This window comes from Perca flavescens, chromosome 1 (genome assembly GCF_004354835.1).
Source record: "Perca flavescens isolate YP-PL-M2 chromosome 1, PFLA_1.0, whole genome shotgun sequence".
Classification (NCBI taxonomy): domain Eukaryota; kingdom Metazoa; phylum Chordata; class Actinopteri; order Perciformes; family Percidae; genus Perca; species Perca flavescens.
This window is the reverse complement of record NC_041331.1, coordinates 11,128,638-11,200,726: the sequence shown is the minus strand read 5'-3', so window position 1 is coordinate 11,200,726 and position 72,089 is coordinate 11,128,638. Positions and strand designations below refer to the sequence as shown.

Genomic DNA, 72,089 nt, shown 5'->3' with positions numbered 1-72,089 from the left:
TCTGCCAGTTCTCATTAATATTCAACAAACTAATCTGTTTGCATCTGATTGGCTAACAGATAGCCAATGAGAGCCTGGCTGTCAGAATCCTTTACCCAGCCCAACTGGGCGAACTAATGAATAGTAATGAGCTCAGGCAATATGATGTCAGACTGACCAGCTTTTGTAATTGGCCTGATTTCTCTGCTTATTTCTTTTCAGTGGCTAGAGCTGACAAAGGAGGTAACACATATGGACCTAACATATTTCAAAAAATGCAAATAAAAACGGTTTTGTATGGTGTGTTAAATACTTTTTCCTGGTGTCATTTCACTTTATTACACACAACTTAATTTATGGACTTATTTGTTTTGATATCTTTGTATGTGTGGATTACTTGGGTTGTTACTGACATCTGGTGAAAATTTCATATCATGAAGCCCCATCAGAAATATCTTTACTGAGAAAAATGTTGACGCCAATACTTATTTTCCTTGCTGTATATTGAATGGTTAAAAAACTAATAAAAACTGAACTGGAGCTGTGCTATAATTGCGTCACATTAAACATCATGGCTAATCTCCAACCAGGTATTTAGTATTGTATGTAGCTACATACTCCTATACCTGGCCCTAAACAAAGCAAACTTAATATAGCTATAATAGTAATTACAAGTTTTATTTATATAGCGCTTATATATATATATATATATATATATATATATATATATATATATATATATATATATATATATATAGCAAGTATCAAAGTACTCAAAGAAAATGTACAGTCTGTGCGGAGATTTCAGAGGTGAGGTGTACATGTGCAAGTGTAACCAGAGTTCCTGCAAGTTTCACCAAGTCAAATTTTAGACCTTTTAAAGACCTTTTTAGGACCATTATGAATGAAATTTAAGACCTTATCACAACATAAACTAAGCCCTAAATCCAGTTTTTTGGCTGCAATATAAGTTGCATGTTGGTCTCATTTGTAGTCATAATACAGCAAAATTATATTTGAACTAGCGAAAGAACTACCACGGAATAAAAAAAAAAATTGCATTATAGTTAGCGTTGCATGGATGTAGTAAAATTAATAGCTGTTTGAAATTATTTAACACTTAGAACACAATACCTCAGCGAATTTAAGACTTTTCAAGGCCTAAAATTTTGACTCCACAGAAAGCCTGGTTACAGTTCATAAATGTATTAACATTTTCAGGGCTCTTAAGTCACACACGTATTTCAACCCGTTCACACGCCACACCTTGTATTTCTCACGCAGAGAAATGACCAGGATAACGCCCACAGGTATAGGAATCAAGTGAGTTCCCCATAGAGTTCAGAACGCCCTGCCACCACCGCGGCGCTACCATTGGGCATTTTAGGTCCGGGCCCGCCCATTTTGACCCAGGCCTATAGTGCGTAGTGAGTGATTTTAATTCTAGCAGTTCATTCAATAAGCAGCCAGAGGAAAGCTTTGTGTGAAAGCTTCTCAGCCAATCAGCAGCTTCTACCCCACGTGTGGACTATTAAGCCTGCCCACAGGCTGCATCGTCACCAGCAAGTGATCCAATGAAATGAGTGACGTTTGCGCGCAGCGAAGCAAAGCAGCTTGTTTTCATTTAAATTCAGCAAGAAACGCTCCGAGGAGCAGGAGGAGGAAATTTTAAGTAACGCGGTTACCATCCTGCTCGGCCGCACTCTCCCCATCAAGTCCTCACGTAGCCACCCCTTCACACCAGCAAGGCAAGTAGTGTCTTAACATTATTAGTGTCTGGCTGCCTAAGATTGAGTGACAAGTGTACTCGCCCTGTTGTTTATTTGGTTGCCATGACTTTGCGAGTGATGACGTCCTGTCACTTTTCCAGTTGAGGGGAGAGAGAGCGGATGACGGTTCGCTTGAGTTCAGTAGAGCACACGGCTCTGTAGAGTCGTGTAATTAGGACTTTATATACTACATGTAGCTACATAGCGGAAACCCTGTTGTATGTCTGCCCTATTTCTGATACTGTGGCGGCAGAAATCAACATATCGGAAACACTGGGTAGCTTTTGCGCCTATTATTATTATTATTATTATTATTATTATTATTATTATTAAAGCTACGTTGAATCGGCTGCAGGGCTACTCTGACAATTTTATATTTTTATAAAGATACCCATTTTATAATAGGCCTACCCATAATACTTTTATAACAATACCCATAATAATTTGGAATATTTTTAGTTTTTTCTTTCCTTTTATTTTTACTGCACAACCTCCCGGCCCCCATTGTGAAAACCTTTGGCCTAGGCTATTTCATTATATTTTATCCAGACAATGCATAGCATTAATTATTGCACACACACACATACACACACACACGCGTGTGTGCACACACACACACACACACACACACACACACACACACAAAGAAATACTGAATTAAATAAACATTTCTTTATTTGTACGAATTTATGTCATTTATCAGATCAGACTCCGTCCCCACCCAAACCCCTGTGCCAAAATCTCACTCTGAATTCTGTTCAAAACTTGAGAGCCCTGCATTTTAAAAAGTGGTTAAAACTTGCTTGTTTATCAGTTACAATTAATATAGATTTGGCGAAAAGCCCTTGTTGTTATGAGGACTTTGTCAATATCATGGTTGTGGTTTTTTCTGTTTTATTGTATTAATTAATTCCCTGTTTCATTATGTGTTTCTGTTCCTGTTTTACTTTGTAGTGTCTGTTTCTCCTGTATCATGTCTTGTTTGATTCCTGCCTTGTTTTCCCACTTTTGTGATTGTCTGCCCTGCCCTGATGTGTTCCACCTGTTCATCAGCCCTCATGTCACCTGTCTCTTGTTACTACCCTTGCTACCTTGCGTATTTATACCCCATTTACACGTACATGGTAATTTTGAAAAATGGAGACATTTCACTTTGTTTGTGCCCTTCGTTTACACGCAAATGGAGAATTCACCTCTGAAAACGATTCTTTCTAAAAACTGCGGCCAGAGTGAAGATTTTGGAAAACTTCGTTTGCACGTTTGCATGTAAACTGAGACAAGGTTTAGGTAGCTGAGGAAGTGAGGTAGAGAAGAGAGAGGAAGTGAGTTGTTGCTGTTGTTGCTATTTTCGTTGCTTGAGCTTCTCGTTACACTGCCACCTACAGGTTTGGCATGCTCTTGACGGCATTACACGGGTACGTGTAAACGAACACTTTTTCCTGAAACTGACAGCTTTGCATGATGTTATTTTTGAAAACGGAGAGGTTGAAATGTCCATTTATGAAAATAGTCGCCCACATGTAGCATTAGTCTCTGTGCTGTCTTTGTCTCTGGTCGGTTTATCGTCTTCCCTTCCTGTGTCTATCCCTGCATCGCTCCCTCCGTGTGGTTTTTGCCTGTTCTACTCTTATGTTTTCTAGTTGTCTTTTGGATTTTGCTTTGGATTCTTTTTGCCTGCCTGCCTGCCTGTCTCAGCCTTTTTCATTTAAATAAATTGTTCTACTCTGCCTGCTGCCTCCTTGTCGCTTCTCTCTGCATTTTGGGTCCAAGCCTGCTTTCCCGAGATCTGACAGTAAATAGGAATAACTTGTAACGTGGACGAATATTTTAGCAGGCTAAATTGTTGAGCCAGCTTGACTGCGTAGAGCTCCCATGTGTCTGTGTGTAACGTTAGCCCCTCCTCGCCTCTCCCTCCTCTGCAGTTAGCCTGTGCTGGAGGACAAGCCTGGTCATTATAGTACACAAAGGGTCTATTTCACAAAAGTAGAATTTATAAATACAGGAGAACTGATAAAGCGAGGCTTGAACTACTCTAATCTATGTTGGCCAAGCCAGGCCGAGGAGGAGCGACTAGGTCGAGCCAGGATAAAGTCATTCAGATAGATGCACGTTCAGAGCTTTCTTTAACAGACCACAAGATCCATCAGTTTTACTGATGCTTAAATGGATATGTGTTTTGCATACTTTACACAGAGGGCTAGATTTATCAAGCCGTTTGTGCCTGTTTCCAGGCGCTAATTGGTCGCAAAGACGGACGTAACCGATGTGGGCTATTTACAAACAGGGCGCACTTGGGTAAAATCGCAGATTGTCTGCCACATGAACGAGAAGAGACAAGTTGCGCTTTCAATATGCGTTCGTGGGAGGGTCGTGGGGAAAGTGGGAGTTCCACCCAAAAAGGTGGGAGGATAAGCGCAAAGTGCACCTAATTATATATTCCGTGGTATTTACAAAGACTGTCAGTAAGAGCGCGTCTCTATTCTGCGGGGGAAATTCTCCGCCTCTTAAAAGCAGGTCTGAACCAGCCGCAATCGAGTTTCCTCGTAGACCTTTATGCCGCTGGTGAAATGGCAACAGTAATTTGAGCAAGACGAAGACATAGGCGAGGCTGAAAATGTTTTTAACATAAGAATCACACTTTGTCAGTGAACACAACATCATTTAGCGAACGTTACAGATCAAGCAGCCATGCAATATTAGAGCTACTGGAAGAAATCAAAGATGAAATTGAATCTCCTACTCAGCGTTCACATCCCATTCCAGCAGTTGTTAAACTCCTCGCTACATTACAAATATTGGCATCAGGGTCATTTCAAACAGTCATAGCATCAGCAGTGGGAATATCGCAGTCTGCACTCAGCCATATCATAGCACAAGTACCGCTTCGCTACAGCGCAATTTACGGTATAGTGGGCGGAGAAAGACGCTGATTGCTTGATGGGTGTTAGGGTTGATAAATACTACGCAAAATGTGGAAGCATAGCGTGCGCTATTACCGAACTCGCATAAACAGACGCAGCGCAAACTGCGCCAGTGTTAGTAAATCAGGCCCTGAGTGAGCAGAAGCTTCTTATGGAAGTATGATGAAGTAACACAGCCGCTGTAATGAAACAGCAAGAGAAAGCATGGCAGACAATCATGGACCGAAATGATGGTGTTGAAGACAGAGCTGTAGTCCAAAAACAGGATCCTGGCATAGGTTCCTGAGGATTCCAGGTGTCAGAGGGGCTCCAGGAGTGGGTCGGTGAGGGTTTTGAAGTGAGCCAGAACAAGGAGCTCAAAAGACTTCATAACCACAGAGGTCAGGGCCACAGGTCTGATGCACATGTATGCACATCCCAATTTTCTATCAAGTACGTTGGCAGAAACTTGATAGCATTTTTTTTTAAATATGTTTTGTGTGAGGCATTTTTAGGCCTTTTATTTTGACAGGACAGCACAGACATGAAAGGGGAGAGTGAGGGGGAATGACATGCAGCAATGGTCCGCAGGTCCAAACCGAGCCTCTGTCTATGGGCGCACACTCTACCAGGTGAGCTACCCAGGCGCCCTTGATAGCATTTTTAGAAGATGTTTTACCAGGCACAGCCATGATGTTTCATAGTTAAAGCTTTAGTTCTTCCTAATAAAAGTTTGAGTAATTCAATAATCTGTCTTTCATCTTAAAAGGTAAATGTTAAATATGGATACAGTAAATACAACTATTGACTGTGTGACTTCTAAACAAAGTTTTATATTCTTTAATACATTTTATGTTTGTGATGGAAGTTGCAAATGACACATTATCTATCAATAGTGCCACAATAATGCACCCCCGATCTGTCAGTCCTATTGTTCAATATATCCCTAATTAAATAACTCAACATATGAAGTTCATTTAAGTTATGGCTTGAACAATACAAAAAGAAAGCATTTTCTTATGCATATTTAGTAGCAACTGGCAGAAATTAGCATGATGACCAAATTAATTTGTCCCTTAATGTCTGTAGAAATGCAAGAAATGGGATTCAAATTGCAAAAGAAATTCTGAGGGAGGACATTTATTATGTCCCCCCTACTTCTTCTGAAGCCTTGCTGTCACACACACTGTGGACAAGCAGAGCCAAGTTGGTTTGCTTTTTGTTTGTTCTGAAAGTTCAAATTTAGTTGGAGCAGCTTTTCCATGCCGCTCCACTGCACGCATGGCTGCACTGTGTTCTGCCGTGTTAGTCAACACAAAATACCACTTAAAGAAATGAGTAGAGGCAAAGAGCCAATGCTACTCCTCCATGGGAAGCTTTTGATTTTCTGTCAGCTTCATTTATAACAAAATATGGAATTAAACAAAAAGTAGATGTAAAGAGGTCCACAGTGAGCAGAGAATTCCCCACATATATTCAAACTCAAGGAGCAGGTGCACCTCATGTATGAGTCACTATACAGGGAGGGAGAGGATGTCAATTTACTTGACAAATGACTTTAGCACATTTTAATCGATAAAAAAGCCATTAGCCATGAGTGCATTTTCAAGAGACGGAGAAGAAACAGAAGTGAAAGATTAAAGTTGACACTATTATAATTTGGTTCAGCAAATTCAGAGGGATGAATTTAACATCATTAAGTATCAAGTAGCCAAAGTCTGAAAGCATCAACTCTAAATATTTCCCATGGTAGCTTTTGCAATTTCCTCGGTGAGCAAACCGACAACATTTTGTTCATGCAAAAAAGCATGTGCTCAGACTAACTTGGCTTTAAACCACTGACCTTGAGAGGACACATTGCAGTCAGCTGGCTGCTGGAATGGTAGAGACAAGAGGTTTTAGGTTTTATTAGAGTGAGAACTCTAGAGCAGGAGAGGATTCCATTGTGTGTAACTTGGAGGCCTAACAACATTGTTGAGTACATTTCCTTCCTCATAAATTGCATGCACTTATTATTGGCCATCTTGGCCATTTAGTGGTTGTAATGTAATGATGAACTTTTTTTTTTGCCTTTTGTATACTGTACGTTGTCGTGTTGCTAATTGTATTTTGTATTTTTATTTGATTTGCTGTCGCTCCTCTGTTATGTAATGATTGTGTTATATGTTGGGACGCCCTCGAAAACGAGATGATTGGGTTAGGGTTAGGGGTTAGGGTTAGGGTTAGACATTGCTGCAAACGCACTGCTAATACAGAAAATGCAACCAAACAAAGAAACATGCTGCAAATAGAATTTGGTTGTGTTTTACAGACATGTGAACTAACCAGACACTCAACTATCCTGATGAAGCCAAGCAGAAGTTCAGCCTGTTACTCTCTTGTTCTCATTCCCCTCTCCCGCCCTCTTCTACTGCTTCCTCTTATCAGCCCATTAAGGGTGTTTACAACCAGATTTAGTGCAAAAAAATCAATAAAGAAATTGTTAAAAAACAAACAAACAAAAAAACAGATTTAGCCAACTGTTCTCTCTGTTGCTGTCAGCTCTTATTTCAGCGGGAATCATCACAAATGGCAGGCTGTTTCTGTTCCCTCTGATTCATAAGGGTAACACTTAGCTAATTGCTCATATAGGCCGCCTTGTTCTCTATCTTCTCACGTTTGCTTCATTTATAATAAATAAAAAAACCTACACATCATGCCGTTTTATACTACACTTCCTGTATCATTTCAAACTGAAAGCCTTAAGCATTTTACCGTTTTCAGCCTTTGCAGGGAGATGTAGCTGTCCCCAGGGGCCTAGCACAAGACCCTGGGCCCTATGCATAGGCAGTCCTGATGGGTAAAAAATAAATAATAATCGGGCCTCTGTACACACGAATCTGGAGGCCTAGATGTTTATAGGGTAATAACTATTAACTGTAATGCTTAGAGTAACCTGATAATGTTGCGACCTAGAAGTGTTATCTAGAAGTATTATTTTATAATTTCATAATTTCCTAGAATAGGGAATATGTTCTGTAGGGAAATCACTGTTATCTCATCGTAATTTTGTTTTAAAAAAACATTCTGGATATTATTCTGATTTATGTAACTGGAAGGTGAAAGGTCACTTACGATGATGTCATAAGTAAAGAGCTGAGCCGAGTGAAGTAAACAAACGGAAAAACGTAGGCTAGGTCGCGGCTATTAGAACATGTTTGTTGCTTTGTGCAAAAAGAGAATTCCAACAGAACTGGCAAAATAAAGTTGCAAAAGAGAAGACGGAGTCTGTTTTAAGTGTTCAACAATAACACATTTCAAACCTCCTTTCTCAACATTTTCTAGCCTACCTTACTGTGGTTACTACTACATTTTGTTTGTTTTCTCTGTACCTTTACTTGCCAGCCTGCGTACTATGGTGTCCCTCTGATCATCTGTTAATTTATCTGGCCATAGTCCTGGATCTTCTGGCAAAAACTGGTCTACACTGCTCTGCCTACTTTCCAGTTCCTCATCTCTCATTTCCACACTGTGCTCAGAGCAACACTCATGCTCCCTGCTGTCTTCACTCCCACCATCCTAAATCACATCTTCTCTATCATCTGAATATATCTACTGAATCTGACATAACTATAATGTTGACATGATTTACCTCAGATTACATGTATAACCAAATTATCATTTGAAAGTGTATGTTCTGCTCTTTCAATGGGTTGTCACAGTTCGTTTTTAGCACTAACGGTCGCAGAGATATTCAAGCAGTTTAGCACCATGGATTTCATTTTTTAGTTTGTGCTCACCTTTCTTTGAAAAGAAGTCAGTTACCAATTGTTTCCCCTACTTTTGTTTCATAAACAAAATGCGTGCAGATGGACTAAACCCTTTGGCGCATTAGCAAGGGGTGGGTGAGACCTTAGATAGTCTTTTTTTGTATACAAAATGTAATCAGTCAATCAACCAAGTTATTCAGCCAATACACTAACTTTACATTTCATCTGACATGCATTAGGAAATTTAATTAGGAAATGAAAATATCCTGGTGAAATAAAATATATTCCAGACTTTTCAAGGGCCCTCTCTCCCCTTGGGCCCTGGTAATCAGTATTGGTTTTACCCCCAGTCCGACGCCTCTGGCTGTCCCATCTCGATATCAAGTCTTATACGCACAACAATTTATAGAAACAGTCATCGCAATGAAATTCTAGGTCTTAGGCTCCCTTTACAGTTTTTTTCAATTGCTTACGCACAATTTTGAAAACAGGGACAGTATTTTTCAAAACACTACACACAATTAGGACAACCACACACCCAATTAGCAGAACACCTCAGACCCTTTGCAAAATTAAACACTCTTGCAAAAACTATACACTAATTTATAAAAAACATATTTTGTTACCATATGAAACACACACGTTCCATATGACTTAATCCTGTTTGAACCAGTTACAGACTTCTGTTGCTAACCTAAAACACTTTTAGCAATTCTACTTCTCAGTGATTAGAGTACTGTAAATGAAGTACACAGAGAAAGTGCAAATTTACAATAAGTTCACCACACATTACACTAGACCAATGCTGCAGACTGAGGAAAATATAATTTATTTCTCTCCATATACCCAAATCAGTCAACATGTCAACATGGAGAATCACAACAAAACATGTCCCAGTTTTCATGCTACTACAGTAGTGTGCATAACACTGTTAGCTCAGCAAACAACAGACAAACATAAAATACGGTATCCAGTACAAGTTACAATCACAAAAATACACAGAAATACACGGAAAAATACTAGACTTTATCTCTTCGCCTAGCTGGATCTGACCAGAGAATTTCATCAACATCACAGGCAAACATCCTCATTGGCAAGACAACCGTCTTGCATGTCGAATCCATCCTTGCGCAGCTGCGTCATCGACTTGGTCACAAGCGTCCTCCATGGCCTCAATGAGGGGTACCTGAGCCTGGGGCTGGAGATTGTAAACCCTTGCGTGAATATGGGCCCCCTTCCTCCTTGTCGTTCTCGACCCTCAATCCTCAAGTGTCACAGGGATGGGTATCAAAAGTGCTGATATGGTGCAAACAAGGAGCAGCTGATTACTGTAACTGTAGACAGATTTTCTTTTACCTGTTTCCTTGTTGAAATGTCCTCATGACAGATGCCGCTGTATATCTACTAAGATTTGGCTGAACTCTTAGTCCAGCCTCCCTCAGCGTCAATCCGTGGTTCACAACATGGTCCACTAGTGTTGCGCAACTTTCATTTGATAAATTTGGTCCTCTTCTTCTTTGAGCATATTATCTTTTTGACTTTTTGACGTAGTCTTGTGTGAGGTATCGTAGAGTTCCTTTGTCATTGGTCGTGGTTTGACCCGCCCCCTATGCTTACGCCATGCACCCTTTCATAACTGGTGACCCGTTTAAGGTATACTCTTGTGTGAGGGATCATTGAACTCTGTAGAGAGTTCCCTCATTGGTGACAGTTTGCCTGCCCCGTCTACTTTGTATTCCAATGATGTGTTGCAATATATATAAACTTAGCACAAAAAGTAAGGAAATTTGTGTTTGGTAGATTATTTCTCTATGGTAACAATGCTTTTTGGCAAGAAATCTAATACCATTGGAAAGCCTGTTTAGATCCCTTTCAAATGGTGCCCCATTTGTAAGGAAAATGCATTTGTGAGATGGGCAGCAGCGCTGAGTATATGGGTTGCGCCCATGGAAAATGCATGGTATTTCCCCCTTTCTGATGTCCCTGCCTCTGCTGAATTATTTTTATTCCCGGTGGGGAAAAAATGTATCCCCCCTCAAAGTGATCATCTACTTCACCAACAGCCTAGACTAGATATTAATTATATACCTAAAATAGAAGTATTTTAAACTAAATAAAGCGCTGTGATGTGTCATAGTGCCATACGATATATATTGCATGCATTCACAGTAATGTTTTAGGATCCATCCTGCTTGAACACATTACATTTTTATATCCTATATTGTGTGTAGCGTTAAGAACTCACATACAACACTTAGAGAGAGCTGAGGTGGGGGAGATGGTGTATCCCTCACAGAGGGTGAAAAGCAGCCAACTAAGATGAAGCCACATCATCCACGGTGCAGAACTTGAGGGGTTCTTTTTGGACAGACAGAAAAAGAATAAACAGAAAACTGTAATTATAATCAGGCGCCATAAAACACCATATAATAAGACAAACAAAGAACACTGCAATTTACTGTTGTGTAAGGTTACGCAACAAATTATCCCCTGGAAAACGCACCAAAACCACTGGGCATGATAATAAATACAAAATAGCGAATACGCCTTGTTAGTGAAACAAGTAAAAATCACACTCAAGTCTACTAACACCAACTCTAGCAGTAAATAGGATACTGTCTACATGTAACCTTGAACTGAATAGAACTGGATACAGCTCCACTCAATCATGGCATCTTCTCTTCTGGTCTTTGTTTAGTTTGTACAGCATATCACAAAATGAAAAGAGTTGTTAACGTTATGGTCATGTTTTGTGTGGTGTGGTCACTTTCTCACAATAGGTAAGGTTAAAAGAGAACACATGCTATAAAGACACACCAAATGAACATGAAAGTTTTACACTACATAGAGCGAAAAGGAAAGTGGGCTGCCTGGCAACAGTAGTAAAAAATGATGTACCACCAAACATTGCATTTGTGTAACGTTAATGCTGTTATAAATATTACTTTTGCTTGCCTGGTCAAAATTGCTGTCAATCTCTCTGTGCTTGATGAACTGGGACAGCCATCCCAGCTCCACCAGAATTGGCGGGACAGCTTTGTTTCCCCCTGGGTTGCCACTCTTCCCATGGAAACTTTTTTCCCGCTTTTACAAAAATGCTCTTCTTCGCCGAGTGTGTTGTATATCTCTCTCCAAGAATTTAAAGCCATTTGACTTCCCCTGTGGTCTCTCATAGAACAATTGTAGAGATGTTTGTACAGGATTCTTCCCTCAAAGGCATCCATGTTTAAATATAAAGCGCAGCGCACGGAGCCTTTGTGCTGTAATCAACGTCATTTTATGACATGCACACCTCACACCAGGAACACTGCAGCTACCATAAACCTAGTTTAAGGACCGGTTGTACTCCCTGTCACGTCCTGAGAGAAAGAGTACATTGATGCTTACCCGGCGGCTGGGATCATCCGGCTGGTATCCACTCCCCTAATACCTTCCCTAACCACTTGGTGAGGATTTGTGAAGGAGATGATAAGTTGCTTTCAACACCCCAACTGGGCATTAGATGTACCTCTTAATGCCTTTTGGCTTCACTAATGCCCCTGCTGTCTTCCAAGCTTTGATGAATGATGTGTTGAGGGATATGCTCAATGTGTTTGTGTATCTGGACGATATCCTTATTTTCTCCCCAGATCTTGACACACACGTCCAGCACGTTCCCCAGGTGCTTCAGCGGCTCCTACACATTCCTTGCCTAAGTGGTGGCGGAGGGGGAGGTGAAGATGGAACTGGAGAAGGTGCGAGTGATTGGCCAACTCGCAAAGCAATTCCAACCTTTCCGAGGGTTTACAAACTTCTATAGAAAGTTCATAAGAAATTTCAGTACTGTTGCTGCCCCCTTGCTTGCTCTCACCTATCATAAGCTCAGGTTTCAGTGGACCCCCGAAGCCAATGAAGCCTTCTCTCAGCTGAAGGATTGTTTCACCACAGTCCTGACTATCCCTGAACCCCAGCGGCAGTTTGTGGTTGAGGTGGACGCTTCAGATGTAGGAGTGGGGGCCATCCTCTCTCAGAGACAACCATGGGATGGAGAATTACACCCCTGTGCCTTTCTTTCCAGGAAATGGTCAGACGCGGTGAGAAATTAGTACTCAGAACTGCGAATGCCTTGATGAGCCACCTCGTGAGGTTATCGTTGCCCACGTGTGCATGACGTCAGAGCAAGTCGGGATCAAGTCGGACACAAATCTAACCGGAATGCATTGGGCGGCGATTGCTGGTGATCGATTCTGCGCAGACTTGGCTCATCTCGAATGAGCCTACTATGACATCGAGATCAGGCAGTTGCTGGGAGTTAAGATGGCCCTGGAGGAGTTGCACCACTGGCAACCATTCCTTGTTTGGACGGACCACAAGAGAGTATTTATTAGAAGTATAACCCCTTAAGATGAATCATCTCATTTTCGAAGGGGCCCTTAAGAAAATTATACAAAAAATAAGAACCTGGAATATCTTTGTTTCGCCAAAAGATTGAACTCCTGAAAAGCCAGGTGGGCACTCTTTTTCAATTGTTTCCACTTTAACTTGTCTTATCGACCTGGTTCTAACAACTTCAAACCAGATGTACTGTCCCGCCTTTTTGACCCTGCCCCTCTCGTGAGGAACCACCTTACTTTCCTCATTGTTATGTAAGATAAAATACTATTTCAATTGCACTTTCGATAAGAGGACACATCTGCTGTTTTGCACAGTTTATTTAAATAAAGAAATATTTTTCAGTCATTTCATTCTGTTGAAAAACATCGTAAAATTGTGAATCGTAATGAATCGTGAGTTGAGTGTATCATTACATCCTACGTACAGTGCTCAGCGTAAATGAGTACACCCCCTTTGAAAAGTAACAATTTAAACAATATCTCAATGAAGACAAAAACTATTTCCAAAATGTTGACGAACACCAATTTTAATATAACATCTGTTTAACTTATAACATGAAATGAGTACAACCCACAAGAAAAACTACTACATCTAGTACTTTGTATGGCCTCCATGATTTTTAATGACAGCACCAAGTCTTCTAGGCATGTAATGAACAATTTGGCAACATTTACTGCTACATCAATCTTTTTCCATTGTTCAACAATGACCTCTTTTAGAGACTGGATGCTGGATGGAGATTGATGCTCAACTTGTCTCTTCAGAATTCTCCATAGGTGTTCAATTGGGTTCAGATCAGGAGACATACTTGGCCACTGAATCACTTTCACCCTGTTCTTCATAAATCCAAAAGTGGCCTTAGATGTGTGTTTAGGATCATTGTCATGTTGGAAAAGTGCACGACGACCAAGAGCACGGAGTGATGGTAGCATCTTCTCTTTCAGTATAGAGCAATACATCTGTGAATTCATGATGCCATCAATGAAATGCAGCTCCCCGACACCAGCAGCACTCATGCAACCCCACATAAGGACAATGCCACCACCATGTTTCACTTTAGGCACCATGCATTTTTTCTTTGTATTCCTCATCTTTGCGATGCCATACAGTTTTGAAGCCATCAGTTCCAAAATCATTTATCTTGGTCTCATCACTCCAGAGTATAGAGTCCCAGTAGTCCTTATCTTTGTCAGCATGGGCCCTGGCAAACTCTAGGCAGGCGTTTTTGTGCCTGGGCTTTAGGAGAGGCTTCCTTCGTGGATGGCACCCATGCATGCCGTTCCTCTGCAGTGTACGCCATATTGTGTCACGGGAAATAGTCACCCCAGTTTGGCATTCTGCTTCCTTAAATAACTGCAGTGGACAAAAGAAAGTTTGATTAGCAAGCTCAATCGCGACTCCCCCACTACACTCGCTTTGTATAAAACAGTGGTTGGCGTACTTCCTGGATATAGTTATGCTTGAGCTCTCTACAGCAAGGATTAACAAAGCCAAACCATCAACTATAGACCTATGGAAAGGTACAGCAGCACAGGTATCAGTCCTAATGACCTCAACATCACAGAAAGTAGAGGAGGGCGACTAGGCAAGGTGTGATTTCTGTTTTGTTTGTTTTGTTTTTTCTTTCTTTTCCTCGAGACCGCGGAGGGTGGGGGTTGGGAGATCTGTTTTGTTTGTTTTGTTTTTTCTTTCTTTTCCTCGAGACCGCGGAGGGTGGGGGTTGGGAGAGGGTGGTTGTTCCTGTTCAAGTGTGTTTGTCTGTTCTGATGTTTATAATGAAAAAATAACTGCAGTGCTCTTACATCTGAGCAGATTCTTTGTGTTGGATTACATTTTTTGCAACGGCAATTTTCTTTACAACATTGGTGATGCGGAGCATATTATTAAAGCCACTGTATGCAGAGCCATCAGAAAAGTGTGCCTCGCTCTGAAACGTTTTTTTAAATGAGTTTGTAGTGTTCCCTGGACACAAACCAGTGAGAGCCATTAAAGAAGAGTTCCACAGGATTGCGGGTGAATAATGTAAAACCCTTACAATGAATAATTAGTCATTATAATTCAGATAATGACATGGTGCTGCAAGATCAGAATGGTATAAGTAATTTGAATTTCTTTTAGGATTTCCCAATGTGATTGGCTGCATTGATGGCACACAAATTCCAATCATTGCTCCTTCAGAAAATGAAGCTGACTATGTGAATAGGAAGTCCATTCACAGCATTAATGTGCAGGTAAATTGACCACTGTCACAAAATGTCAAAAACTGCATCACAATACTCCAAGTAACATCTGTCATTCTCTGCACTGTCAAGATCATATGTGATGCTGCATATCTCATAACCAACATGGAAGCCAAATGGCCTGCGTCTTTGCATGACTCACGGATATAGTGTGAGTCTGCCCTGAGCAACAGACTGGAACGTGGTAAGCAGCCTAATTATTTACCTGTCTCCCTCCTTAAATACACCACTCAAATGTATACAATATACATTACAGGAGAGTTTGAAGGCCTTCTGCTGGGTGACAGGGGTTACCCATGCCAGCCCACCCTGCTCACCCCTTACCCTGACCCAGTGCCAGGCCCCCAACGCAACTTCAATGTGGCCTACTGCAGGACTAGAGCCCTGGTGGAGATGACCATAGGCCTGCTGAAAGGTGCCTACACCACCTCAGGGTAACCCCTGAGAGGGCCTGTGACATTATTGTGGCATGCGTTCTCCATAATATTACCACAATTATAGGAGAGCAACGCCCTGCCCTACATATAGAGGACCCCAGAGATGGGGACTTGAGTTTGAGACTCGGACTCGAGTGCGACTTAAGTCGCACACACAGTGACTTCAGACTCGACTTCAGACTCGTCCTCGAAAGACTTCAGACTCGACTCGGACTCGAGCTGCGGGACTCGTGAACAATGTTTATTTTTAGGAAACGTCTGATGAGCTCGCTATACCCCTCCCTCCGTTACCTATAACCTGCAAGGACACATGAGAGGACAACATACAAACATGTCGAATGCACCGGCCGCTGCTGTGCCATTCATCCTAAGCTTTGGGTTCAAAAACTTTAAACAAGACGGCCCAAACAGAAGAAGCGCTCAATGCAAAATATGCATCATCTAATTTTATCAGGCATCTGAAAACGCACGCTGATAGGTGAGTAAACATGTTTAGCTCAGCATTGACCATCTACCGTTAGCTTGCTTATTGCTTTAGCTACGACCTAACGTTACGGGAGGTTAACTCAGACTGTCTTCCTTATCAAATATAAATGAGTGTTTGTTTAATTGCCAAACTTGTGGTGGTTGATTAACGTTACGTTAATCATTTACGTGCCACTGTCTGCCATCACGTTAATTATTAACGTTGTCTGCAAACAGGTTACAGGATTATTGTTGATCATATAAAAATAATTACAGTTTCATTTAGTTATAACGTTACACTGGTTTGAGAGTCTGGTATGTGTTGACTTATAGTAGTTTATAAGGTATGATTAGTTGCATAGGCAGTGCACATTACATGGATCTGAAGTAAATAACTAATTGAGGATTCTCTATCATAAGGAAGTGCACTGTAGTGTGGTAAAAAGGTCATTTAGTTGCAATTATATTTTGCATTTAGCTACACTGATGTTTTGCACTAAATAGGAGTATGTCAATTTTAGTGTTGTGAGTTATAACATTTTCTATATTTGGTCTTATGGCCCCACAGAGACAGCACAATAGGAGCCAAGGCCTTTCATTATAATTCATCGACAGACAAGGGAGTCCTTTTTCTTCAGAACCTCAATTTTTGGTCTGTACTGTACTGTATGTTCAAGCTACAAGGCAAAATACATATATTAACTTAAAAGTAAAGCAATCTTGGTGTTTTTTTCATGTTGCAATAGTCTGTTTAAACTGATTATATACCAAAATCAAAGCTGATACTGTATGCTGATAGATAAAGAAGTCATAATAACACATTACATGCTTTGAATTCCTTATATATAGCTATGCAGTGTTCTAAGCCGCCTGGATAGGTCGCTGTACATGATGCAACACTTATTATAACCACAAGAGACTTGAGACTTGACTTGGACTCTAGCTCAAAGACTTGTGAGCATCTCTGGAGGACCCTGAGGAGGACCCCATCCATCCTGCAGATTTCCAGGATGGAAGAGCGGTCAGAGACATTGTATGCAGGAATCACTTCGACTAAAACACAAGAACCACCAAAATAAAAGACAAATAATTGAATTTTATTTTGTCTTCTTTATTTCCTAAAAACACAAAAGCAACAGTTTTTTTATATTGTTCCAATAACTAACACAAGTCACCTGTGACCATGCACCCACCTCTAACTTGTGTTTGAGGATTTCAATTTCCAGATCTGTCTTTAGAATCTGGCGGTCCAACAATAGCATTTCAAGGTCGGTTTTCTGAATTTGTTTGATCAGATTCATTTTATAAAAAAGGTCCTTCACTGGTAACTGGGGATACATAAAATCATGACATTAAAAAAGGAGTTCTGCTGTAGCATGAGGGTCCACAAGTGAGAGAACACCATCACAATCTGTGATGTGGCTGGCTCCGAGGAAAAGCTCCCTCCAGGGATTCCGTCAGCCACTGGCCTTCCTTCATTCTGGCTCAGGCCTTCTGTTGGCTGAGCAGAAGTCAAATGTTAATTTAAATGGGCCCTTTTAATTAACAAAAGGAGGATGGGTGAGAAGACATCTATGTATGTGAACATTAGTTGGGCATAAACTACAGCACATTCAAATTGCCAATGATATGATTAAAATGAGGTACAGCCATGATCCTACTACACTTAAAGTGATGGTTCGGAGTAATTTCACCCTAGGGTCCTTTGCACAATGACCTCGAGCCAAACACCCCCCCCCCCGAAGCTTTTTTTCACCTGGGTCGAACATTGGGAGAGTTAGCGTAGAAGTAGCGTTATCAGCTGAATAGCTTAGCGCGGGGCTAATGGATCCGAAGTGTCTCTTAACATTACCCCACTAATAATGCCCGAAATGATACCAAACGTCTACAGTAGTACAAATAGGTTATGCACTCATAAAACGATGGATTGGGAAGTTTGTAAGTACACCAGAAGTTTATATAAATAACACTTGCCTGCTGGCTTCTGCTCTCTGCTGTTGTTGCTGCTGTGAGACGAGTGCTTAGGGCCGTCTACAAATTACAACACCGAAAAGAGATGAAACAAAAATATTTATTAATTTAACTTATTTTTTAAAGTAAGTGCTGTAGAATAACTAGCAGAAGACAAGTTATAATTGAGGTAGGTTTGGAGACATTACCTTATTTAATCATTAAATTAATAAATATTTTTGTTGCATCTCTTTTCGGTGTTGTAATTTGTAGACAGCCCTAAGCACTCGTCTTACTGCAGGTAGCAGCAGCAGCAGCAGCAGCAGCAGCAGAGAGCAGAAGCCAGCAGGCAAGTGTTATTTACATACACTTCTGGTGTACACTGCATGAAAAGTGGGATTTTCATCAGTATTCGGCACTGTCGATTGTCGTGGAACTTCAGGTTTACGACTGCACACGGCAATTTACAGGCAACACCAAAAATGGCCGTAAATTGTCAGAAATTGACGTGGGCCTTGCTTGGCAGTTGTCCCCCCATGACCCCCCCCTCCCTCTAATTCTAAGGGAGGCTTTCACATGTAAATGAAAATGCTGTGTGCTATACAAATGCAAATCATGGTAGCAGAAGGGGGAGTTTTAACCCAGGTGACATTTTTCTAAAAGGTATTAACTTAATTTTAAGAAAATCTCTTAAAATAGATCAGACTCAGTATAGCCTAATTGTAGACTCTTCAATTTTAGCTTGAATTGATTTATTTAATGAAAGTATGCTAGATTAATTACTTTGTATGTCATTAGCAATGACCAATGTCAATCACTTGACTGCGAATAACTTTACATCTGAAGCGTTTAAAGACTCTATTTGTCCATTGTTTATTTATAAAGAAACACGACAATGTATAAAAGGCTCCATTACCTTGTACCTTACATTATAGCTCCGTAGCAGACGTTTTTGTAAAAATAAGCTAACGATTGTGTCATAACCAAGTGACCTACTGTCGGACAGTAGAGGAATTACCGTACAGTACAGGAGAAGCTCGCAGGCAATTTTGACTTACATTAGCTGTTTAGGTTTAATTTCTAATGTTAACTAGCATGTTAGTTAGCAATAATTAGCCTGTGCTTATGTTATCTCCTTATATATACCTACACTCTCCGTCTCTGTAAGATTGGAAATGATTGAGATTTCTCTTGTCACAGCTACCAGAAGACTTACAACTTTCAGACACGTTGCTCACGTCACATTTACGTTGTCTCTGTCAGTTGGAGGCTGCGCAGTAAAGCAAGTGATCACCGGAAAAGTGCTTCTAATAGCCTTCACTGGTCTCCGTCCAGAGCAACGGGGTCTATTGGTCCATTGTATATATGTCAATGGCCCCGCCCCCTACCCCCGGCCTCACTGCTTCCATTTGAAAAAAATCGGCGGGACTCGGGCGATGAGTCAAAGAGTTAGAGCAAAAACTTCCAAAATATGGGAATATTTCAGGCGAAATGGTAAAAGAGTTGTCTTGTGTATGTAAAACTTCACTTAGAAACACACAGGAGTTGTTCAAGACGTTTGGAGCGGTTGTTTTCTCTACTCCATATCTCCTCCGGGGCTCCAAAGATGCGCTCACAGAAAAGAAGAAGTCAACGTAAGTATATGATTATTAATGAAACGGCGAGCTAGTCTGTACTGTTTATTAACTCTTGATCGTACAGTGACTGTTTTTGGATGTTAAACAGGCTACTTAGACTTGGCAGTAATGTTTTAAACCCCACCAAGTTTAAACGCGAGCAGCACAGAGCTGTGGCTGCTTTCAGCGCCATTCATTACAGAGCTAAGCTGGCAGACCTGCCAACCTGTACGCATTTTGTGTAGTAGATACGCATTTTGACATCAAAATACGATGATACGATTTATCACTTTAAACTACGCGAAAATCAGGTGACTGCTTTTGAGTTCACTCGTTGACATGCAGTAGCCGTCTCAGTCTAACTCTTGATGATAGTAGGCAGCAAAACTTATTATGGCTAAAACAGCGTACCAGCCACGAGCATGCTGGAAAACAAAACTAAAGAAGAAGAGATCGACCAAATGAATCACACCGTCGGGTCCCTTCCTCTAAAGTCAAGCGGGGAGATCGGCTAGATAAAACGAAAGCATCAAATGCAAGTGTTATTCATTCCCGTTTAGTTTGGTTGGTTTCCCCGAGGGAGGACGGTGCTTGCAAAGGTAAACGGATTTGATGTAGAAAGGTGAAATTGTGAAATGAATTAATTTACGTAGCCTGTCAACTTTGGAGAAATATTATTTATTTATATTAATAAAGCCTTGCATTTATAAAGTCTTGGATTTCGTTACAAAGATCTTATATATGTTTTGCCTTTCCTAGGATTAAGTTCATACGGTAACAAAATTAACTCTTAATGTAGGCTAATTTAAAAACTGACCGGAGCCCGTCGCTGGACGCACCGGAGGACCGAGACACAAAGTAAACACTCCTCTCTGACCGGTACCGGGGGGTAAACACTCCTCTCTGACCGGTACCGGGGGGTTAGCGGTTAGCGGAGGATGTGCGGAATGTGTTGGTGCCTGTCGGACTTTGGCTGGCCGCTCAAGGGGGTAAGCTTTGCTTCAGAACTCGAGCCATCATGGCGCCATTTTGTTGCTAACTGGCCATCACCTCCTGTTAGCATTCTGCTGACCGCCATTTTTTTTTTACGTCACTTGACTGCGAATAACTTTACATCTGAAGCGTTTAAAGACTATTTGTCCGTTGTTTAGTTCCAAAGAAACACGACAATGTATAAAAGGCTCCATTACCTTGTACCTCACGTTATGGCTCCGTAGCAGACATTTTTGTAAAAATAGGCTAACGATTGTGTCATAACCAAGTGACTTACTGTCACATAGTAGAGGAATTACCGTATAGTACAGGAGAAGCTTGCAGGCAGTTTCGACTTACATGAAATGTTTAGGTTTAATTACTAATGTTAACTAGCATGTTAGTGATCAATAATTAGCCTGTGCCCATGTTATCTCCTTACATACACCTACAGTCTCCGTATCTGTAAGATTGGGAATGATTGAGATTTCTCTTGGCACAGCTACCAGAAGACTTACAACTTTCAGACACGTTGCTCACGTCACATTCTCTCAGTTGGAGGCTGCGCAGTAAAGCTGGCCATCACCGGAAAAGTGCTTCTAATAACCTTCACTGGTCTCCGTCCAGAGCAACGGGGTCTATTGGTCCATTATATCCTGTCTATGTGGCCGCTCAGCGCCTTCAGACGAAGCTCAAGCTAACAGGCTTACGGCTTATTAGCTAGCCAAAACACAGAGCGGTAACATCTGCAGAGATTGGCTCTGTGAGCGCATCAAAGTGCCCGGTGTGTGTAACAAACATAGCGAGCAGCCGGCGGACTCTAACATCTGTTGATCCGTGCAGGACTTCACTGTGAGCGGACTGTTTAGAGACTATTTGACTGGTTATCTGCTACTGTAGCAGAGCTGCAAGGAAATGCTGAACTGAGCTGTGTGTTTTCAGTGTTAAACACTGCTGCAGGTGTTCATGCATGACTGTTGTTGGTGATTTCCAGAAGTGTAAGACTTTAGGCAAGGCAAGGCAATTTTGTTTATATAGCACAAGGCAACTCAAAGTGCTTTACACAAAACATCAATCATTAAAGAACAAACAGCAAAATAGGGATTAAAATAAAATAAGAATAAAAATATTAATGAATACAAATGTAATACCATATAAGATACATAAATAAAAAAAAATAGTTCATTATAAACAGTTAATGAGAATAAAAATCCAAAAATAAAATTTACAATTCCGTATTAAAGTTTTTTACGAAATAAAATTAAAATTCACTATTCGGTAAAAGAATTAACGAAAAGCATCATCAAAAAGAAAGGTCTTGATTTAAAAGAGCTGAGAGTTGGGGCGGACCTGCAGTTTTCTGGTATTTTGTTCCAGATATGCGGAGCATAAAAACTGAACGCTGCTTCTCCCTGTTTAGTTCTGACTCTGGGGACCACGAGCAAACCTGTTCCAGACCACCTGAGAGGTCTGGGTGGGTCATAATGCAGATAATGCACTAACAGATCTGAAATATATTTTGGTCCTAAGCCATTCAGGGATTTATAAACCAGCATAAGTATTTTAAAATCAATTCTTTGAGGTTACAGGAAGCCAATGTAAAGTCATTAGAACCAGAGTAATATGATCCACTTTTTTTGTCCTAGTGAAAACTCTGGCTGCAGAATTCTGAATCAGCTGCAGCTGTCTAATAGGTTTTTTAGGAAGACCTGTAAGGACACCGTTGCAGTAGTCAAGTCTACTAAAGATAAAAGCAGGGACAAGTTTTTCCAAATTCTGCTGAGACATAAGTCCTCTAATCCTTGATATATTCTTAAAATGGTAATAGGCTGATTTTGTTATTGTCTTAATGTGACTGTTAAAATTCAGGTCTGAGATCATGTATTGCAGTAAAAGTAGAAAAAACAGTGTTGTAGAGTTACAAATTACTTGTCAATTACAAGTCCTGCATTCAACATCTTCCCTATGTAATAGTACAGAAGTATTATCAAAATATACTTAAAGTACCAAAAGTAAAAGTGCTCACTATACAGTGTAATATATTTTATTGGATTATATTATGAGCCAATTAATTGTATTAAATATGACTGATAATTTAAATAAAATGTTTTATTTAATTAAAGTAGCCTACTTGAACATAATTATTTTCTAGGGTTTAAAATGTATACACGTGACATTTAATGGCACATTTATTCCGCGTGCGTGCCGCCGTGTTCATAAAACAGAACTTCGACAATAAATCAGTAAGTTGCTACTCAAAAAGGTTTCTCAAGGTTGGCAGGTCTGAGCTGGTGATGTTGCTTTATAAAAGTATATTTTTTTTATCTCGTAATTTTCAGAAAGCAGTCCGCCGTCTTCACAACTCTGATATAAACTGTAGCAGGCGGTACGAACCGGAGCAAGGGTAAGATTTAAAGAATATGCTTTCATTTAATGAATTTCATTAATTCTTCTGTATAAGTTCATAGATACGTTAATAGTACGTATTTTTTTTTTTTTTTTTTTTTAGACTAACCTCGCCTCATAACGAGGCCGTGACCTATTTTTGCTCGGAGCTGTCTGCAAATCCAGATTTACAGGACGCTGATAATGACGCCATTGTGTGTAAGTAATTTTTACTTTCTTTCCTTGTTTAAATTTTACTGTGACGTTTTTTATTCAAACCACTCTCATTTAATTGTTTTCCAGCTGCCTGTAAGACATATTACGAGACAGCACGCAGGAGCTTCAGCTAGAAACAATCAGATGTGGCATCGCGGGCAGAAGCTGTGAAGAGTTGAGCTCGGAGTCGGTCGAGAAGAAAAGAGGGTAAGATTAGATCAGTTTGGTCAATGTGAATATTTTTCAGGTGCATTTATAGGTGTGTTGTGGCCATAAATAAATATCACGCAGTACTGATTGTCTTTATTGATTGACTTTACAGCTGCTGGAAGCGAGACAGAGTGTGCTGGCTGTGGGTGAGGTGGGCATTTGGAAGTGCGCCACCATAGACATCCAGGACAACGCACCCCAGATGTCTGCAAAGTGGACCGAATTCAGACCGAATGCTGCCGGTTACCAACAGCTCCGAGGCGGCCGTGGGTTAGGTGTGGACGGTGCTGCTTCTTGTGAGCGAGGGATATTTATTGTGTGTGCTGTATGTCTCCGATGCTTTGTACATAGTTATTTTTTCTGATTGCGTTTGTGTTTTGTGTCAATAAAGCTCTATCTTTGAATAAACAGCACGTTCCTGGCAAATCATTTTAACTATGATAATCATGACATGAATATACAACATAGCATATATGAAATATATATATATATATATATATATATATATATATATATATATATATATATAAAAAAATGTATTATAATAATGGCCCAGGTTGACCAATAGCCTAACCCGTGACAGACCGGTCAACCAATCACGAGAGAGTTTTCTTGTTTAAAAGTAGTGGTTTCATCCAATAGTGAGTGAGGAAATTCCAGCCAGGCCAGACGTTCTCTGGCCAGGCGTCTATTCATATTCTAATTAGATCCATTAACACCTCCGCGGGGGCTCTCCACATACGTCATGGTTCGTTTCCGACAATATGTGGTACAGACGAACGTGACGTTCGCAGCCTGTAAATTGTCGATAACTGCCGAAAATTAGGGGGATTTCCGGGCGTTTACAGGCATTTACAGGGACGGAAATCCCACTTTTCATGCAGTGGTACTTACAAACTTTACAATCCATCGTTTTATGAGTGTATAACCTATTTTTACTACTTTAGACATTTGGTATCATTTCGGGCATTGTTAGTGGGGTAATGTTAAGAGACACTTTGGATCCATTAGCCCCTGCGCTAAGCTATTCAGCTGAGAACGCTACTCTACGCTAACTCTCCCAATGTTCGACCCAGGTGAAAAAAGCTTCTGGGGGGGTGTTTGGCTCGAGGTCATGGTGCAAAGGACCCTAGGGTGACATTACTCCGAACCATCACTTTAAGTCTTACCTGTTTGAACTATGTTCTTATACTTAATTTTCAGCTGCTTCCACAAGAGTTTTTCAGCCGCAGGACCTAAATGAAATAGATTATAGGTTCAATGCCATTCCACCAGTTTTTTACCAGTAATGTTATATTTGTGATTAAATATGAGCATATGTGTGTATTTCAGGCCTGTATGTAGTGTGTGTTGTAATGTAATGTAATTTCCCCACTGGGAATTAATAAAAAGTGTAAACTAAAATGATTGTGGAAATTAAATATGAAATGAAAACACTATATTGGAACTTACGCATTGACCCGAGCAGCAATTTTCTCCCACGCCGTTTCTCGCTCTTTTGCTGCAGCAGCTGTGTTACTCTTTTTGCGAATTACAGGTTCATACTCGCTGTACACTTGCATGAGCATTTCCAGCTCCAGAGGCATAAAGTATGCCGACCAAGTTTTGTTGCTTGTTGCCATGGTGAATCGTAGTATCAGTGCTCCATTCATGCTGCCTTTTTATAGTGGTGGTGCACGCGCTTAACCCTGAGTGAACCTACTCCGAGTTAATTGAACTAACTCAAATCAGCTGTTCTGGAACCGAAAACTCTGACTCTTACCACTTTTGCTACAGTATTCTGACTGATAAGTAAAGCTTTGCCGATGTTCTTGTAGCCTTCACCTTTGCGGTGTAAAGAAATTATTTTCTTGTGACATTTATCTTCCATGTGGTGCCATTGCTAACAACATGAAATGGGAAAGGGGTTTTCTTTAAGTAACACCCTTGTATAGTCAACTGTCAGCTGGACCCCTGTGTAATGAATAATTACACTCACCTGTGGTTGATTATTGTTAAATTAGACATTTGTTATCTAAAATGTAGCTTTGCTACAGAGACTTTCAGTGGGGTGTACTCATTTTTGCATCACCCTAATTTGAGTAAAACTGAACATTTTATCCTAAGTTATATTATTAACCTTACTTTCATGTTATAAGTTAAACAGATGTTATATTAAACTTGGTCTTGTCAACAATTGGAAATTGTTTTGTGTTCACTGAGATATTTTTTAAAATGTTACTTTTCAAAGGGGGTGTACTCATTTACACTGAGCACTGTATATCTAATCTCCCCTTTATCTCTAAAATCCTTGAAAAGGTATCTGACTTCCTACATAACAATAGTTTATTTGAGGATTTTCAGTCAGGATTTAGAGCGCATTATTAGTACTTGTCTTAGTAGATGTTAGTGCTGCATTCCACACTATTGACCAAAGCATCATGTTACAGAGACTGGAACATTTAACTGGCATTAAAGGAACCACACAGCTGTTTTGAGTCCTGTTTATCAGATCAATCTCAGTTTGTTAATGTTAATTGTGAATCCTCCAGGCAGGCTAAAGTTAACCATGGTGTTCCATGGCTCAGTGCTTAGACCAATTCTATTCACCTTATATGCTTCCTCTATACAATATTATTAGGAAACACTATTAACTAATTATACCTAACAAGCCAGATGAAACCAGTCAGTTAGTTAAACTTCAAGCATGTACCTTATTCCAAAATGGATTAAATTATTTTTTTCCTCACAATTGTACACATAATACCCCATAATGACAACTTAAAAAAAGTTTTGTTTGAGATTTTTTCAAATTTATTAAAAATAAAAAACGAAGAAATCACTTGTACATAGGTATTCACAGCCTATGCGATCAAGTTCAGGTGCATTCTGTTTCCACTGATCATCCTTGAGATGTTTCTACAGCTTAATTGGAGTCCAACTGTGGTAAATTCAGTTGACGCTTGGACATGATTTGGAAAGGCCCACACCTGTCTATATAAGGACCCACAGTTAACAGTGCATGTCAGACCACAAAACAAGCATGAAATCGAAGGAATTGTCTGGTGACCTCCGAGACAGGATTGTCTTGATGCACAGATCTGGGGAAGGGTACGGAAAAATTTCTGCTGCTTTAAAGGTCCCAATGAGCACAGTGGCCTCCGTCATCTGTAAATGGAAGAAGTTTGGAACCACCAGGACTCTTCCTAGAGCTGGCCGTCCCTCTAAACTGAGTGATCGGGGGAGAAGGGCTTTAGTTAGGGAGGAGACCAATAACCCAATGGTCACTCTGACAGAGCTCCAGGGTTCCTCTGTGGAGAGAGGAGAACCTTCCAGAAGGACGACCGTTGCTGCAGCACTCCAACAATCAGGCCTGTATGGTAGAGTGGTCAGACAGAAGCCACTCCTTAGTAAAAGGCACATAGCAGCCCGCCTGGAGTTTGCCAAAAGGCACCTGAAAGACTCTCAGACCATGAGAATCAAAATTCTCTGGTCTGATGAGACAAAGATTGAACTTTCTGGCGTGAATGCCAAGTGTTTGTAGGACACCAGGCACCGCTCATCACCTGGCCAATACCATTCCTACAGTGAAGCATGGTGGTGGCCGCATCCTGCTGTGGGGATGTTTTTCAGCGGCAGGAACTGGGAGACTAGTCAGGATTGAGGGAAAGATGAATGCAGCAACAGAGACATCCTGGAAGAAAACCTGCTCCAGAGCGCTCTTGACCGCAGACTGGGGCGATGGTTCATCTTTCAACAGGACAACGACCCTAAGCACACAGCCAAGATATCAAAGGAGTGGCTTCAGGACAACTCTGTAAATGTCCTAGAGTGGCCCAGCCAGAGCCCAGACTTGAATCCCATTGAACATCTCTGGAGGGATCTGAAAATGGCTGTGCACCAATGCTCCCCATCCAACCTGATGGAGCTCGAGACGTTCTGTAAAGAGGAATGGGCGAAACTGGCCAAAGATGGGTGTGCCAAGCTTGTGGCTTCATATTCCAAAAGACTTGAGGCTGTAATTGCTGCCAAAGATGCCACAACTTATACAGTAACGCTTGAAAAAAATAAGATGACAGAAAGGGAAGATGTTGGAGGGAAGGAAGGCAATTCTATCAACATCTTAATTTGCAATTCAGTCAACCTTAAATGTTTGAAGGTGATGAAGTAAACAATGAGGGAAGAGAAGAAGAAAATGAATCTGAGGATAACAATGAGGGAAGTGAAGAAGAAAATGAATCGGAGGATAACAATGAGGGAAGTGAAGAAGAAAATGAATCGGAGGATAATTATGATGTGGGCTGTGATTCCAGTTTCCCTGCATACCCCGATTTGTCATCATGATGTCATCATTCCCTTCTCTCAGCATCTTTATGAAAAGCTCCGAAACCCTTAGTTAGACCCTTTTAGTGTCATTAAGGAGGACTGTTAGTGGTGAGTGTCTGGATTTATGATATTCTCTTGGCTAATGTTGAAGGGGCTGTACTCCATATGTGAATGTGTATTACTTTGGCTACTCACCTAAATGTGTCTTCAAACCAGCCCAGTGTGACAGGTATCAGACAGACCGTCACAGAGCTTTGGTGAAAGGAAGCTTCTGTGGACCCTCGTTGAAGATATATAGCCTACCAACCACACCGAGCAGTGGAACCCCCGAATAGAATGTAAAAGTTTTCTTCTCCCACTGAACGCTTTGTTTTAACAGTGCTTTCTTGTGAAATTGTGAATGTGTAATTCCCCGCTGCCTTCACAGTCAAGTGCTGTACTGAACACGCACACACTTGGTATAAGCGCAACAAAGCAGTTGCTAATAAGAAGGCCACATTTTATTTCTTTTTTTACAAGCCTTTGCATTTTATTTGTAAAGATTCTCAACTGGGCGGCGGCCAATAATTTAACACCTTTGAGTTTGATAGGCAGGTGTTGTGAAACAATCTGATCAGGATTGTTTTGTGGTTCCAATGCTATCATCTACTAGCTCGAAGCAGTAGTGAGCTCGGAGAACGAAGTGACACGAAGCAGGGTTCAGTTCAGTGTTGTGACTGAACGCGTTCATTGAACGATAGTTATGAACTTGTTCATATTTTGGGCGAACGTGAACTGAACTTCCTGTATTACTGCCTGATGAACGTTACTGTGAACTTGTTCATTCTGGTGTCTGTGAATGGCACGCTCTCTCAGTTTAACTTCGTTCAATAAGGTGCCAGATTTCTATAGAGCCTTCCAGGCGAAAACCCGGCTAAAACACACCGTAAACAGGCTTAATATGTAGTGAAAAAAAACAGCCACCAGTGTCGCACCTCCGCATGTGTCATCAAAACAAAAAGCAGCATGGAGGCGACAGCAGCATGGAGGTGATGAAGCAGCAAGGAGGCGTCGTATGATCATTTAAACAAGTTTTATGACAAGGTTGGTGAGGATGCGAAAAATCTTACATTTCTGTGCAAACTTTGCCCGCCGGCTTTCAAAAAGAAAATCTGCACTTCAGTCACATCCACAGCAAACCTGAAACGGCACATTGAACTGATTATGAAGATGAAATCTGACACATAGTTTCAGTGTTAAAACTGATAAAATAATTGCTGTCTGTGGTTCTATATGGGCTGTGGCAATAATTTTCTTTACTTCCAGGAAGTACTCAACCTCCCTGAGCCAGATGTACAGAGGATATCCTAGAAATCAACACCAACCCCCCTGACTCTGCTGAGGTTAAAGCTGCCATCCAAACCCTGAAGAGCATTGGCAAGAAATGTGACAGAGATGCTATTCATGCTGAGATGCTCAAGGCCGACATTCAAACATCAACAGGAGTGCTGACGGACCTATTCCAAAACATTTGGAACAGTGACACCATCCGTGAAGACTGGTCCAAAGGTCTTACTGTCAAAGTCCCCAAGAACGGCAACATTAAGAACTGCAACAACTGGTGCTGAATCAGCCTTCTGTCTGTTCCAAGCAAGGTGTACTGCAGAGTCCTTCTCAACTGGATGGAGAAAGACATTGACACCAGGATTAGGCAGGAGCAAGCAGGCTTCAGGAAGGGAATAGGATGTTTAGACCAGATCTTTGCTCTGTGTAACATCATAGAGCAGTGCTTGGAATGGAATTGCCAGCTGGCTAACACTGGCACATTTACAGAAATGTTGATTAATGTGTGTTGTCTTTTATAAAATAAAGAATAAGAACTGTTGAAAAGAATGTTGATCAATGTAAAGCATGTCATGATATGCAGACATAAGATCAGGTGGCATGAAATATTGGGTCATTGTAATTATGAAGGTGTGAAAATGTTGCAAGGTGTTGTGAAGGGCATGGAGATTAAGGGAGGTGTAGTTGGGTTGGATCAGTTATGTGAGGTGTGTACACAGGGAAAGTTCACTCAGACAAAAAATAAGGAGCCAGATAGGAAGGCAAAGAAGCCCCTACAACTAGTCCACACTGACTTAGCCGGTCCCATGCCAAATACCAAGCATGGAGGATATGCGCAGTCATTTATAGATGACTACTCTGGTACTATGCTTGTGTACTTTCTAAAGTCCAAAAGTGATACAGTGCAGGCCACAGAAAGATTCTTAGAAGACATAGCACCATATGGAGAAATCAAGTGTATCCGTTCAGATAACGGCAGAGTTTACAAGTCGAGACTTCAAGGCACTGTTAATAGAAAATAGGATTAGACATGAGACATCTGTGCCTTTTTCACCCCACCAAAATGGCACTGCGGAGAGAGGTTGGAGAACATGATATGAGCACATGCCTACTGATAGAGAGCGGGTTACCAGATAAGCTATGGAACTACGCTATGCAGACCTCAGCTTATGTGAGGAATAGGTGCTACAGCAGACACACAAAGAAAACACCATACCAGCTTTTCACAGGCAAGGTACCAGACATATCCAAACTACAAAAATTTGGATCAGTGTGTTTTGGTTACAAGCAAGAGAAAGGCAAATTGGATTCTAGATGTGAGCAAGGTGTTTTCATTGGCTATGACAAGAACAGCCCAGCCAATCGAGTTTACTATCCAGGCACAGAGAGGGTCCAAAATCACAGGTTGGTGAAATTCACCACTAAAACAACCAAAGAAAGGGAAACACAAACATATGAGTGACACATGAGACTGTTGTTGAACATGTGAACATGTTTTTGAGAACTGTGTCCATGGCAACACTCTGCTATGCATGGCAAGGGTGTGTTATGCTTAGCAACTGTCTGTTATCAAGAAAATAACAGACCGCAGAATGCCTTATAATTCAACCAAGCCATGTAATAATAGTTTTTTACCTTCATTTTACCAGGAAATTCCCATAAAAATTAAGAATATGTATATTGATATAAAATTAAAATTAAATTGTCGTTATTGTGTGATTACTAAAATAGGCTCGTGGCACTCGGCCATAACGTTCAAGTCCAGTGCCGTTAGAACCACAACATGGATCGGTGGATGGCAACAGGTTCTCTGAAGAGAAAAGAGGCAGAGGTTACCAATAATTAAGAGATTGACAGTGAGTCGGAGGCATCTATGAGCCAGATTCCTCATAAAGAAACAAAGAAAAGGAGAGTGAAAAAAAAATACTACGAAAGCTATTTAACGTTAGGATTCAGCTACACTGGCCAAGATGAGCCGTTGCCTGTTTTCGTTTGTTGCTACGAGGCACTGGCTAACTGGAGCATGAAACCGTCAAATCTTTGCCGGCATCTAGAAACCAAGCATGGGGAATTTAAGTCCAAGCCAGTTGAATTTTTTGTGGTGGTGCTGCCAGCAATTAAAGAGACTGCGGGTGTCATGCTGGGTGACAAAGCACGAAAGCAAATGGACTTGATTCCATTATCAGACAACACTGTGTAGCGCAGAATCGAGGAGATGGCCAGCAATGTGAAAGACAAGCTGATATCGCGGATAAAATCAAGTCTATTTTTTGCTCTTCAGCTGGACGAATCCACTGACATAGCGAACATCACCAACCTGCTCGCCTACGTAAGGTATGAATACAACGGAGAAATAGAAGACTTTCTCTTTTGTAAACCTTTGCAGACACGCACAACCACAGAGGCACTTTTTGACAGGTTTAATGGTTTCATCACAGAACATGGGATTGATTGGTCACGATGCGTGGGAATAAGCACAGACGGGGCAGCAGCCATGGTAGGCCAACACAGCGGCCTTGTTAAACGTTTGCAAGCAGTTGCTCCGCAAGCGAAATCTATCCACTGCAGCATCCACAGAGAGGCTCTCGCAGCCAAAAGAATGCTAATAATTATTATGAGCCGTTTCACGGATAACGTGGAGCTTTAGCAAAATTTGCAAGCACTTTCCCTCTTGACAGCCACCGGAAGCATGTAGCAGTAATTGTCGGTGCTCACTGCCCATCTCGTCGCATAAATCTGAAAACAGTCTTGAATTCAGTGGGCGGACCTTGATGAAATTGACAACAAGTTTTTTTGGGGGCTTTTCTGCCTTTAATTTTTGACAGGACAGCTAGGTGAGAGAGAAGACATGCAGGAAATCATCACAGGTCAGATTTGAACCCAGGACCTCTGCGTCAAGGCATAAAGCTCCAACCCGGCCACACAATTCATTTACATTGTAACAAAAATAAAATGGTACACACATTTCTTCTGTACAAACCTTTGTTTAAATGATGTCTGCCTTAATGATGCTTCAATTAAAATAAATAAGCAGATAAAATTTCTTACGCTTTGTGCCATTTTCACCGTTGACACGCTCTGTACGGAACAACGTTGGTCGCCTGTATGAAACTCCTGCCTTTGGTCTTAAAGGGATATTTCACCGCTGGAAAGATAAATATGTATTTAAATTGGGTCATTTATGTAGTAGAAATGTGAACAAAAAAATTGAAATTGGTGCCTTCTAGACCGAGAAAAGCCAGAAAACGTGATTTTAGCTCATGTGGATGAAAGACAACAACTCCCAGAATGCACTTGCTTTGCTTCCATACGAGGACACTCCCAAGCCACACCTACTGGTTACTGAGTGCAGTCAAGTCAAGTGGGTTTTATTGTCATTTCAACTATACACTGTATATAGTGAAATGAAACAACATTTCACCGTGGTGTTACACATTTAAAATATATAAAAACAACATTATATAAAAAAGACATACGAGACATTTAGTGCACACACATTATAGACTATACATAAAGTGCAATTACTATTCACCATGAGGTGAAGGTAGAATATAAGAACTTTCTTGAGATTTGCGTGGTTGAAATCACCAGCCACCCGGATGTGCGCTTTGGAGCTCACTCCGTAAAGTTCAGCTAACGCATTGGTAGCATTAGCACTTGGTGGGATGTAAACACAGAGTATAAACACAGCCTTGAACATGCGTGGATTGTAGAATGATCCGCATTTAACAGTCACAAACTCCATCAGCGGTGAGCAGTAGTTGGATACAGGCACCGCATTTCTGCACCAGTCCGTGTTAACATATATGCACAACCCACCTCCATGAGTCTTACCCTACAGAGCAGCATCTCTATCTGCTCGGAAGGTTAGCAGGCCTGGTAGCTGGATAGCGGATTCCGGTACACTATATGTTCAGCCATGTTTCCACAAAAACAAAAACACAGCAGTCTCTGAACTCGCGTTGGGAGTTTTGGTGAAGTTGGATGTAGTCCAGTCTGTTGTCTAATTCAATTCAATTCAAATCAATTTTATTTATAGTATCAAATCATAACAAGAGTTATCTCGAGACACTTTACAGATAAAGTAGGTCTAGACCACACTCTATAATTTACAAAGCCCCAACAATTCCAACAATTACAGTAATTCCCTCAAGAGCAAGCAGTGCGACAGTGGCGAGGAAAAACTCCCTCTTGGGAAGAAACCTCGGACAGACCCAGGCTCTTGGTAGGCGGTGTCTGACGGGCCGGTTGGGGGTGTGATGAACAGTGGCGATAATAGTCACATTAATAGTGGAACAGTGACTGGATGTAGCGGGGAGCTGCAGGGTTCAGCAGGAAGCAGAAGGGTTCAGCAGGAAGCAGCATGACATTGCAGGGCACCGCTGAGCTCGGCAGGGAGTGCAGCAGGACCACGGCGACAGCTGGAACCAGGATCTTGGTGCCAACGTTCTCCAAGGAAATATGCTGGGGGAAAAAAACATAAGGACTCCGGGGAGTAAACTCCCCAGAAGCTAGGATTAGTAACAAGCATTTCTGGGACTGGATACACACAAATAGTAATAGTAAAAGTAAATAGAAAATAGAAAGGGAGAGGAGAGAGCAGCTCAGTGTGATGAGCAGACATTTGCAAGCAGGATGGATGGGATAGGTGGCCGGCTAGTGTTAGCTTTTCACTTACCTCGAACTCCTGCCCTCGTTCCACGTTTCCGCTTTCTCGCACACTGCTTTCAATGTCCCCTTCCCCGGCTACCGGTCTGCTAACAGGCGAAGCTCGCGTAGTGTGTCTGTAATAAAGTTTCCTGCATATTCTCCAATCTGTACCAATGTATCCCGGTGGTACACATGTGCGGTAGTTTGAATGCACATAATTGCAAGGTTGTGTGCGGGATTTTCTCCAAAATGTTTTGATCTGCTGCTTTTGATCACATCCTACGCACTTGCCCAATAAAAGAGGTGTGCAAAAAAGCTTTCCTAAGGTTGCTGCTGAAAAAGTATAGGCCAGACAAACATTTTACATTCTACTGCAGCAGCTGCTCCATCCGCCTCTTGTTACTTCATCATCCGCAACTGTTCCTCGCTGTCGGCTCATATAGGTAGCCACGAGCATCGGATTCGCGCACCAGATCTTCAGAATCCCCTTCGGCTATATCATCTTCAAAACTACCTTCTGCCATCGGGGTTAGCCTACTAAAGTATGAATTAATTACTCAGTTTTCTCCACAGAGCAATAGCCTGTTAGCTTAGCTTCAACATGGCTGACACTATTTTGAAATTCTGGGAGTGATAACCAACCCCCTACAGTTGGGTTGAAAACATGCGAAACAAAAAAAATGCCTCCGATGACGCTAAATGACGACTTTTGCGTCATCAGAGGCTTTTTTCAAGACACACTATGCAGAGGTCTATCTTCTCAGGGGGACATGAGGGAGAGAAGCACGGCCATTCGAAAATACTACCGGGTTTCAACTGATACAAAGCTTAATGCTAATCGGTGAAGTATCCCTTTAAGCCCAGTTGTGTATTTCTTAAACTGATGTATTTTCCAATTGGAATTCTAATTATACTAATGGGATGTTGTATACTATTATATGACATTAGATTATTTATAATACTGGTTAGATGGCACCAGAGATTCTTGCCACGTTGCTGCCAGTGCCATTGTGCCAATATGTGCTCCTTCTAGGCAGCCTCCTCCTAAAAGCAACATTCCTTTATCTAATAACTGAAGTTTTAGTCATAAATATTGTTTAGTAATCTGGTTTACAAAAAGTGTGGCGTGGGTTTTGTGGGTGGGGACGTATCGTTGGGGGGTTTTGATGGGCGGGTCCAGGGCCCTTTTTTATTCCCAGAACGGCCCTGGATGTGTTTTCCCTCCACTCCTCTTTCCACTAGCTGAGCAGATAAGTCTGCTCACATCCAGTGGTATACTAAAAATAGTGTTTCCTCACAGGCCCTGCCTTATTAAACCTGATCTTAAGGCTTTATGTACTCATTCCAGGCTCACAGCCCTCATTGACTGTATGATTGCACATCGCAGTAATAAAGGCACAGCTGCAGTCTATAAACATGACAATGAGACTAACAATGCCTTCTGATGTCCACAACAGAACATTAGACAGAAAAATGTCCAAGGTTTGATGAAACTATTACAGAGCCTGTGGCCTGCCCTGCTGTCTGTGTTTGATCATTCTTATAATCTAAAAGTAAGACCACCACCACCAACACACAATAAATCAGTCAATCCCTCCAGTCACATCACAACTAAGTCTCACAGCTGCTCAGCCTTCTTCAGTGACAGGCAGATGAGTTCTTTAACTCTTAGTATGCAGGCTTTAGATTATCAGGCCCCCCATCTCCTAAAATGTATGTCCATAAACAACTACCCTGCATAAAGACATTTACATATAAAAAAAAGTGATGCCACCAGGATTACGTTTTTATTAACATCACGAGAAAACCTTTATTGTTTCCATGCACACACAAACTCGTTCCATGGAAGCTCGTTCCATGCTTTTACCGCAGTGTGAAAAAATTATTTCTCTTTTCAGACAGGCATGTTCTAGGGTAAAGTTTAAAAGAATTCCCTCGTATCTCATACCTATTGCTCCAAAACTGAAAGATAGGCTCAACTGTTACATCGTATATTCCCTGTACAAGCGTATACACCTGAATCGTATCACCTCTGTATCTCCTGAACAATGAATCAGATTTCCACATCAGATCGCACCTAACTCGTGTTTGCTGCTACTGCAGTGGTCCTGCTCGACGCCCTGCTACTCCATTCACTGTTACTACTATTATTTCTAGTCACAGTTATATTATCTTTATTATTACTATAATTGGCACTGTTCATCATAACAACTGCTAGAATTATTATGATACAGGGTAGGAAGAGAAACAGCAAGAGCATCCTCTCCATTTACCAAAAGACACCCCCCAATATCGTATATGTCTCCTTTATGGACGATGAAATCCATCTTGGGGGTGGAAAAACATAATAGACACCACAGATCCTTTTCATGAGAAAAACGCCAGAAAAGAGAAGGAATGGAGTTTAATTGCAGGCGTGCTTGGAGTGGAAGGTTGGGATTAAGTTTAGGGTTAGGTGCCTTGAAGTCGACGGTCGCAGCGCTGCCTTGAAGTCAACGTTGGGGACTTAAAACACCATTGAGCATTTGGAGTTTTTCATTTTGGCTGCATTGCCAATTATAAATGAAAGTTTTGAGTCTTGGCATCATATGTGAGGGATAAAGTCAGTAAATATGAGTAAAATACAGGCTTTACTTATCCAGTGCAAAATGTGCCTCATGAAACCCAGACGTGGGGGTGGTTATTTCTAAATCCCATGAGGTCCCCTGGTAATACTAGTTCTGAGCGAATAGGACTTTGTGTTTGTGTCCACTTGATGTCGAATATTCTCTCTCTTTTAGCTATGTTTTTGGTCTCCACCAGCTTCTGGTGGAAATATCTGTCTCTTAGGTGCTAAATGCTCCACTGTGTTCACCAGCTGGTCTCTAACTGTGTCTGTCTACTGTTTGCTGCTGAGCAGGCAGTGTACAGTGGGTATAACAAATATAATTGCTAAAAGTAGCTTCTTGTTGCTGCTGGAAACAATGTTAATAAACAGAGTCACGGGGAACTTCATGCAAGCGTCACCTTTCATTTTAAATGGTCCAGCTCTTTTTCATAAGAAAATATACATTAGTGCACCTTTAAAGGGTAATTTCGTTTTTTTTCCAACCTGGACCCCATTTCCCCATGCATTTGTGTCTAACAGACTGATGTGAACAAAAATCTTTGAAATTGGTCCAGCGTTGAGTGAGAACGCAGTGACCGGCCCTCACCAATGGGGCTGCAATGTAACCTAATGGGACAATTGTGCAGCCTTGATTTTTCTCCACTAAAAGTGATTGATTTTACCACTTACAGGCTGAGATTGTTATTAAAAGTGTCTGACAACAATGACTATGTTTACATGCAGCCAATAACCCGTTCAAAACCAGAATATTAGCATAACCCGGTCGTGCACAGCCATGTAAACACCGGCAAAAACCTGAATATGCTCATATTCCGGTTTTGAAAAACCCGAATATGCTACCTGGGTTACCTCTTTTCTAACCCGAAATTTTGGTCATGTAAACACGTATCGGCATATCCCCATCAAAAGGAACATTGATTTGTGTTCTGCGCATGTTCTATTCGCAAGGAATCTTGGTCTTTTGAGTAGAGGAACTTCTTGTATGCGCCAGAAAACATAGTTATAATAATAATTATATACTATAATAATATAGTTATATATATGTCAATGCAGAAAACCTGCGCGCAGTATACCGGAAGTAAACAAGAAGTAGAGGTAAACATGGCGAGACGCAGCACAGCACCACACTTTTGGAGCGAGGAGGAAACCAATTTCTTTATTAGTGTGGTGAAAACCATGAATATAATGTCTTTTGTTGACGGCAGAAAGTACTGAGATAGTGAGATTTGTAAGAAGGTGACCGAAAAGTTATTACGTCTTAAGGTTGTCCGTACGTCCAGACGCTAAGCGTGCATCGCCGTTTACAGTACAGGCCAAACGTTTGGACACACCTGTCTTATATTTTAGATTCTTCAAAGTAGCCACCCTTTGCTTTTTTATTAATAAGGGAACAAATTCCACTAATTAACCCTGACAAAGCACACCTGTGAAGTGAAAACCATTTCAGGTGACTACCTCATGAAGCTCATTGAGAGAACACCAAGGGTTTGCAGAGTTATCAAAAAAAGCAAAGGGTGGCTACTTTGAAGAATCTAAAATATAAGACATGTTTTCAGTTATTTCACACTTTTTTGTTAAGTATATAATTCCAAGGCAGCGGTGTGGAGAGTGGAGGTAAAAGGCATTGCTAAAAGATTTTCATTGCCATGACTCAATATTTAAATGATTTCGAGAATATGGATCAAGTCATTATAATTCGTTGGCCGCGTTGAGCCAGAGTATACGGATTAACGCGAACGAAGGGGTAGAGAGAGAGAGAGAGAGAGAGAGAGAGAGAGAGAAAGAGAGGCAGCGGGCAGAGTGTTTTGTGCTGTCAATAGGCTATAATAAAAGCAGTTACCTCCTCTCCCTCTTATCTTTATGATGCTTCACAAGAAACCTGTGAGGATTTAGTTTTTTAAAAACAAGGTAAATTTTATTAGACAACTGATCACCCCTCCAAATAGCATTTCTAAAAAAGGGGAGAAATAATCACAAGTGTGACGGTTATGTTTCCTCACTGAGAACTGTGGTGTAATCCATTTTACACTAGTACCACATTTTACAGATTTACAGGAAATAGGTCATTTTGTAGGGTACAAGGCTTATTCAAGTCACAACAGCATACACTGTAATTCACTGAAACATATACTAATTTTCAATATAACTGTCAAGCACAAAGTAGTTTTAGCTCAGTAAACCACAACTAAATTTATCACAAATGTCAATGAAGTGCTTGAAACACATTATACAAAGAACACCGCAAAATATATTATTAACTGCGTACATGTTAATCCACAATTGACATAAAATGTGTCTACTCTTAGTAAGAAGCTATTCTTCTTTGTAACCAAGCAGGGCTCCACACATATTACATGCAAACTTAACTCTAACTTACTCAAAATGTTACTAGAACACACCTTAAATACTCTTGACATGTTAGCAATTAGCAAGTTATTAAATTAACTGTTTTATATCAATAACGTACCTGAAAAAAGGGAGAAATAATCACGAGAGTGATATGGTTATGTTTCCTCACTGGGAACTTTATAGTAATGAGGAATTTCTTAGGATCACAGATTAAGAGCATTTAGTAGATCACAGATTAACACTTTTACCCTTAAAGTAGCCACCACTAAATAAATAAATAAATAAATAGTGGTAGAGTGAGCGACCATATAAAGAGGCTCAGCTCTTGATGCAGAGGTTGCAGGTTCGGTTCCGACCTGCATTGTTTTCCTGCATGTCGTTCCCCCTCTCTCTCCCCTTCCATGTCTAAGCTGTCCTGTCAATAAAGGCCTAAATGCCAAAAAATTATCTTAAAAAAATAAACTGATCTTAAATGTCAACAGCTTTAACAATGTCAACTGTAAAACTTAAAAAAAGGTGAAACTCATATACCTACAACCTGATCTCATGGCAGTTCATGAAAGAGTCACGTAATTTAATCTATGTATTCATGTACACCGACACGATTTCCCCATTTTTTTCCGTAGTAATCAGCATGTTTTTTTTTTAACTAACGTATTTCAATTGAAAGCATCTTTCGGCAGCTGAGAAGCTGTATTGCTTTGCTATTATTGGTATGTTTAGGAATATAACCGCTACATTAATGAACATCAACATTAATTTACGAGATGTTATCGTGGTTGTCATTCCTTTATTTTAATGATAATATGTCATATTACAGTATGCTTAGACAAGCGCTACGGTACAAGCGGGGCACATTCAAAGCCCATATCCCACAATGCAATGTATAAATTCATTTCAGATAATCAGACAGCAAGCAGGCAGCTCTTTAACACCAGTATCGCTTCAATGTACATATTAAATGAGTGATTTTGTCACCAGCATCCTGGGACACATTGCTCAGTTTTTCCAGTAATATGAATAAGAACCGTGATAACGTGTACCCAATCCGCAGGGATGCTCCGGAAGTGACCCAGTAATTACCACTCGGCAAATCCGAAAGGCACACGTTGGAGGTAAGGATTTATACAATAAAAACAATAATGAAAAAAATAAAATTTTATGTAAAGCACTTTGAATTGCCTTGTTGCAGAATGGTGCTCTATAAAAACCACAGTCCAGTGTTTAGAAATACAGAAAAATGGCTTGTTTGTAATACAGCCTAATGGCATGTAATTTGACTTGTACTGTTGTAAAAAAACAAACAATAAACTAAATTATTTACAAAGAACATTTTTCATGTTTTTTCCATAAATCATTATTTAAAAACCCAATGTGTTAGTTTTGTGGTTGAGAAACGTTAATAGCTAGAGACAAAAAGGAAAATAAACGAGCACATTTATGTGTGAAACTTTGTTTAATTTAAAGAATAACTATGCAGTGCCTCCATGCTGCATTCACAATTTCCTGCCCAGGTTATGGATTCAGTGCAACCACCTCCCTAAATGCTGCACCATCCCCATCTGAGAGCATCTCAGTGTACCGCACCCACTGGCCATTCACAGACCTGGCCCACATCCTCTTCGTGACTCCTGCTCCATTGCCTTACTCGATCGTGCAAAGTTTTTAGCACAGTCAGTTTGTGTCTTTTTCCAGCTGTCAAACTCCTGCTCTATTATTTTTTTCTCTCGCTTAACATTTCTCCTTCAGGGCACAAGCATGACAATACGAGGATAGGACCTCATAGTGTATCAGCAGTCCTGTAAGGATGTCAGTGCACACACCGATCCCATAATGAGAGGTGAAGCCTCTCTTTTGCTATGTTCCATCAAAAGTCACACTTCTATTAATGACAGCATCTGCATCCTCCCTCAGCAACTCCTCCACATCTGGATCAACATCTGCATAAGACTGCCTGGTCTTCTCCCTGGTCTCATGCAGTGACTCTAAGCCTCTCTCAATTTCTGCGGCTGAAATTAAATTTATAGAGTATCACTAACTGTTCATGCGGTCATATTGTATTCATACAGCACACATTTAATTAATAATAAAAAAAAAAGATTTTCTATCCCAGCTCACATCAGGCAGCAGGCAGTCCAATCAAGCGGACATGGTAGCAGTAGAGGGAGAGGAAGCTGGAACTCAGTGTCAGTCATTATTTACAGTACATCACAGGTCAGGATCAGTTTTTTGTATTTTCAACAATGCACAAACATACTGAGTAATTGGGTTATGTATATAATTCATGTATTCAGTTTCACCTAAGGCAAGCTGTATTTCTTTGCTGACTTTTGTCTGCAACAACACTTCTGAGGGTGGTGCAGGAATATCCCACACATCTCCTAGACGCCTGAGATCATGTGATCTCCTGAGCTCACTGATGGCACACCACTCCAGTCAGGATGACAACTTTTTCTGCAGGACAGCTCTTTGAATCGCTGGCATATGGCTGTAGTCCTTGACTTCTTGTAAAGTACCTTATTAGATGATAAAAAGTGTTTTAATTTAGCTCAATTTAAAAAATATATATATTTATATATTGTTTATTTTTAATAAAGCCTTTGCACTCTAGGGACATTTTTCTAGCTTTCATAATCACTACTGGAACACTTATTTCTGGAATATTATTGATCACACTTTCTAGATTCCTACCTCCAAGTTGACTACATGTGTACAGTACAATTTTGCTTCATTTTGAACTTACTCAAATGATCCATTGCTTTTCCCTTGGGTAATCTGCCAACGTGGTCCAGGGCAGCCAGCAGGACCCGTGCTTCATCAGCCATGCACATCACATCAAACAATAATTATCACTAAGCAAAGTATTTGTCAAGGGCCTGGTGAGTTAGTTACAGTACATAGCTTGGACAGTAGTTACAATATATAAAAGCAATTATACTTGTAGTTCTTTCGCGGTAGGTGGGTGAACCCATTCAACTCCTGTTTTGTGCGGTCTGCCATGAATGGGCTCACTCCATTTCAGATTGCCATCGCCGGCCAGCCAACTGAGCAAACAATACATAATACAATACATACAATACAGTATTTTATTGTTATTGTTATCGTTATTGTATAAATCCTCAAATACAACATATATATTAAGTATTTTTTTCTTCAGATTTGAAGATCAGTAAAAACTGCATCACTTCCGGGGGATCCCCGCAGGTTGGGTACACGATATCACGGTGCAATGTATCTCATGGATGCTGATGACATAATTTTTTACATGAACTGCGTCCCGTGCCAGCTGTTTTTGTCCTACTGTCTGTCTAAGATGACTGTGTGTGGTGTATAACATGAATTATCCTTGGATTACACTGACTTTGTTGGGAATCGTCGCCCTTTTGAGACTACAACAACACACCTGTGTGCCGGCACGGACAGGTGCAATTCGGGAGTCCAGACTCTTCTTCTCCTACAGTCGGGAGACTCTGCTGGAGTTACCTACTGTTTCAATGTCAATTGCCAGAATGCACCGCAACCTCCTGGCATTTTTGGATAACATCCCCCCCAGAGTTGAGATGGCAAAGTGGGTGAAGGAAAGCGGAAGAAGAGGTGGGATTCGAACCCACTTGTGGCGTCGGCACAACAAGCCGGCGCTTCCATTGATTATTCTCAACAATCAACGTTCTTTGGGTAATAAGGAGGATGAGATCCGAACATATGCAAGGAACTGTTGTGAGTTCCGTGAAGCATCTCTAATATGTTTCACTGAGAATTGTCTTTAACCTGACATGCCAGATTCCCTCTTTGAGTTAAGTGGATTCACTCCGGTGCGAGCCGACAGAGGTGCCAACTCTGGAAAATGGAAAGGTGGTTTGATTTGTGTATCAACGATCTTTGGTGTCGCCAGTTTTCAGTGAAATGCATAATTTGCAATTCCAATATGGAGATGCTTTGCATGACATTAAGACCGTTTTATCATCAAAGGAGTTTGGATGTGTTTTTCTGTGAGTGGCGTATGTGCCGCCTAGCGTAAAGCGTCTGATAAACGGTAAATTCATCAAATTCAGTGTCCATAATGCTATTTTCCAATATACTGTACCTGTCATATTTTACGGGACCGACATGAGTGCGGTTTTAATGTCTAGTAGTGGCGGCTTGTCAATAGAGGGCGCTAGGGCGCCACCCCCATCAAATTCCAGAAATAGAAATGTATACAAAAATGATATAACAATTAAATAAAAATGTAAAATAAAAAAAAAAAAATAGATTACTCATATGATCTTGTCTTTAATCGGTTAACTATTTTCTATGTTTCATGCACTTTCATAGGCAGGGACGCCGGACAAATGGATGTCTATCTGAGTCCTTAAACTTTCGGCAAGCATGTGTTCTGAAGCTGGTCTTTAATTGGTTTCTTAAAGATTCTCCTCCGGGCGCACCTCGCTGCGTCCCTGGCAAATCAGAATTGGATACATGTTATTTTATCCAATCTGACTGATTCTCGACACCTGTCATTCAACTTTATGCTCTTGGCCACTACTGCGCAGGCGATACCGTCACTCCGCCAAAACCTTGCTAGGCTGACAAATCACACAGTGACCCAGATCACTTTCGTAGCGATAATCGCAGCAGTTAAACCAAATTCTGTCATTGATTTACAAAAACTAATTTTCAGAAAGTGTTCGCTGGAAGAAAAAAAGAGGATAAAGGATTTTGGACCGGACCAACCCGATTTAGAAATCCAGCAGAGGGCTGAGGCCAGTGACCGAGGGTGAAGCTACACCGGAGCTACAAACAGAGTTGGCTGGTTGGATGTGCTGTTAGCAATGCCCTTTTTTGCTTTCCCTGTCTGTCTTTTATTTCAAAGTGTCGGCACTGAGGTTTTGTGGACAACAACGGGGGTTACCTAAAACATCTCTCTGAAAAATGCAAAACGAATTTTTTGGTCCATTCAATACTGTTTTTGAGCACAGAGAGGATCTCATTCGCTGTTTTGAGAGTATACAAGACTCAGGTGAGTTTGACCCCAATACTGTCAGAGAAGCAGGAGCCATGGCCATGCTACTGGAGGATCAGGATTTTAAGTTCTTTCTGGAATTGTATCACCACATCATGCCACATGTAGACTTCCTCTATGCCAAGCTCCAGAAGAGCATTGATTCAGTCCATATTAAAGGGAGTATCCAACAGTTCCAACAGCAAATAAAAAAGATCATTATTTGCTTTCTCTCATTATTAACTCTCTTTCTCTTTGCCAATATTATAATAAATCATCTTTGTCCATTGCAGAAACTCTCCCCATTCCATTGGTGAGCAAAGCAGTGGTTCTCGGCCAACAAAGAGGTGCCGGGCGTGAAAGGATTACAGCAGAGGTGAGTTTTTTATAGAAATCAGTCAAAATACCATTTTACATTATTGTTGTGCAGCAGAGATGTCCTGCCCACATATCATATTCTACAGACTCAAGAAAACATTTTGGTGTTTGCTGGCCAGAAGGAAAGGAGAGCAAAATGTATGTTCAAGTAGTTAACAGTTAACAGTTGATAGTGAGTGGGAGGACATAGTGTTGTGGTTTCTGCGTTTATGCCTTGCATTCTGTTTTGGTTTCTGTATTTTGCCTTGTGTTTTGTGCCGTTTCTGTTGCTTTGTAGTTTTCTGTATGTTTCCTGTTTTTGTTGTTGTTCTCCCTTGTGTTTAATGTTGTGTCAAGTTTCTGTGTTTAGTCGATTTCATGTTTCCCTGTTTATGTTCTGCTTCCTGTTTTATTTTGATAGTCTGGTCTTCTGTCTTGTCATGTCTGGCTTTGCTTTCTGTTCCCACCTTTGTTGATTGTCTTGCCCCGCCCTGATGTGCTTCACTTGTTGTCTCACCTGTTTTCTGATTTACCCATCACCTCATGTATTTAGCCTCTGTGTTCCCCTTGTCTTCTGTCAGATCGCTTTGTGTCGGCACCTGTTTAGTTTGTAGCCATGCCCTTGTGTTTCCTCCCTGTGCCTTGTGTTTGTGCCTGCGTTGGTTTGCTTCATCCTATGTTTTTCCCATCAGTTTTGTTTTTTTGAGTTTTCCAGTCTGTATACTGCCGCTTTTTGTTTTCATTAAACCCTCCACATCAACGTTTGCCTGCCTGCCTGCTCTCTCTGCATTTGGGTCCTCACTCTCCCACCACACACCACAACACATAGTTAAAAAAAAAAACTCAGAGTCACTATCTTATGTTTGTAACTTGAATCTTGTATCATATTGTCTTGCACTTCTTAAATACAATATACATAGTTGTTTAAATAAAGTAGTGCTGGTTGTTTTGCCCAGTTTCAAAGTACTGCTTTGTATTTATTTGTCCCATTCCAAACTGGCACGTTTTGAATGGACACTGCACTAGTCCACTTAAATACACACAGTGACAACATTTTAGTCTTAGTATTACTTGATCTCAGTGCTGCATTTGACATGGTTGGCCACAATATATTACTTAACCGATTGGAAAAGTGGGTTGGACTTCCTGGCACATTACGAAACTGGTTTGAATCCTTCTTAAAGAATAGGGACTATTTTGTGTCTATAGGTAATTACACATCTGAGCGGAAAAATATGACATGCAGAGTTCCCCAAGTGTTTTCCAAATTATGGAAAACAATTGTATAATATAATAAAATAGGTATTCGGACGTCACACAAATTTACATAACCATATCACCAGGGGACAATGGTCCAATACAAACACTGAGTAAGTGCAATGAACAAATCAATGATTGGATGTGCCAGACCTTTCTTATGTTAAACAGAGTCAAAACGGAGGTACTTGTTTTTGGAGCCAACAAGAAACCATTAGAAGTCAGCGCTCAGCTGCAACAGACAAAGCCAGAATATTGGTGTAGTCATGGACTCAGACCTAAATTTAAACTGCCAGTCTAAGACAATTACAGCTAGCCTCATATCACCTTAAGAATATATCAAGGGTTAAAGGATTTGTGTCTTAGCAGTATTTGGGAAAAGTTGTCCATGCTTTAAGCTTCAGCTTCACTCGACTACTGTAACAGTGTCTTTACAGGTCTCCCTAAAAAAACTGATCAGACAGTTGCTGCTCGAGTCCCCACTAAGTCCAAGAAAGTGGAACACATCACTTCATTTCTGAGGTCTTTACACTGTCTTCCTGTCTCTAAAAGGATTGAGGTGGCTGTGGCTCAGGTGTTAGAGCAGTCACCTACTAAGCGGAAAGCTGGTGGTGCGATCCCTGGCCATGCAGTCCCATGTCAAAGTGTCCTTGGGCAAGACAGTAAACCCCGAATTGCTCCCGATGCTGCACCATCGGAGTGTAAATGTGTGTGAATGTTTATCTAATGAGCAGATGGCACCTTGTATGGCAGCCTCGGCCACAGTGTATGAATGTGTGTGAATGGTTTCTGTACTAAAAGCGCTTGAGTAGTCATTAAAACTAGAAAAGCGCTATATAAATACAGTCCATTTCCAAACACTATATTATTATAGACAATAAAGCACTGAATGGTTTATTTCTGATCTGCTGCTACAGTATGAACCATATTTTGTGCCTGCAGCCTAAGCTTTTTTTTGTACCCAGAGGATGGCAGCGGCAGAAATGCAAAATCCAAGAATACGTTATCCGCGGAGCCCACTCATCATGACTGTTTGAAAGAAAAGGCTAAAATACCATTAAATAACTTATATAACTACACAAAGAAAGAGAGATATGCGATCAGAGCAGACAGCTGTCAGTGAGCCTGTATGAGGATATGAATAACCTGATTTCGGTGTGTCCTATGTAAACATCAGATCCCAAATTTGATCAAACTGGAATATTCATGTTCATGTAAACACACATGATTCAAACTACATAAAACCATATGTGGTGCAGAGATAGCATCCATAGCAACCACCAGCAGAGCCAATTAGCAGCATCACACACACACACACACACACACACACACACACACACACACACACACACACACGTCCTCATCCAATATTCATTCTTTCACACGTGGTCAAAATAATTAAGTCATATCTGTAGTGACCAGTGAGGGGTGAACTGATTATTTCGGACGTGTGTTGGGCTAAAAATGTAGCAGTCCAGCGCGCTGTAGGCCTGTGTATCCATAGAGATTTATATTCCTCATAGACATGTTCTTTCAATGTATGTCCACTAAAAGAACATTTGCCACTGACATGCTCAGATTGTTATTATAAGTGTCATTATTACATTACATTATTATTGTCTCCTGCAGTGACATAATACTGGGGATCCAGGTGCTGGCTTTGTGGCCTCTGTTGACCATTTAGACTTGAAACTAAATACAGTCTATTCAGCAGTCAATCCCTTACATGTACTGTGATTTGCTTCCTTGTGTGGCCATGCATGCCCAGTGCATGAAGAGCAATCTAGATACAGAACATGTGACATTTTGCATGTGTTTCTGTGCTGTAATTGACACTGAAAAGCTAACATGTCATCCAGTGATTTTGATGGCCTCTCTGTATGAGACCCCTGTCTCTACATAATGAAACAGTGCTGTGAGCATTACGATGAAAGATTCTCTTGACAGTATGTCCTTTTGCTGTTTTTTTTATGACTGTTATCACTATGCATACATTTGGTATATTTTCACAGCCTTAAAAATTAGACAGAATCCAATGATAATGGAAGAATGGTCCACAGAGGTCCAACACATGCAATCATCATCTCAGGTTTCAGATAAGTAACCAAATAAGGAAACTGTATTAGTGGACAGGTTGATGAGGATTGGAGTGGGACCAATTACAGGCTGGAACAGCCCTGCAGGCGCCCAATTACAGCTTGAACATTTGTCTCAACAGTTGAAACAAGAAACTGAGTCTGATAAAGTCCAGAAAACAATGAAAAAGTGTTTCCCTCTGTGTGCAATAAGGAAAATGGTCATTGAGATTTGGATTGGTGACAGAAACAAATTCACAGCAGCAGTTCCACACAGACGTTTCTCCTGCAGAGCACATTAAGCACAGGTAGTTTAGCAAGTCTGTAAAATTATGTTAAACCATGGTGGACCTAAAAATCAGCCTCACCACCAAGTTCAACAAAGATACAGAGGCATTCATTGAACGATACGTAGTGAATTCATGAACGACGTTCATGAACTCGTTCATATTTTGGGCGAACGTGAACTGAACGTATTGTATTACTGCCTGATGAACGTTACTGTGAACTCGTTCATTCTGGTGTCTGTGAACGGCACGCTCTCTCAGTTTAATATTCGTTAGGTTCAATAGGGTGACAGATTTCTATAGAGCCTTCCAGGCGAAAACCCCGGCTAAAACACACCATAAACAGGCCTTAATATGTAGCAGAAAAAAACCCCAATCTGGCAACACCAGCCACCAGTGTCGCACCGCCGCATGCGTCATCAAAACAAAAAGCAGCATGAAGGCGACAGCAGCATGTAGGCGATGATCAGCAAGGAGACGTCGTATGATCATTTAAACGAGTTTTATGACAAGGTCGGTGAGGATGGGAAAAATCTTCTTTCTGTGCAAACTTTGCCAGCTGGCTTTCAAAAAGAAAATCCGCACATTGAACTTAAGCAACATATGGAAAAAAAGAACTATGAACTAGTTCATTTTTGGAACTGTGAATTTAATTCAACATTTTGAAGTACGAACTATGAACTGAACTAGTTCATTTTAAAATTTGTGAACTGAACTTTGAACTAGTTCATGTAGAAAGTGAACTTTCCCAACAATAGAGGCATTATTGGAGTTGAAGTGTGTAAGCATAGATGCAATATTAGCGGCTGCTCTGAGACCAGCTCTACCCCCTTCAGGCCTTTATGTCTCATGTCTTTAGAAGATACTGTTGCTGTAAACAACGTGCAAAGTCTTATGTGGATATGCATTCATAAAGCTATATTAATTTTACCTAACCACAGTTAACAATTAGCCCAATATGATTACCAAGATTTCTCATTTAATTTGATGAAATTAGCAGGAGAACTGAAAATGTTCCAAAAACACATTTCATTTACAACACACTGCACCACAACACCACACACATTCTGCACGCATGAACTGTTCAGTTAGATAATAAACCAAAGGACATAGCCCTATAGTTTATTATCTTGATTTTGGGGAATATAGTGCTAAAATCATCTGGATGCTTCTTCTTCTTCTGGACGCTTCTATTGGACTCTCTCCAGATTGTTCAGAATTGGTCTGAAAGACACACCAAATTGTTGGAAATGTACGACAGAGGACGGCCAATTACTTCATGTCCTATGGTCCTGCGATAAGGTCCAGGAATTTTGGACTGGGATACATGATAACCTGTGTCAGATTGCAGGGACCCAGGATTCCATGCAGCCCAACATTATTTGTTCTGGGAGATGGATCAACGGGATGGATAAGCACATAAGAAGCTGGGTCCAAACAAGTTTAATTACTTTTTTTATTTTTATATTAGAAAACAATTTCATAAAAATTAAAATCAGATTGGATGTTTATACTACAAAATGGGGAAAGAACCTGATCTTTCTGGAGGGCTCCTAAGAAGCTTTGTGCTGAGGAGAGATGTGTATGATGGGCTTATGGTGTTGTCATTTATACATATATTTATTGGGTTTATGGTTTATTGTCTATTTTGTTGAATGGTCTTGAATATTGTAGTTACTGCGTCATCTTTTCTTGATTTTGGTGATGATGAAGGGGTGGTGGATGTGTTCATGTTGCAAATTTTATGTTTTGAATGTTGTTAAAAAAAAGATGTATGTAGTCTGTTTTGATTTTGGGAAAACAAGTCCCTTTAATGCAAACTCAAATCTCTAGAAGCTCTTAAACCCAAACCAATGAACAGTGCTGGCATGAATCCCTGACATTATTGAGGGTGTATAGATAGATAGATAGATAGATACAGTAGATAGATAGATAGATAGATAGATAGATAGATAGATAGATAGATTTTTTTTATTGATCCCAAAAAAGTGTATGAGGTTAATACCAGTGTTATTATGTTATCGATTTGACAGGACCTGTCTCCTTTGATTTGCCTCTATGAAACAAAGCAGAGAAACCAAGCGCTCATTAGTTGGTACATCAGGGACAAAACAATACTTCTAGGGAAAGCATGACATCATCACCATCAGACAAATACGGGCTTCTGCACATCCTCCGCTATCCATCAATATTTAGTTTCATACTGTTTCCTACCCCTGTCAGTTCTTCGCATGCTGCTCTAAATTAAGCTGTACAGCAGTCTGTCGTGGCGTCCAGTGTCTATATAAATGCTAATGAATGGAGGGTCAGTGAGCTACCACAGAGTCATGTTAATAATACATTTCCCTCAGAGGAAGTTGCATGGCTTGGTATGGAGCTGCAGACGAATGCTGAGGCTTTGAAGATCTAACACATTATTATCTAAAGTGAAATCACATGAAAAGGCAATGATTCCTTAGTAGAGATCTCACAGCCCTAAAAAAAGCCTACTTACCTAGTATTTTCCTAAAGATGGAGGGAGCATGAGACTGTCTGAATAATGTGAAAGCAGCAAGCACTTGTGTCAGGTATGTTGGTATTTTGCTACATAACATACATAAGCTCTCCTGTTTCCTTCACGTTCACAAACAACTGATTTTGTAGACCAGGGTGAAGTTTTCTTTTTTATGGTCGGAGGTCAATATGCATGTTGTATTATATGTTCATGTGGTCTACTGTATAACTCTTTTGCTCTTTTGAGCACAAATTCAGAAATCTCAGTTTTTAGCTTAGAAAATGTTTTGGTTCTATTAGTCTATTTTTATTTATTATTTATTTATTTATTTAATAACAAAACACAGAACATACAGCCCACAACATGAACACTTCCCCCCGACCTGAACTCATCATCACCACTTACTTAGACACAAATCAAGACAAGATGAAATAATCAATGTTCAATACAATAAAATAATACTGTAAACCAAAAAAACATTATGTTTATGATAAAAAAATCAATAAGCACATAGTATACACCTCTCCACAACACCAGAAAGCTTAAGTACTTTCTCATTTTCTAATGTAAACATGAAGTTTAAATGACATTTTTTCATATGCTGCCACTCTAGCCATCTCACAAGCACACTCCTGGCATTCCTCCATCCTCTAAGAAGAATCTGTCTGGCTATCAAACTATTTGTATCTGTGGCATAAACAAGTACTGGCATTTAATCGTTGGATTAGTTTCTGTAGTGCTTTTGACTGTCATGGATTGATAGACTTAAAGGTCCCATGGCATGAAAATGTCACTTTATGAGGTTTTTTAACATTAATATGAGTTCCCCCAGCCTGCCTATGGTCCCCCAGTGTCTAGAAATGGCAATAGGTGTAAACCAAGCCCTGGGTATCCTGCTCTGCCTTATGAGGCCATAAGGAGCAAGGTTACCTCCCCTTTCTCTGCTTTGCCCACACAGAGAATTTGGCCCACCCATGAGAAAGAGAGAAACATCATGGCTTTCAAACAAGCAAAGTGGCAGTTGGTCAAGGCCACACCTCCACCCTCCACCTTGCCCCCCCCTCTCTCCTCCTCAATATGTACAGACACAGAAATGGCACATCCTAAGGAAAGCTCATTGTGGGACTGGCTGTAATTCTGCACCAAGGCTGAATTTCGGGAAAGACACTTCAGATACAGTATTAGGAAACCACTAAGGCCTGTATAAAAGCATCCAAAAAGCACCATGTCATGGGACCTTTAATGTTGCTTGAACATTTTAAAGGCAGTATCCCCAGACAGGTTGAGGTCTATTTCAAAGACCATGAAGTGAACAGCCCATGGCGTGCAGCAAAGTTGGCTGACGGCTATGCGGTAAACTAGGTGGACGCCTCACACGGCGGGAAACGGCCGCAGGGGAGGACGCCTCACATGCTGGGACACGGCCGCGGGGGACGCGCGACAATAACGGGATGGTTAACGGGGAAACAAAACACCACACGCGGGACGCGATCCCCGGCCTCTGGGGGGAAAGTCCTGAATTGTTTGACCCATCCACCACCATTGGTTTCAGCTAAAAATGCTTAACCAGGAAATTGTTATCATAGAAGAGCCCAACTCTAAATGGATGGACATCGAAAGGGACATTTAAAATATGAAAAAGAAAATAAAAGTGTTTGTCAATCACAAATCTGAGAAATTTACCTCACACTGGGAAATATTGATTCACTATGTAACGCCCCATGGCCTGATTTTGTTTTAACAGATCATTAGTTATGTTTTAGAGAACATAACTAATGATCTGTGATGGTCAAGGTCAAGGTGAGCACACACAGTAGCTACGATACATGCTGTGGAAATGTTTGGCATTAAATGCTTTAAAGATATATATATATATATATATATATATATATATATATATATATATATATATATATATATATATATATATAGCATTCACTACCTTACTGCTTGGAAAGAATCAATGAAATTTCTTGTCACGCTGCGCATACTCTACCCCGCCCGTGTACAAGCCTGAGCTCAATTTGTTGTCATCACCACCGGAGTCACTGCATGTAGAATGGAGAAAACTCAGCAAAAGTTGCCACTGTTGCACTTACTTTACTTTTTAAGATTATTTAGGCCTTTATTGACAGGACAGCTGAAGAAATGGGAGAGAGAGGGGGATTGACATGCAGCACAGAGCCACAGGTCAGAGTCGAACACTGGCCCGCTCTACCAACTGAGCTATCTGGACACCCTTCTGTCTTTATGATTTAACTGTCAACCTCATCCTTTTCAGGGAACTAAAACCTTTCACGTCAGCTGAGTGGCTCTCGTATTACCGCAAAAAAACAGCCCTGATAGGACAAGAGTGACACAAATGTGATGATACTGATCTACAGGGACTACCTCAGTCTCCATTTTCACACTGCTGCACAGTGGGGAGGCCTCAATGGAATTAATGTCAAGATGACATGACAAAATGCTAACAAATGCTGATTATCCTCTCAGCAAATATCTCCAGATGTCTTAAGATAACGCGGCTCCAGTGTCAATGCAAACGCCAACCCACAGAAAGAGATGCAGGTTGTGGTGGTGGACCAGCAGCCTCAGGCTCTGACTACATTTCCTTTCACATTTTACTTTTAAATTTCAGCCTGCTAAATGGGCAAATGGGAGAATATTGTCAATCAGCAAGTTTCTTTTTTTCAGTCAAATGTGTCTGTATGCTAACTCGCTGAACTCTGTTTAGTGATTTATGATGCCTTTCTATAATTTCTATTTGATGATGGCTATATATATAAATATATAATAGATTTATTTTTTAATCAATTTTACTTCAATAAAATACTATGGATTAGAAACACATTTGATTTTTCATTAAACCTTAAACAGAAGAGAGACAGTTCTGCTATTGTAATTTACTGCACCAGGCTGACCCTTCAAACCCCCTGTACCATCCATCATCCTGCCTAATGTGCGATCTCTCCAGAACAAAGTTGACATACTCAATGCAAAATGCTTGGTGGAGAGGTCCTACAAGGAGGCTGGGACGGAAACCAGTCATCCCCCAGTCATCTCCTTTCCCCCTTTTTCACACTGCTTTCATCAGAACACAGATGCAGGTCGTTGGCCTGAAGACAGTAGCAGTTTTGTGCCTTCTGCCATATCATCGTTAAATGAAGCTGCACCTTGCTGATTGTTGTGTGTTATTTATATGATGTTTATGCTGTGCATATGGTGCAGTGGAACGGACTGGAGGGAACTGTGCATTATAGGGTGTTGAGGGGTGAAGGTGTCAATGTTTTCTGTATGTGTAGTATGTATGTATGTATGTATGTTTGTGAGGCCCTATACAGATTGTGAAAAATAATTTCCCCAGTGGAAAATAAAGACTATCTATGTTACCCCAAATTGTTACTTGTTTTAATTGTTAGCAAATTGTACTAATTGTTACTTATTGTGGTCAAGTGACCTGTTGCCAAACAGTAAGTGATAAAAAGCTTACCAGTCTCAGTCATTAGTCCCTTACCTCTCGCTGAGCGTGTGTGGATTCTCCTGTCGTGCAGGTACGTAATGTTTGGCTGCGGTAATTCGGGCAGCAGTCACAAGTACAGCTTAAGGTTGATTTATGATTTTGGTCCCACTAGGGTGATAGCCAGACGCAAGTTCCGGTCCTTCCCGGAGGGAACTGGAGCAAACTGACGGTAATGCCTATCAGCTGTTCTAGCCATATGTGGTAGCAATTAATGTTTCGGCCAAATGTTATCCTTCTGTGTTGCTTATGCCACCGCACGCCATGCGCTACTTTTATAGGATGTTCTTCAACCTGTAGTTTCTTTAAAGTTTCTTTGTATGTTTCAGTTTACCACTGACGTGACTACTAATGAGCTGCTGTGACTGTAGAGCTCCGGAAATTCCCTCATCCCGCATTAACTGTGCTATAGGAGTTCTGTGTGTCCTTGCAAAATAGACTTGTATTTTACTCTTTTTATTAATGTGCTAATATTTCATTGCATGACACGGTAACTTTGTGACTGGCCACTAATGTGTTTTGTTTGTTTTCTCAAAGGGGGACCAGTCCAGTCCTTTTCTACGGTTATTTTACCATTTTGTTTCTTTTGTTTATTTGCCTCGGTCGATGCATTTCTGTGCTTGCTTTTACAAGTGATCTGCTGAGAGATATTGTTGATGGTGGTTTTACAGTTTTTTTGGATTGCTTAAGCACGATTTTCAAAACAGGGCCCGTGTTTTCAAAACACCACACACAATTAGCACAACCACACACCCAATTAGCAAAACACTACAGATCCTTTGCATAATTAAACACTCCTAAACTATACACTTTTGTTTAAAAACCACACTTTGTTACCATATGAAACACACACGTTTCACATTACTATACTCTGTTTGCACGAGTTACACTCTTCTGTGATAAACCTAAAACACTTTTAGCACTTCTACTTCCCTATGATTAGAGTAGGCTACCATCAACAAAGTACAAATATAATGTAAATTCACCAAACACTACACAAGACCAATGTTGCAGACTGAAGAAACTCATTTATTTCTCAACACGACCAAAATGTTGACATGGAGATTCATAATACGGTAACAAAATGTCACTTTACGTATTGTACTGTAAGTTTACTGTAAAAAAAACAAACACAACAAAACTAGACATTGTCTCTTCGCCTAGCTGGATCTGGCCAGAGAATTTCATCAACATCGCAGGCAATGTTGTCATTAGCAAGACACCTTGAAAGAAACGTCTTGAATGACGAATCCATCCTTGCATTGCTGCTACCTCCATCTGGTCACAGGCCTCCTCCATGGCTTGGATGAGGGGTACCTCAGCCTGGAGACGGAGATCATATACCTTCCACCGCCATGCCGAGAAAAACTCTTCTGTAGGGTTGAGGAATGGAGAGTATCGTGGAAGATATAGGACGGTGAAATGTGGATGTTGCTGAAACCAGTTCTGAACCAGAGCAGAGCGGTGGAAAGACACATAGTCCCAGACAACAATGTATTGCATATGATCGATTTGATTTGCTGCGGTTATGTTGTGCAATTGGTCCAAGAATGTAAGTATGAGTGCTGTGTTGTAAGGGCCCATATGGGCATGGCGGTGGAGGACCCCATTCTGTGTAATGGCTGCACAGAGTGTTATATTACCCCCATGTTGCCCTGGGACATCGACTATAGCCCTGTGGCCAATGATGTTTCTTCCCCTCCTTCGTGCTCTCGTCAGGTTGAACCCAGCCTCATCTACGTAAATGAACTCATGCTGGATCTCCTCTCCATCCATTCGTAAAACTCTCTGAAGAACAGTGTCAGGCAAAATTGTGTAGTTCAGTGTAGATGTAGTATACATATTACAGTACAGTAAAAGATTGTGAGACCGTATGCAAGATCACACTGCTAAAGTGAATACATACCTCTGCATAATCATGCCGCAGTCGTTTCACAATGTCGGAATTGAGCTCGAAAGGCACTCGATAAATTTGCTTCATTTGAATATGTTTTTTTTTTTTAGGATGCGTGCCAGTGTTGATGTTGAGACCTGATGGATATCGTTGAAACTGGCGTGGTTATTGACAATGTTAGTTTGGAGCTGATTGAGTGTTACAGCATTGTTGGCCAAAACCATGTTTACTATCTCCCTCTCTTGCTGTTCTGTGAACATAGGAGGCCTTCCCCCTTGTCGTTCCTGACCCTCAATCCTATGTAGAAAAAAAAAACAGTATACAATAGTACAGTAATGTCACAGGAAAAGGTAACAGAGTGCTGATAGTGCATAGAATACAGTACTGTAAGCAGTTACTGAAACCGTGCAGATGTGTTTGATATGATGATATTTTTACAATACCTATTTTCAAGTCGAAATGTTCTTATCACACTTGCCACTGTGTATTGGCTTAGATTTGGCTGTACTCGCAGTCCAGCCTCCCTCAGCATCAGGCCATGGTTGACAACGTGGTCAACCAGTGTTGCGCGGATCTCATTTGTCAGATTCGGTCCTCTTTGAGCACCTTCTTGTCTTCCTCTTCCTCTACCGCTACCTCTACCTCCAGCATGGCCTCCATCTCTTCCTCTTCCTCTGTTGATTCCTCCTCTGTTGATTCCTCTTCCTCCTCCTTGTCATCCTCCTCCTCGTTCTACTCGTTCTCCTCCTTGTCTTACTCTTTCTCTGACTCTTTCCATTGTGCTTGAAGACCGATGAACTCACCTGCTGCTTTTTATAGTGCTTACACACCTGATTGGTGTGTCTACAATTAGGCAAACAAGTGTTTGCACACCTGATGACTGTGTTGAACCAATTGGTTGGAAGGTGCGGTAATTTGACAGTCAGTGCTTTGGTATTGCAAGGAAGTTACTTCATGATAGATTTTTGTGTGTAATGTATGTTAAGTGTGTTTAGTGTTTTGCAAATCACTGTGTGTAGAGTTTTGCAACAAGTGTGAGGTTGACAATGTGCTTATAGTTGTGCAAATATGGGCTGATGTTTTGCTTCTTGAGTGTAAGGTTTTGCTAATAGTGTACTACTTTTAATTTTAGTATGTAAGCAATCCAAAAAAACTATAACACAGGTTGTTCTCTCTCTGTATATCCACAGCCTGAACCTGTGGCTGGATCTGTGTTGACACACTACCTCCTTGTGGTGAGACTGCACCGGGTGACACAGTAGCGATGTGTATGTAGCCTATTTTGTAGTGATTTTCATGATAGTTTGTAGTGACTTGCATGATATTTAGTAGTGAATCTTGCATGATATGCCGTAGCGAATTGTGTAGAAATAAGTGTGTCTCCAGATTTCCACTGAATGCAGAACGTCTGCGGACCGGCTCCGCTGCGTATCGGCTCCATGCTCCGCCGTCCGTCAATACCCACTAGGTCCGGATTTGTTGTGGCACAGCTGCAGCCGTGACTGACAGCTGTAGTCATGAGGACCCACAAGAGCTTGCAAATTCAAGTAGAATAGAACCACAAAACCAACAACAGTTTGTTTCCATCCAGAGGAGTAGAGGGGAAACATCTCTGTGCTGTGTTTTCAAGGTGTAGTGCAGGGAAATATGATCCGCCGTGAGCACGGTGTATTTTATTCTGAAAATCTGCCGTGTGCTGAATTGCTGCGGAGCTCTCCGGTGTCCGGCAAAAATAGAAGCTCTGCGTATCTGCTCTGGATGGCTGCAACCGCCAGAGCTGTGCCGTAGTCGGAACGCAGCCGTTCTGCAGTCAGTGGAAATACACACACTGACTTTAATGGAAACCTAATGACTCCGCCGCTGTTCCGGAGCGGATCCGCAGGCGTTCCGCAGCCGGTTGAAATTGGGGGTGTAGCGCATGTCCTTGTCGGTGCTGGGCCTTCTGTCTCCTTTTTGTGTCTTCCACATTTGCCTCCTGGGGTGGTGTGTGCATGCTGACCCGACCTTCCTACTTGAGGAGATTAAGACCAAATGTATCTCCCATCTAATTATTTTACTAATCTGCCCCTGTTATTTTAATTGGGATTTTTTACACTTCTTTGTAATTAAACCAAACCTATTTTTGTACAATATTTGCCTCCTGTTAATGGTTCCTGTTTGGGGACAATCAGAGTTGGTCACACAACACACTAATTAACATATTAAGGGTTCCTCAACAATGACCCTCAACAGGAGGTGGCGTTGTCAGGTCTGAAGGTTTGCTGTGCTCCTGTACTACATATACATGCTGCTTCCTGTTTACAATCAACATGCACAGGCCAATTATACATATATACTAGGGCTGGGCAAGTTAACGCATTATTGCGTTAACTCATTAATTAATTAACGCCGACAATTATTTTATCACTTATTAACGCAGTTTTATTATTTCTTTTATTATTGTAAAAGTCTGTTGCTCACAGGCTTTTATTTTGTAAAAGTCTGTTCTGACTGCTGCCACACTTACAGTAACCGGAAAAGAAAAGAACTGGCGGATAAACAAACCAACAAAGAAGGGTACAGAACTTTTACATGGCCATTTTCATTTTAAAGGTCCCATGACATGGTGCTCTTTGGATGCTTTTATATAGACTTTAGTGGTCCCCTAATACTATATATGAAGTCTCTTTCCCGAAGTTCAGCCTTGGTGCAGAATTACAGCCACTAGAGCCAGTCCCACAATGAGCTTTCCTTACACTGTAAGAAAAAAATCCGTAAAAAAACGGATAAAGTCCTGGCAGAAAATTACCAGGAATTTATCCGTTAATGTTACGGACACTTCTGTTAATCCTAGAACGGATAATTCCGTAGATTTACAGTATATTCTCTGTTTATTCACAGACACTTCTGTTAATCCTAGAACGGATAATTCCGTAGTTTAACAGTATATTCTCTGTTTATTCACAGACACTTCTGTTAATCCTAGAACGGATAATTCCGTAGATTTACAGTATATTCTCTGTTTATTCACAGACACTTCTGTTAATCCTAGAACGGATAATTCCGTAGATTTACAGTATATTCTCTGTTTATTCACAGACACTTCTGTTAATCCTAGAACGGATAATTCCGTAGATTTACAGTATACGCTCAGTAGCATTTGCTACCAAGAAATGTCTTCACCACGGAAAAATCTGTACCATTTCTATGGATAGTTTCTTTAAATCTGAAACTAAATTCTGGATAGTCAGTAGCAGTCTACATTTTCTGGTAAATAAACATGTTCTTTCACTCTAATGCTAAAATACAATGACAAATGGTATCCATCACCAGACCAATGTAATGTAATCAGTTAAAATAACTAAACATCTAATACAGCAACATGATCAAATACAATCACCACAACATATATACATTTAACATGTTTATTTTTTATGCCATGAAGGACATGCATAAAAGTGCATTCAATGGCTACATTTTTAAATGACAAGTTTTTTTACGAATTATTTTAACAATATGCAAAGCACCATGTTTTGGATCAGACTTGTTACTTTAAAACCGCAACAAACAGAATAAAACAAATTTAAAACATGAAAACTGATTCATAAAGTGCATTCTAGGGATGGCCTAGATCATCATGAGTTCTGAGAATTCCAATATTTGTTCATAGGCGAATGGAGAGGAAGATTATGGAGTTATCGGGGCATCCGTAGTTCATTTAATGTTATGTATAGCTTTAAACGCCGTAACAGACTAAAAACAATACATTGAACGACAATTCATTGAACGATGTGCAAAGCACCATTAAAAAGTGCTCATTTTGTAGAAAATTGTTTAAATGGTGTTGCACCAAAAGGTGGTCAGAAACAACTAAAACAGCTTTTCAACTTTCTTTTAAACATTTCCAAATACATGGCAAAACAGCTCAAATTACCATCCATGGATTCTCGAAGTTGTTTAGTTCAAACAGGAACTTCAGCAGTCTTGGAGGAATGTGCTGGTGTTTGGTCCTCTTCTTCTCGGCCTTTGACCCACGCTCAGGATTTATTCCCAGGAAAACTCTTGAAGAAATGGATTTTGTTTTAAGCAACACAAGTAATGAAATGAATGAAACAGACAGACAGAGAGTAACATGCAGACCAAGTTCAGATGGAAAAATCCTTGTAAATTCAATTTGAGTATTGTTCCATAACAGGATGACTACTACTAAATTAACATTTGTAATAGGGCTGCACTATTATGGCCAAAATGATAATCACGATTATTTTGATCAATATATTGATCACGATTAATTATCACGATAATTTTTTTAATTTTAACCAAAACCAATTGTATAGTCACAAAGGTAAAATAGCTAATAACTGCTTTCATATCCATATTGTGTTACATTCCTCCTTTGTTGAAGGATATTATGAAGGAGTATGCCATTTCAGCTGTTGTGCAACCACTTTCCAAACATGCGTGTTTTCCGTGAAAAGATACAGGCAATTTTCTGTTCGCGTTAACGGCGCATGTTAAAATCCGGTGCCAATAGAGCACCGGTGCCCGGTATCTACCGGACGAAATAGCAACGCGGATTACGGTGCAATTTAAATGCGTTGCGCACTAATGCTCCAAAAGTGGATGTGGTTAGAGGTTAGAGAGCTAGTAAACACTAATAACGCTTTGAAGAGCAGGTAACGTTAGCCTACCATTAGCTAAACGGTGTAGTGTGACTGTATTTCACTGTAGCGGGCCATACAACAGTCTGCTGCTAAAGCTACGAGCTAAAAGACTCAAACTAGCACTATGGTCACTGCTGTTGTCTGAAAAATAGAACAGACGGGACAAAAATGTTGCTTTTACTGATAAACATCGTGACCGACTTATGACCAAAAAGAGTATTCTATGAATGTATTGAATCATTTTGAATATCGCTCGATCACGTGAATTTGATCGTAGGAATCCAAAATCGTGATCAAAATTAGATTTCATCGAATCATTTTATCCATTAATAATCTGGTTAAAAATCTGATATAAGAGACTGATCAGCCAGTCACCGGTCATGACCGATCAGCTGAAAATCGGCTGGTCTTAATTGGGGACAAATAAATCGACCATGAAAATGGTCAAATTACTATACTTAATACTTTCCAATTCAGCTATTGCATTAATAATGCTACGACTTAATGTTTCAAATGGTTGCCATTTGCATCTCAGTCAATTGAGTTGAGCTGAAATACGTCTTACACTATACACTCACCAGCCACTTCATTAGGTACACCTGTGCAATCTAATGCAATCCAACACAACAGCTCTGTCAGAGGTGATAGGTGAAGGTGATAATTATACTTTGTTCATTATTGAGGTTGTAGTGGGTGGTGCTGGTGTACTGAGGCCCGTTCCAGAAAGCAGGTTTAGTGAAAACTCTGAGTTGGTTAACCCTGAGATGAGAGTAACTCTGGGTTTTCGGTTTCAGAAAGAGAGGTAACTTAACCTCAGAGTCCGTTACTATGGTAACTGAGTCTGTGAACCTAACCTGGTCGGGAGCAGGTTTTCTTCAAGTTTCTCTCATATCTGCATGAATAAAAAAAATTTACTGTTTATGTTACTATAAAACGTTTTTTTCTCAAACATGTCATGTCCTTTTATCGACGATCCTGTTGATGAAAAAGCTGTATTAATTCCCAGAGAGTTCACTTCAGGAGATGATATTAAGTCCCGACTATAGATGTATTTTCATTTCCACATAACCGATTTGAGAGGTATTTCTTTAATCAGTCCTTTAGATACGTAGATACCTCATCTGTCCTCATATAACTAACATCCAGGCATGAAAACTGGTCAGGGGTGAAAAAGGTGAGAACGATATTACCCCTCTAGGGGGGTCTGGGGGCATGCTCCCCCGGAAGAAAATTTTAAATATTCCATATTTTAAAGCATCAATCTGATGCATTTTGAGATGAATGTTTTGCCAAACAGTGTAATATTTCAATATGCACTCATTAAAGTTAATTTGACTGGCAAACAGTTAAAGTCCTTCTGACATTACACAATAATAAAAGTCACAATTTTTAAAGACTTAAAAAGTTTTGGATCAATTTTTACTTATTCCAATCATATGTTACATAAAGAGTAAATGTGGATTTACATATTGCAATAATATCATAATCCTACAATGAATCAGCTTCCCGTCTCCACCGTTTCCTCTTGTCCTCTATTCATGCCCAGCGCCATTTATTTTAACTACTTTCTCAAATAAAGCTGCCTGTATCTACATGCTCCAAGTTTAATAAACTTTGCCTCCATTTTTTACTTTACTTTTTATATATTTATATATATTATACTTTTTCGCCCGCATGATTGCACCAAAATGAAATTATAGATGTAATACAATTCCAGTTTTCACCAGTAGCCTAATATTATAAGTTAACTGTGATTAAATATGAAATTAATACACTGTTAGTACGCATTGACTCGAGCAGCAATTTTCTCCCACACCAATTCTCTCTCTTTTGCAGCAGCAGCAGCAGCAGCCGCTGTCTTACTTTTTTAACGAAATACATGTTCAAACTCGCTGTTTGTGCGCAAAACAAAAACAAAAAGTTGCTTACCTTTGTATGAATTCCAGGGTGATTGCCATCTCCTTTGGGTATTTTATGTTCAATACATAAAACAAAGAGAAAGCGTAGCTCAGGGCCACAATGAGGGAGTTGATATGGTCATTGACCACTTCCTGATCGACAGCGATCTTGAATCGTTGATCACCTTAAACATAGATTCATTTAGATATTAGAAAATATTAACAAAAAAATAAATATATATAAAATAAATAAATAACAATGCACATCCACTTCAGAAAACCACTGCAAACATAATTATTTAAATCTGGCTACCTTATATTATTCTTTTTACGAGTGGTGTGGCCTTTGTTCAACAAACCCTCCTTATCATACAGTAACGAATAAACCCGTTCAATAATCGTAATCGAGGTAACTTGTTTGATTAATCGTGATTATGATTTTAGCCAAAATCGTCCAGCCTTATCATACAGTAACTAATAAACCCTCCTCATCAGTAATATTTATCAGGACTTTTACTCCACTACATTAACACTGGATGAAGTATAAGTATTTTTAAGCATGCAGTTTAAATTGACTGGCGCTTTGCACGGAGAGTAAAGAGTAAAAAGTATGAGTAAAGAGTAAAAAGTACGAGTAAGAGTAAAAAGTACGAGTAAAGAGTAAAAAGTACGAGTAAAGAGTTAGAGTTAACAATAAAGAGTAGGAGTAAGAGTAAGTGAAATCCATAACATGCATGCCTAAATATTATACAGACTACATACCCATGATAAGGATGCAAGGGGTGCTTGGGATGCTCAGTCCAGCAGCAGTTGACTCCTGTTGGAAAATAAAATATCAAAGAAACAAAAATGTCATGAATTGTTTTCAATGTATACAGTATTTACTGTATACATTTATTGTATACAGTATGGTAATACCTGGATCATAAATTATTAGGTAGTAGTAACTACAATAAGCCTAAACCTCGAAAGCTCAATTTTGCCCAGGTTTTGTTAAGAGCTTTTAAAGTACATCTAAAACTAATTTTTAGCTCTTATACAAAAACCTCAGGGAAATTTATTTTATGTTATTCTTATCTCTACTTTCTATAGTCAGCTAAGAGTTTGTTTACCGTTTATTGTTTACTTTCTATATTTAGCTAAGAGTTGAGAGAGATACTGTAGGTGAGAGAACCATAGCCCATACATAATTAAATTAAAATCACATTTTCCTTTTTTTGTGGGTGTGTCCAAAGTCTGTGAAAATACTGATGCATCTTTATGGGGTTTAAATCCATACAAGCCATTACAAAAAAATAGGTTTAATGAATATCTGCAAAACAAAAACATAATAAAAAGTATAAACCTACCTCACTTTGGTAGAAAAGCAGATCAGGTTTTTCCTTGAAGAATTTCGCAATGCCTGAGATCAGCTGTACTGGATCTTCACCTGGTGGCATCTTCATCCCACTTGAGTCGAGGAAGTCTTTGATACTCTTTCCCTTTCTGGAGATTTCCTCTGCCAGCTTTGTTTGCACTGGTAAGCCAATGAGGGTACATGTGTGGTCAAACAGGTGAACAGCTTCAAAAAGGAAGGGCCACTCTTCTTGTACTGTTTTTACAGTGCTTCCTTTGTTGATTGTTGCACGCTGGATGGAATAGGTTTCTGTCATCAATTTGCGAACACACAACTCCTGAAGATGACGGGTTTTGAAGGCACTTTTCAAGTCATCTTGTTTAGACTGTAGTTCTGCTATATCCTCAACAGCAGGCTGCCACTCCACACATCCATAACGATCTGAGAGTGTAGACTTTTTCCTCACTGCGTCTTCACCCTCTGCTGGCCTCTTTGTTGAGCTGAAGGTAAATGGCCTTCTAATATTTTCAAGTCTGTTTTCTAGCTGTATGAAGAGAGCATCATATCCTGTTCCAATGACTTTAGTTCCATTGAGCTCTCTGTCTTGAAAAGAGCATGGATATTGTTCTACAATCTTCTTGGCAATCTCCCGCAGCTTTGCTCTTCCAGGCCTGCCACGCTCTTTACGGAGTACATCGTCAATGACTATACGAACCAGCTCTCTTCTCTCTTTAGGCTTTGGTCTTTTCTTTTCACTTAAGGCAAGCATGAGGTTTGGGGGCATTTTGTGCCATGGGACATCATATGTCTCCCGGGATGGAGAATCCTCCATGGGACCAGGTGTCGGAGGTGGAGTTTGGGGCAGATGGACATTTTGTTGCAGAGATGTCGAAGCAGAGCCAAGTACAGCTTGTGACTCTATGGATAACATATATCACCAAAAATTAATGAAATGACCAATGTTACATTTATATATAATATTTAAGCTATAACAATTTAGGTATGGTATGAATAAATGCATGTCACCAGCGGTATGTTTTACAAAACCACATTGCACTGGTTTAGCTAATAAAGTGTTATGAACAAGCTCAAACAAAACTCCTAAAACTCTGCTAGGTATAGAATTTGTTAGTTTAGTTAATAGTGAATATGCTATTGTGAACATTACTGTTGCTCCTCTAGAAACAATATTTACTTTCATTTAAAATATAAAATCAGTCCTAATCATCTTCTGAATTTGTATTACTTCCTTCCTTCCATCCATCTTTCCTTCCTTCTATCCTTCATTCCTTTCTTTTATCCTTCCTTCCCTCCTTCTAGCCTTCCTTCCCTCCTTCCTTCTATCCTTCCTTCTGTCTTTCATTCCTTTCTAAAATGGTCATTTATAGATTACCTTTAATCTCTTCAATTCTGCTAATCCCACTAGTGGACACTCAGTATCTCTCACACCCAAAGGAATTTTTCTTTATCAGAGCAGTCTTTATTTTTGAACATCAGTATTCATATAAATCCGCCCTAGCTGTGATGGTTTTCTGCTCACGGTAACTGTTCTACACTCGCTCCACTTATGAATAAAATGTAGCACCATACTCATGATGCTTTTTTAGATTTTTTTGAATTCAAGTTTTCATTTTTTTTTTGTAACAGGGCAGCAGAACACTGTGATCCAAATTTTACATACACTTGTGATGCTTTTGGACAAAAAGTCCAAGTCTGCAACAAAGGTTACCTGTGGATTATAGGACATACAGAAAGATTTGGTTTATAAATGTAAAAACTTACCTGCAGTGAAAGCTTGAATTAGTCTTCTCTGCTGAATGGGTGGCAGAATTCCATCGACATCCTCAGTCTTGACAAAGTTAAGGTCATCTACATTGTTTACTCCAATCTCCTCCAGTCTCGCTATGAGTAAGTCCATTTCATGATTACTGAGCGATGGCATAGCTTTCTGAACTAATTCTTTCACAAGCTCCATAGTGGCATATGCTTGAGTGGGATGAGTAACCTTGCACCTCTGTGGTAAAAAGAAAGTGGAGCATAGTCATTAAGCTTGTCAAGACTTTCACAAATAAGCTTATTGGAACTATTTTTGTCAATTTCATAGATGCCAAGCTCAGGTGCCCAGCTGGCAGTTTTCCCCCGCAGCAAAAGCAGGACAGTTGTTTCATTTTTGATAACAATGCTTGCTATTTCCCCCAACTGTAGTTGTCTTTTGGTATATCTCAGTACAACAAGCATACCATTTGCATATGAAGTGCCTTTAACTTGCACTTTATCTGTAACAACTGAGTTAGATGAGTTAAGTCCAAAGTCTGCAACTGCTGCCCTTATGCCACCATCATAGAGCTCTGGATAAAAGCTAGTGGAGTCTGACACCTGAACCTGGGGGCTGAAAAAACTGCCCTGACTCCGATAAGCCTGAAACAGCTGATGTCTATCAGCGAGTGACTTAGTGACATTTCTGAAGTTTTGACTTGACCTGATACATCTTTTGAAATAGCTATGCTTACTTTCAAAGCGCATGGTCCAAGTATGTATGAGTGGACCAAACTGTAGACTCAAGTCTGCATAGTGAAGAAGATAATGGTGTTTTGGTCTCAGATTTGAATGTGGGAATAACTCTTGCCTCATTTCCACATACTCTTCAGTCAGTACCTTCATGTAAGCAATCTGAGACTCTGAGAGGCTAGGTGCACAGACAAATTCGACTAACTCCCTCAGAAGAAGTACTAGCTGCCAGACAGCATTGTCAGCATCTTCAATTCGGTCATGTACCAAAATAGGCAGGAACCGCAATAGCCACCTGTTTTGGGCTGCATGGCCTCCAAGCCTTTTTCCTTTGTTTGGAATTGCATTTGGCTTGTTGCTGCTTTCACCTGGAAATAATTTGAGTCTGTCATTTAGTGACTCGTAACTGAACCACTTCTCTTCTTTAATTAAGCACTGCAAACACATTGCCAGGTCATAGTCTACAACACCCTTGAACAAGTCATGTGCTAAACAGGGCGGCAGCCCAGGCTGACACACGTGGAAATGTGAGAGTTTGTTGAAAACACTGTTGCCTTTAATGCCCTGATGCATGGTCACTTCAGGGTGACTCTCCAAAAACTGCACAGACTCATTATAATCAGCAGGATCTCTATGAGTGAAAACTGTGAGAGGGTTAGACAGAAACACATCTTTTGTGACTAGACAGTATCTACAGAAATACTCAGCAAAACTGAAATTTTCTGTAAAGCCACCAATCATGTGGGAGCCCAGATTATCTCCCATTAGGCATGCAACAGTACCTCTGTATATCTTATCCTCAAAAGATATGCCCTTTTCCTCCAGCTCACACAAGTCTGACACAAGCTCACCAAAAACTTTATCAACTCCAAAATATTTACAGTCTTTCTCTGTACAGAGCAGTACCAACTGGATTTGATCAACAGTTGATCTGATGTGAGGATAGAAATTTCCAAGAGTGAAGTACACAGCTAAAACTTTGTGCTTTTGCTTGGCAGATCCAAGAGGATTAGCCACCTCAAAAGCATCTTGAAAAAGCATCACCTTTAAAGAATCTGGGTCTGTGGCAAACATTGCATTAGATCTAATGGCATGCCCATCAGTGAAATCACAAAGTGTACCATCTTCAACATGAATAGGGTTAAAACTCTGCGGAGTTTCACTTCCCTTTTTCAGCATTGCTCTGAGGCTATCCAGTAATGGAATGTAATGATAGTATCTCCTCTGCCCTCTATCATTGTAGCCAAGTGTAACTTCAACAGGCTGAACATAGTTAAAGTGTGTCTTGTAATACTGCAGCCTTCGATGGTGTGTAGTTAAAGGACCACTTGCATGTAAGGCCTCGTGCATAGGGCTCCGCTCATATACACTCTTCCCCAGACATGTTAATGGTTCTGTTGGAACACCATACTGTTCAAGTTCTTGAGCTAGCACATCCATTGTATACTCCTGTTGAATATCCTGAAGAGTTTTCATCTCATTTGCTATCTCTGTAATTGTGGAGGCTGGGACTAAATACTTTGCCTGCAAACCCAAGTAAAACAGAGCTAGATTTTCTGTGTAGGCATCTTGCACTTTATCACTCTCAGCAGCCTTACTTTGGTCTACTTCAACATCATTACTATGGTCTGCATTATTCATATCAATTCCTTCATTCTCTGCAACATGTGCCCTCTCACCTGGAAAATACTGTTCTGCAGCTTCACACAGATGAACAGGTGCTATCTGGGTGACACTCCACCCTCTGTGATATCTGGACAGATGAGATGAAAACGATGCTTTTACATTAAATGTCTTAGAACATCCATTATAGGGACAAGTTACAGTCAGACCCTTTTGTATGTGGTCACTCAAGTGAGACACAAGCCGTTTAAAATCCGCATATTCTCTGCTGCAAAAATTGAACAAACACCTCAACTGCACAGACACACTGCGGTTCCAAGTTTGTCTGATCCCTGTGTCTGGGTGTGTCCGTGACATGTGAACAGCAAGGCAGTTGAATGAGGAAAACCTTCTTCCACAATCTTTATGGCCACATGATAAAAGTACATTATTAAGATGTCTGTGTGATCTGCAGTGCTTCAGATATTCTGTCAATGAGACGCATTTAAATTCACAGACATTACAAGCCAACATGACGGCACTCGTTAATCGGCGTCAGCGGCGTTAACTATCTTTAGCCAGCCCAACTAGCCAAAACAGACGGCTAATTGCTAAGTTATCATTCTTTTATCATGTCCAAATAGGTGGATTGACTGAGGCTGGGGCTATGGTAACTCTAGCCCGTTGTCTCGCTAACTGGTGTTAGCTGGTTAGCTAGCTACTAATGGCGCATTGTGCTTATCCGGTAATGTTAACGGTAACGTTAAAAACAGGTTAACACAGACTGGACAACTCTTTATAATTAAAACTATACAGAACTATATATATACATATACTATATTATTTAGTTAAAGGAAATATAATTTGTACCACAGAAGTGCAATAAAGGTTTCCCCAACTCCGAAGATTGAAAGGTAAACGTCCGTTGATGACCGCTTCTTCATTCAGAAGTTAGCGCGTACGGCGCTTCATGCTCCCATAATGCAATGCGTCCTTAAAAAATACGGTTAAAACTCCTGTAAAAAAATATTACGGAAAATTCCTTCACATTAACACGGTACATTGTACCGTATATTTACGGACTTTTCTTACAGTGTAGTATGTGTCATTCTGTCTGTAGCTATTGAGGAGGAGAGGGAGGGGGGGGGTGGCCTTGACAAACTACCACTTTGTTCGTTTGAAAGCCATGATGTCTCTCTCGCATGGGTGGGCTAAATTCTCTGGGCGGGCAAAGCAGAGAAAGGGGAAGTAACCTTGCTCCTAATGACCTTATAAGGAGCAGATTCCAGATCAGCCCATCTGAGCTTTCATTTTCTCAAAGGCAGAGAAGGATACCCAGGGCTCGGTTTACACCTATCGCTGTTTCTAGCCACTGGGGGACCATAGACAGGCTGGGGGATCTCATATTAATGTTAAAAAACCTCATAAAGTGAAATTTTCATGCCATGGGACCTTTAACGTTAACAGATTATTACAATTATAGCACGGATAGACTTTGTTGGCATTACTGGGAACGCCCACTAAAACGTAATTTCCGTTTATGCCATGGGGGAAAACAAACCATAGCAATTAACAGAGGTGGAAAGTAACGAAATACATTTACTCACGTTACTGTATTGAGTAGTTTTGTTGTGTATTTTGTATTTTTCAAGTAGTTTTTAAAATTGGTATTTTAAAATGTACTTGATTATGTTTTGAGTGAAGTATTGTATTTTGCTACATTACAAATCCCATCCGTTACTGAGTAAAAAAAAAACGAAAGGAAGAAAAACAAATCGCGCACGGAATGACTACACCAGACAAGCTCTATCACTCTGCACCCATGGTCTGTGTCGGTACACAATCCGTTCTGCCTGCACAATCCGTTCTGCACATGCGCAAGATATTACTGTTTACGACCTGCACGATCTGTTCCACGCTAGCCTATGGCTAGCCTCCAACAGGAAGCTAACGTTAGATTGTTGGATTTTAAATGAGCACAAGTAAAGTAAAACTGACGTAACAGCTGTTATATATGTTATATAACGTTTATTTTTACGTTTTATTTTGATGGTCTTTTAAAGTTATTTCATGCTGTCTCAGCTAGCGGTTAGCCGAATTAGCTGTTAGCTAAACTAACGTAAGCTTGGCTGTCAACCGGAAGCGTAACTAACGTTAGCTTGGCTGTTGCTCGTACAACAGCCCATGCGCAAACATTTTGCGCATGTGCAGAACGGATCGCGCATGTGCAGAACGGATCGTGTACCGACAGCCTGCACCAGCATTCTTTTTTTGTGCTAACATATCCAGCTTCTTCTTCTCTGGTTGCAAGTTGCAATTAATAAGATGTAGAAGAAGAACTGCAATGTGTCGGACCCATGGATGTGTCGGCGAGCGGCGAACTGAGCGGGGGACGTTAGCATGGAAGTAAATCAGCTGTTATCCCTCAAAAATGACTGACGCAGAGCGGACACTGAGATCTGGAGCTTTGCTAGTTACGCTGCAAACGCAACAATGCATCCAGGGATGCAGCATTCAAGACCAGCTTGTGATATCCCACAAAAATAGTAAGCCATTTTCTGAAGGGGAGTTTATTAAAGAGTGTTTGGTGGACTCTGCTGCGCTAATATGCCCAGAGAAAAAAAAAGAGACGTTTGAGAATGTGCCGCCTGACATAAAATTAATATTGGTCCAGCCCTTCACAACAGTCCCTGATTCTCATGTGGCCCCATGGGAAAATGAATTGCCCACCCCTTCCGTAGGACAGCGTATGTAGGAGACTGGCTAAATTAATTCACATACTACATCTAATTAGACTGTTCATATTAATAATATGCGGGTGCGGTATTGCATTCAATCTATCGCACCGTTGTGACGAAAAGAGAGCTGAGCCAGAAGGCAAAGCTCTCGATCTACCGGTCAGTTTTCGTTCCTACCCTCACCTATGGTCATGAAGGCTGGGTCATGACCGAAAGAACGAGATCCAGGGTACAAGCGGCCGAAATGGGTTTCCTCAGGAGGGTGGCTGGCGTCTCCCTTAGAGATAGGGTGAGAAGCTCAGTCATCCGTGAGGAGCTCGGAGTAGAGCCGCTGCTCCTTTGCGTCGAAAGGAGCCAGTTGAGGTGGTTCGGGCATCTGGTAAGGATGCCCCCTGGGCGCCTCCCTAGGGAGGTGTTCCAGGCACGTCCAGCTGGGAGGAGGCCTCGGGGAAGACCCAGGACTAGGTGGAGGGATTATATCTCCAACCTGGCCTGGGAACGCCTCGGGATCCCCCAGTCGGAGCTGGTTAATGTTGCTCGGGAAAGGGAAGTTTGGGGTCCCCTGCTGGAGCTGCTCCCCCCGCGACCCGACACCGGATAAGCGGACGAAGATGGATGGATGGATGGATGGATATTAATAATCATAATTAACAGTCTATGGGTCTAACCCATTTATGGAGTCAAAACATGTGATTTGGCCTTGATTTGCCTTATAACTTGTTTATGTTTGTGAAGAAAGGGATGGCCTCAGAACTAACAATGTATGGTACTTTCACTTTCAGTTGATTGTTTAAAAACGCTTTATGGGATGGTCTGAACTAAAATAGCACATTATACCTTTCTAAGGGTCTTACATGTCATGTGTGACATGTGTTATGTTATTACATGTGTATACATTTGTATAGATGTTTATACATTTGTATATATTTTTTTTTTTAATTAAAAACAAAATAGTTTGGGCTTCATGACCCCTTGTCCTATTTTTACTACATGGGAGAGATTCCCCCTCGTCCCCGTTTTACAGTTTTTTTAACGTAACTAAGTAACTTTTACTTAAAGTACATTTTAAATGAACTACTTATTACTTTTACTTGAGTAATATTTCATCAAAGTATTGGTACTTTTACTTGAGTACAATATTTTAGTACTTTTTCCACCTCTGGTAATTAATGAGCGAAGACCTTGTTAGTGGTTAATCTTTAATCTTTGTCATATTTACGATTGTTTTTTTGCTTGGTACAATGCCGAAAAGTTGCTGTGTGGCGTTCTGCTAGCCTGGAAATCCAGACCCAAATCCGAAAGATTAAGGGTCTGGCAATGAGTAATGAAAATGGCCCAACTCGAGGGGCAGCACCAAGCATGCATTTGAAAATCTCACTGCACACAATTGGATGACACTACGACCAATCACAACAATACACGGGGTGACGTATCCAGAGCGACTTAAACAAGTTTGTTTTGGAGAATAGTTTGACTGAGAGACGTAAATGTAACCTAATGGAAATGGAGCCACAAGACAACTTTTGCCGTTTTTGCAAGGAAAATATCACAACAGTTGGTTAGCACAAACCAAGTATATCCAAAAGACTTTTTCATGTTGGCGTGACAGTAGTAAACAGACTAGTGTTTAATAGGATTTGTCGGCGGTGTGTCACCCTTTTAACAAGACTGGAACGAGATTTACCTGTGTATAGGAGATGGGTAGAGGATGAGAAACACGGTGAAGCCTCAACATGTCGTTCTGATAAAAGAGACCACTCCATCCAAAACACCAAGGGCTCTGAAAAAGTTTTGCCACAACCCTGCAAGTGTTCGAAGGAATATTACGGAGGTAAGTTTGTTGTACCATGTATTTTAACGTCCTGTATGCAACATCCTGTACTGTATTAGCTTCTTCATAGCAGCCAGTTTTGTATTAACCTACTCGTGGTCATGTTTTGTTATGATGGTGTGTTTCATGCTCTCTGTCATGTGTGTCATGCGTGTCATGCAGCCCCTTCCGATT

The 72,089-nt window shown here is 40.6% G+C and overlaps 1 protein-coding gene, 1 long non-coding RNA gene and 1 pseudogene across 4 annotated transcripts; 2 read left to right on the top strand and 1 right to left on the bottom strand.

Annotated features, from left to right (window-relative positions):
- Positions 1-9,508: 9,508 nt before the first annotated feature.
- Positions 9,509-15,745, top strand: LOC114555449 (putative nuclease HARBI1; annotated as a pseudogene).
- Positions 15,746-19,272: 3,527 nt separating this feature from the next.
- Positions 19,273-23,557, top strand: LOC114561260 (uncharacterized). The gene is made up of 5 exons (XR_003693340.1): positions 19,273-19,497; positions 22,791-22,855; positions 22,961-23,055; positions 23,140-23,259; positions 23,375-23,557. It is a non-coding gene; the product is annotated as an uncharacterized LOC114561260 (long non-coding RNA).
- Positions 23,558-59,112: 35,555 nt separating this feature from the next.
- LOC114559611 (uncharacterized) lies at positions 59,113-71,842 on the bottom strand. Of its 3 annotated transcripts, none has more exons than XM_028584551.1 (7): positions 71,769-71,842; positions 67,424-67,497; positions 65,019-65,250; positions 63,250-64,154; positions 62,663-62,717; positions 61,932-62,085; positions 59,113-59,399 (listed from the first exon to the last, which is right to left on the bottom strand). In XM_028584551.1, exons 3-7 carry the CDS (start codon positions 65,209-65,211, stop codon positions 59,264-59,266), a joined length of 1,443 nt encoding a protein of 480 aa, XP_028440352.1. In that variant the 5' UTR covers positions 65,212-65,250; positions 67,424-67,497; positions 71,769-71,842; the 3' UTR covers positions 59,113-59,263. The 3 variants fall into 3 exon arrangements, with proteins under 3 accessions (XP_028440352.1, XP_028440282.1, XP_028440204.1); XM_028584481.1 differs by lacking the exon at positions 71,769-71,842 and adding an exon at positions 68,217-68,429; XM_028584403.1 differs by lacking the exon at positions 71,769-71,842 and having other exon boundaries at positions 67,424-67,544.
- Between the last annotated feature and the right edge of the window lie 247 nt (positions 71,843-72,089).

Coding starts and splice junctions, on each gene's coding strand:
- LOC114559611 (XM_028584551.1), bottom strand. CDS start 65,211: ATGGAGCTTGTGAAAGAATTAGTTCAGAAAGCTATGCCATCGCTCAGT. Junction 64,155..65,018: donor AATTCAAGCTTTCACTGCAG/GTAAGTTTTTAC, acceptor TGTTATCCATAG/AGTCACAAGCTGTACTTGGC. Junction 59,400..61,931: donor ACCCTGGAATTCATACAAAG/GTAAGCAACTTT, acceptor CATTTCTTCAAG/AGTTTTCCTGGGAATAAATC.